The 72,089-nt window shown below is 45.0% G+C and overlaps 2 protein-coding genes and 1 pseudogene across 2 annotated transcripts; 2 read left to right on the forward strand and 1 right to left on the reverse strand.

Annotated features, from left to right (window-relative positions):
• Nucleotides 1-44,561: 44,561 nt before the first annotated feature.
• On the reverse strand, nucleotides 44,562-58,172 carry LOC132522667 (thimet oligopeptidase-like). Its single transcript, XM_060153224.1, is given in 5 exon segments — nucleotides 44,562-44,632; nucleotides 56,021-56,310; nucleotides 57,134-57,890; nucleotides 57,893-57,934; nucleotides 58,136-58,172. Coding segments are annotated over 5 exon segments (1,197 nt in total).
• On the forward strand, nucleotides 57,767-59,951 carry LOC132523811 (uncharacterized). The gene is made up of 2 exons (XM_060155498.1): nucleotides 57,767-58,337; nucleotides 58,463-59,951. Exons 1-2 carry the CDS (start codon nucleotides 58,171-58,173, stop codon nucleotides 58,977-58,979), a joined length of 684 nt encoding a protein of 227 aa, XP_060011481.1. The 5' UTR covers nucleotides 57,767-58,170; the 3' UTR covers nucleotides 58,980-59,951.
• Nucleotides 59,952-62,300: 2,349 nt separating this feature from the next.
• On the forward strand, nucleotides 62,301-63,124 carry LOC132522990 (serine/arginine-rich splicing factor 3-like; annotated as a pseudogene).
• Nucleotides 63,125-72,089: the final 8,965 nt, after the last annotated feature.

The following is a 72,089-nucleotide window of genomic DNA, read 5'->3' on the forward strand; positions in this document are numbered from 1 at the left end:
TCAACTTTGACATGTGAGTCAATGCCTGAAAGTTCACTCACTCAGCGTACATGAAGTTACTTTCTGCCATGTGTCAGAGATGAGGAAGAAAGTTGTGAGCAAGACACACACACTCCCTGTTATCTGAGAGAAATGGGGAGAAATAGGGATATAGAAAGACAAATCTATACAAGTTAAGTGTTACAGCAGGACCTTGGGTACATTTTTAAGCTCTTTGTGCCTGTTCGTAAAGGAGGATGACAAAAGTAGCTAAATCACAAGGTTGTTATGAAGAGTAAAATACCTAGTATCAGGTATTATATACCATAAATGTTAGATAGAGTTAGTTATTAAGTGAATTTAAAATTAATGTAAAGCTAGGTCTTCTCCCTATTCTTTCTGAAGTATATCTTTCTCCTCCAGAGTTTCATTTAATGAACCCAACAAGCCTGTAACATAGATGCTACCCACATTTGGAGAAGTTGAGGCCACAGAGATGAATGGGCTTCTCCAAGTCTTACACCTCACATAAAGTAGTGGTGGAACCCAGATCAACTCATATCAATTCAGCCCCCAAAATTCCTTATGCTTTTAATCCATACTTTATGCTACATTACCTGTGAGAATCAAAACTATGAATAAATACCCAGAAGAGAGAGAGATTAATTCTATCAGGAGGCATCTAGAGAGGCTTCTTGAAGAAAGAAAGTGGAGCATGCACTGCCCTGCTAATCCACCCATGGCTCCTTACTGCTTTACAATAAAGTACAAACCCTTTACCAAAGCCGGAAATCCTCTTTTCCTTTCCTTTTCTTTGAGTCCCCAACAAGTCCTATAAGTTATAGCCACGAATTTTATCCCAATACATCATTTTTATCTATCTGTCTACTGCTACCACCTTAACCCAAAGTACCACCATCTCACATTCAGTTTGGTTTCCCTACTGATCTCCCTGCACCCCTTCCTGCCAACCTAAAATCCATTCTCTGCACAACAGCAAGGGTAAGGTTAAAATGCAAATCCGACTGTGGCACTCCCCCACTTTAAAGTCCTCCAGTAAATATCATTTGTATTTAGAATTAAATCTAAATTCCTTTCCGTGACACTACGTATACATGATCTGGTGTCTGCTTATTTTTCCCACTTCATCTAGTCAATGTCTTCTCTCCACTCATCATCCTGCAGCCATAAATGCCTCCTTTATTTTATCCAACAGAAAACATTTTTGATCTCATCTCATGGCTTTGCACTTGCTGTTTTCTCTGCCCAGGATGCCATGGTCTTTTCTTCCAGACTTGTTCCTCCTTATTGTTCAGATCTCAAATATCACCTCCTTAAAGAGATCTTCCCAAGACACTTCATTTAAAATAGGACCCCATTCCTCCTGCCCCTCCCACCCGCCCCGTTTTTTTCTATTACTACACACAGTTTAATTCCTTTAAGGTGCTAATCACACTGTATAATTTTTAATGACATATTTATTTGTTGACTGGATCCCCATTGAAATGTAAAACTCCAAGAAGATGGGGATTTTGTCTATATTGCTCCATATGATATCCTGGGCTTATAGTAGACATTCACGACATAGTTATTAAAAGGATGCAAGGAAGGGAGGAAAGGAAGTTTCAACAGCATTTTTTCAGAAGCATAAGACTTGAGCAGGTAAATGTATAAGGAAAGTAGGGAGGCAATTCATAGCAGAAGGAACAGCTTGAACACAAATCTTGAGTCAGATGAGTTCAAGATTTGTTTAAAGAAAGACACGTGTAGTAATGTGCCCAGAAAGTAGCTGTATAAGGAAACTAGGATCTTCAATCAGTTTACAAATGCTTGTCAAATGCCTGTGATGTCACAGATACTGTGCTGGATGTTCCCGTTACATACTGCTGCATAGCAGATTATCCTGAAACTTAGTGGCTTAAAACAATCACAATCATTTATCTTCCTCACAAAGCTGCAATTTGAGCAGAGCTCAGCAGGGGCAGCTCATCCCTGATCCACGTGGCATTGGCTTGGTAGATTCAACTAGGGGCTGGAAGATTGACTTCCAGGATGGTTCACTCACATGGCTAGTTAGCACTGGCTGTCGTCTGGGAGCTTGGCTCCAACTGTGAGCTGGGGCCCATGCTTCCTCTCCCTGTGGGCATTTTTACAGATTGTTTGAGTTTCCCCACAGCACAGTGGTTGTATTCCAACAGCAAGGGTCTAAAGGAGAGAAGCAAATGTGCATGGCATTTCTATGACCTACCTTTGGAAATAACATATCACCCTTCAGCTCTACTGTTTGAGACAGTCACAAAGTTCCATCCAGTTTCAAAGGGAGGAGACAGGAAATCCACCTGTGGATGGGGAAGTGACAAGGTTCTAGAAGAATACTTGAAATAGGAGATATTGTTGCAGCCACCTTTGTGAAATAGCAATATAACCTACTACTCAGGGATACAGCAGTGAGCTTGGAATTACAGTACCTGCCCTCAGGAAGCTCAGACTATAATGAGGAAGACAAACCCATATGGTTTTGTAAAGTGTAAGTTCAGTGATGGAGGAAAAATAAAGTGTTAAGCTGAGACCAAATGACCTGTTGCTACGCTCAAAATTTAACAGCTTAAAATAATAATCAGTTGCTTTCTCACAGTTCCAGTGGGTTAGGGATTCAGGAGTGATCTAGGTGGTTCTGGTTCAGAATCTCTCATAAGGCTGCAGTCACCACAGCAGACTGGACTGCAGTCGTTTAAACTCTTTCGCTTCCAAGATAGTTGCTGGCAGGAGGTCTCAGTTTTTTGCTACATGGACCCCTCCACAGGGGGGTCACAATGCTGGAGGCCAGAAGTCCACAACCAGGGGTCATACTCCCTCCAAAGGCTCTAAGGGAGGATCCATTCCATGCCTCTTCCAGCTTCCAGTGATTGCTGGCATTCTTAGCTTGTGACCACATATCACACAAATCTCTTCCTCCACCTTTACATAGACTTCTCATTGTGCCTGCCCTCTGCATATCTCCTATAAGGATACTCGGCATTGGATGTAGGGCCCACCCAGATAATCCAGAATGATCTTCTCATCTCAGTATCTTTTACCTCAATTACATCTACAAAGACCCTTTTGCCAAATAAGGTAACCTGCCCAGGTTCTGGGGATTAAGACATGGATATATCTTTTGGGGGGCCACCATTGAGCACACTATGAGAGGCAAAGGAGAAAGATTATTTATTTATTTATGTGTTGACAGGAGAAGAGTTATTTTCCCGAAGGTCAGAAGGCTTACAAGTGGAGTGAATCAAAGATCTGCTGCACCACCAGTGATGACAAAGCACTCTTTTCCAAAGGTGGCCTTCAACTCATTTACAAATTTTGAAAAGATCTAAGTGGTCCATAACACATTCTCTGAAAAGATGCCTTGCCATCAGCTTTGTCAGCTAACTGTGGGTCATGGGCTAGAGGGTGAAAATGTATCCAACAAGTAGTGACTGGCTTACATGCTTAGGCATGTGCCCTGTTTACACGATACTTTCTGCCAGAGTTAGCTTCATGCCAAGAGGCAAACTTGAAAAGCCACTATTGAAACAAGAGCTCCTGTTTTCGTCTGACCAGAATATCAGATTCTTTGCATCATTCACTCTCTTGGAGAATCAACCACTAGATCATCTGTGCTTCTCCCATTGTCCTTTAAATAAAGATTAATATGTGTTTGTTTCCAACTCCAGAGCTATGTCTGTGATGTGTCATAATCTATAGAACTCACATTTAAGGCACAGTCTTTCAGAGGCTAGTGGCAGCTCTACTGTATGCTTATTCTTCCAAGGGAAAGACACCTTCTTGTTTACAGTCTCCGAAAGAGAAAAAGAAAGGAAATACGCTTACTGAGCATGCTGGGCATGTTCCATTTGCTCCCAGATCCACTCTCCATCTCTCTCTACTCTGCTCCCCAGATCACTTCCTGTGACCTTAATGGACTCTCTTACCAAATGGCTTCAGGTTGGGTTTGGCCACTAGAGAATTCTGAAGGAATTGGAGGGAGAGAAAGCAAGAGGGAGGGAGGGAAGCTACTCTGTTCATTTCCCAGGCCCCCAGTTGTTTCCAAGGCTGGCAATATCTCTCACAGAGGTCTCAGCACCTCTCTGGCAGCTCCCTCGGCACAGCCTTCTCCATCTCCAAGTCCCAGGAAACACTGCTTTTACCCAGACTTTCAGGCCTGGAGCTGGTATCCCTAGAGTATTGCACTATCTTAATTTTTTATTGAAGTATAGTTGATTTATAATGTTGTGTTTGTTTCAGGTGTACAGCAAAGTGATTCAGTTACACATATACATATATATATTCTTTTTCAAATTATTTTCCGTTATAGGTTATTACAAAATATTAAACATAGTTCCCCGTGCTCTACAGTAGGCCCTTGTTGTTTGTCTATTTTATATACAGTAGTGTGTATCTGTTCATCCCAAACTCCTAATTTATCCCGCCCATCCCACCCCATCCCACCTCCTGCTTTTCCCCTTTGGTAACAATAAGTTTGTTTTCTGTCTGTGTGTCTGTTTCGGTTTTGTAAATAAGCTGATTTGTATCATTTTTTAGATTCCACATATAAGTGATATCATATGATATTTGTTTTTCTTAGTATAATAATCTGTAGGTCCATCCATATTGCTGCAAATGGCATTATTACATTCTTTTTAAGGCTGAGTAATAGTCCATTTTGTGTATGTGTGTGTGTGTGTGTGTGTATATATATATATATATACACACACACACACACTACATCTTTACCCATTCATCTGTAGTATATATATATATATATATATATATATATATATATATATATATATATACACATACTACATCTTTATCCATTCATCTGTTGATGGAAACCTGGGTTGCTTCCATGTCTTGGCTATTGTAAATGGAGTATTGCATTATCTTTTGTGGTTTTCCTACACTTTGCATATACATTTTTAAAATAGTCCTGCTACTACACTTTCCTCAAATTTTCCTACTTTGAATGGACCACCTGTTTCCTAAAGGGACTCAGGCTGATGAAGCCCAATCCTTTCAAGGTTTTCTTCTAGATGTCCCTTTATTTCAGTGATTACAACAGTCCTACGGGGTAGGTACTCTTAACCCATGTTACGATGAGGAAATTGAAGCTTACTGAGGTGATATAACTTGTCCTAGGAGACAAGCTAGCAAGTGAGGAGTTAGGATTCAAACCCAGATTTGTCTAACTTCAAAGACCTTGGATTTTTAGCTATTTCTCCTCAACACTGAAGAAATGTCTTTTTTATTATTGAGTTATAATTGACATATGATATTAGTTCCAGGTGTACAACATAGTGATTTCATATTTTTACACATTGCAAAATGATCCCCATGGTAAATCTAGTTACCATCTGTCACCATATAGGGATATTATGATATTATTGAGTATATGCTCTATGCTGTAAAATACATCTCGTTACTTATTTATTTTATAGCTGGAAGAAATGTCTTAAAGGATGCCTGGAGAAACAAAGCATTTTAAGGCACAAAAATGCCAGAATGGCTTAAATGCTTTATCAAAGTTAAACTTTATAAAGCCATTCTGAGGACCCATCTCTCCTTAGTATTGCATAAGGAAAAAAAAAAAAAAGACAACCCTACCCAGCAGCCACAATAATTGGAATGTAATTGACATCTTTACTGTATTCTCCTAAAAAGAGGCCAGGAGTAAATTACATTTTCAGTGCAGAGCCAGACTTCTTAAAAGCCTCTTTCTTTCCTTCATCATTCTTTCTATGTATTCTATATATGGCAGCTACTCACAAAATCTTTTCCAACCCATCCCAAGCTTTCAAGATTTCTCCCGACAGGCTCCCTGTCTCCATCTTTTCTGGATTCCTTTATCCTTTCTGGATATTTTCCCTCCTACCAGTAACTCTGCCTTTCCAATGAAAATCCCTGTTGTCTCTTCCAGGCTTTTCCAGATTTCCCTTTGGCACCATGTCCAATTAACACAGCTAAAGAGATGGATTGATTTATCAATCAGAGCAGCACAAGCATCTTCTGGGGAGAGTGGGAGTTACGTTAAGATTTCAAATAATTTTTTCTCTATATAATATAGATGTACTCAGGTTTCAAGGAGAAAAGATTTTGGTAGCACATATGAAATCTATACTAACGATGAAGGATAAACTATAAGTACTGGAGCATGGGAAGGGCAATGAGAGGGGTAAAGGGAATATTCAGTTCACATCTTATTCATTCCCTCAACTTCCCAGTGGGCTGCCAATGTAGTACAAATATTTGTTTCAGTTCAATTGTGTGAAACGCCAGACATATTTTATTTGAGAAACAGCATTATGGCTACATATTTTATCCATCGTAAATTGTGTTTGCACTTAAAATTATAATTATTAATAATGATATTTATTTCCCTATCAATCGATTTACCATTAGTTCTTCTGTGTCCCAATTTCTAACCAGGTAACTACACAGTCATCCCAGCAATACCCCCAAAGCAACTTCTACCTCCTGGAGAGTGATTATAAAATCCACTACCTTTCACATCTTTCCTTAAACACCTTAACTGATGGAAATTCAGGAAAAGATAGAATGGGTCTACAGTCAAGACAAGCTATTTGCAGTAGGTGCTTTTAAAAAAAGTCATTTATGGGTTGAAAGTAGTTCATCTGGAAGTATTCTCTTTGGCTAGCCCAAAAAAAAAAAGTTGATTAGCTCTGGGACTTAAAAGACAGACAGACCCTCACAGGAACATTAGACAATAACCCAATTCATCCTGAATCCACAGTTCATAAGATGACAAGGATCTTCATTTTTCTGGCCTCAAGAAAGGCATCAACCAAACTGAAAAGGAGACAGTTTGTTCTTTTTCTAGAGCCAAGTAGGGTAGGGAGTAGAGGAGGTGAGAAAGCTATCATTTGCTGAGCCCTGCTGTGTGTGAGACACTATTGCACAAGTTAATAACTTACCCTAGGGCACAAAATAAGGAAAGAAAGCAAATACAGAGGCCAAGAGTTAAGGAGTATTTGTATGTTCATTATCTGGTCTCTCCACCTCCACTGTTCTAGAAGTTGTAACATCTAGGGGAGCAAGCAGCTCTTCAGTCTGTTGCTGAATCCCCAGAACCTCACATAGCACTTGACACATTAAAAGGAGCTCAATGAACATATGCTAAGTAAATGAGAAAATGAATGAGTTCTTTCTTCCTTCATAGACCAGGGTTATCCTACTCCACCTTACTTGTGGCTAGAAAAACAAAACTCAAACAGCACTTGCTCTGAGATTTTAAGATGTCTCCTCTGCGGTGTATTGATATCAGGATAGACTTTCTTCCTTTACAAACCAAACCTCCCCGTCCAGATAAATTATCATGGAAAATGGCACAGTACCATCAAATTGGAAATGAAAACCACAATTCCTGTTTGCAAACAAACACAATACCCTTAATGGTCATGAGAACACCTAACTTCGACTCCCACAGTTAACTTGAGAGCAAATTGGAAAGTTCAGCAGAAAAATTACATTATAATGAAAATTCCCATGAACTAATGTTGCTTTAGGTTTGCTTTGGCTGTATTTGCAGCCAAAACCCAGTCAATCAACCAATTGTTCACCCTACCCTATACCAAAAGAGTGGTTTGTCTGATTTTTTTTTTTTGTCATTGAATTGATGAATTACTTTGGCATCATGTAGCCAGCTTTTATCTTGGCAAATAATAATTTTCTACTGGGAGAGCTATTCAACTGTGTGGTAGTACTTTATCACCAGCTGCGCGTAAGTGGTGCTGTTTGCAATTTGATAAACGTGCACAGAGGCTCAGAGGTCCCCAAACACAAGTCTGATATGTAAACATAATCAAATCGTACTATTAACCAGGGGATCGAGTTGTGATTGTTCATCCTTCTCTGTCTTTTTCAACTTCTTGGTAAAACATCCTCATACCTCATTCTGCACAGGTGAAGGGAGGGATATTTTTCAGTCTTAGATGGCACTAGAATGAGAGTTAAGTATTTTCCACCTGTTCTAAACTGAATTTGTGATTGGAGAAAACCACATCAAAACAATTTCATAAGAAAATGGAGCACTTCCAAAGGCTTTTAAGCTCATTTCAAAATATTGAGCAGTACCTAAGGAATGCAGAATAGCTTATTCTTTCAACTTTTCTCTACAAAGACTTTGGAATCATAGAATTTCAGGTTAAGAGGAACTAGAAATGAAAAACACACACACACAAATAATACACACACACACACACACACACACACACACACACCTCCTTTCTAGACAACTAAGAACGAAAGTTAATTATTTAATTTAAGCCTTGCCAACAATTATGCCTTTTCTTCATTTTAAAGATTATGAAACTGAAGCAGAAAAATGAAGCAACTTACTATGTGTCCTATACGTGGTAAGTGCCAAAACTGGAACTCAATTCCATCCCTAAGTCCCAACTAATACACTGCACCACTTTGTTTCTATGATACTGCTGCCAACCTACGCTTGACTTCCTTTTTTGGCCATGAACTCAGTCTATCCAATCCTCAGACATCTCTGTTTGAGTTGTCTGCTCTGTGTTAAAAGTTACCTTTCTATAACTCCTACCTACTGAACCTAGATGTGGCCTAGGGCCATACTGAATAAGTGTAATCTCTCTTCCAAGTGACAGGGTTTTGAATATTTGAAGCTGACAATCGTGTCACATGGAGTTCTCTTTCTTGTGGGTTAATATTCCCAGATCCTTCAGCCATCCTTCATATAACATGGTTCACTCTCTTAATTGCTTTCTACTTTATACATGTTCCTCTTCAACTGTCATCTGGCCTCACCAAGAAGACCGGAAATCTCACCATCCTCAATCTATTAATGCAGCAAAAATCGAATTAAGATTTCTCCATTCTGCACCAATCCTATGTTTTGAAACCTCCACTTTATGGGCACCCAACCTTGCCTCAGAGTCTCGCAACCCTCACACAGAGTGTGAAATCTCTAACAATGCTCATCTGAAAACACTAAGCAAAACCTCTATGAAATTAATCAGAGATCCCAATGGGACTCTGTATTATGCATCCTAATCCACTTGAATGTCCTGTCTCTCTCCTCAAAGCCACATGGTCCAAAGATACCCTATCTCTAAGGAGTTCATAAATTCTTAAGTGCCTGCCACAAACCCAGTCACTCTTCTAGGAAAGTGGTCCCAGGTGGCCTTCCTTGCCAGAGTTGTCATTAATGTTAATAAGGTATAGTCACCTGTCACCCTTGCCATTGCTGACAAGACTGTCCCAAGGGGCTGTACAAGGTCTGGTTACCTTTGGAGCAACTATCATGAACTACAGGGAAAATGATGAGATTCTTATCAAATGGTGCCAAAAAAACCTCATTATATACTCTCCTTAGAAAATATGTCAGAAAGGTAGTCTCCAAGCTCAAATGTGTGAGAAATATGTTTGTTTTAATTTCTTGACTTTATTTCTATTGCAAGTTCCCAGATTACTAGAGGTTTAATCTTAAGAAATTGAGGAGTCCCTCTCCTTTGAAAGGGGTTACCTCTAATTTGAGGGGATTTTATGGAGTGCTACTGCATCCTGCATGGTTGGGATGAGGGCATGTGATTTGGTTTATTTAACCTCACAGGCATCAACTGAGCTGTCTCCCTTTTTAGGTCCCCTTTCCTTCTTCAATAATTGATTCAATCATGTTTGGAATAGATGGTCTCCATTCTTTATTTTTTAAATTTATTTTGGCTGCGCCGGGTCTTAGTTGCGGCACGTGGGATCTCCATTGTGGCATGCGGGATCTTTTAGTTGCGGATTGTAGACTCTTAGTTGCGGCATGCAGACTTCTTAGTTGCAGCATGCACATGGGATCTAGTTCCCCAGCCAGGGATCGAACCCGGGCCCCCTGCATTGGGAGCACAGAGTCTTACCCACTGGACCAAACAGGGAAGTCCCTATGGTCTCTATTCTTGACTCTAGGCTTTCTCCTGGCTAACTTCCTAAACACTCAGGGTCATTCTTCGTACTTATGCCAGACAGAACTACAGGAAACTCAGTAGGGCTGTTTATGACTCTTTCCTCTTTGCATTTTCCCAAATCTCTGGGATAGTGTGTTCATACGCATCCTTTCAGATCCCCCTGAATGCTTAGACTTTTGAAATACAAATATCAAGGAAGAACACTTTCGCCTTCTGATGTGCCATCATATTCCTGAGACAATGAGCTCAGAACCTCTTTCCTGTTATGTAATAGCAGAACGAAATTCTAGGAATAAACACGTTTAAAATGACATTCCAAAAAGCATTAGTCTTTTGCAAGTAGAAGATGAGGGCACACAAAAAGATGGAAAAATCACTCAAACTCAGCAGCTGCCCCAAATGAGAATACAGGAAGTTTTCTGGTTACCATTACTATCCTTATTTCATAGGTGACCAAACTAAGATTATGAGAGGTTAAGAAACATGTGCACAGTCACCTACCTAGTAAATAGTAGAACCAGGATTTGAGCCCCAAAATCTGACCCCAGAGTAATGCTCTTAACTACTTCTGTGACAAGGAAAAGAGGCAGGAAGGAAAACCATAATGAAGGGCAATAGTGAACTAATGTTATGAAGAAACAGAAAATGTATAGTGCCACAGAAGTGTGTAATGAGGGTCAAAGGAAGAATGGGGGGATCTGATCTAACCTGAAGCTTAAGAATAGATCTCTCTGAAGAAGTGACCTTTGGGCTGAGATCTGAAAGGTTGCCTAGGAGCTAACTGGTCACCAGGAAGAAAGAATAGCACGTGCAAAGGCCCTGAGGCAGGATGACCACAGCTTTGTGTAGACCTGAAAGGAGGCCAGGACGCCTGGAGCAGAGGGAGTGTCAGGGAGACTGGTGAGCGATGAGGTTAGAAAAGGAAACAGAAGTCACTTCTGGCTGGACCTTTTAAACTATGTTAATGAATTTTACTAGAAATGGCCATCCCATCAGAAGAACCTCAAGTCCTGCGTTTATATTATCTCTTCAAGCATTCATCATGAATGAACTAACAAGACTTCGAACTCACAAGGTGTAAAATCTGATTGGTTCAACTTGGCTGACGTAGTCCCCACTTATCCAATCAGCAGGAGGGGCAGGATCACGTGGTCTTCAGAGCCAATCATCATGAGGAAGAGTGGGCGTTCTAATACAAACAAATATATGTATCTGGGCACAAGTTGCTGCATTGACCAGCATCTCTGAAATTACAAGATCCCCAGACATACTCAGGTTTACCCTGGGCAGTGGGTTTTATTGTAAAGATAAAACAGGACATTAAGTAAAACCTGATGTTCATTCAGAAAACATTAGCTCTAGCAATGCACTGCACACAGCAAAAGCACTAGCCATTCCATCATGTGATCAGCCTCTCAGCAGCAGGCCTCCAGTCTGAATGCGCTGCGATTAAGGTTTCTTGGCATTAAGTCTCAGGGTCTGCTTCTTCTCCTCCTGTTATTATGACATAACTCTCTCTATCTTCGGGTCCAGTTCCACAAAAGCGAGGGTCTGACTGAGCCGAGCAGTCACCTTCTAGTATTAGGCTTCCATGTTGAAGAGCATGCTTCCCACGGGTCATTTCTGGGCAAAAGCTAAAGAGACCTGCCATCACCCCAATGACATTTCCTCCCCAGAGAGCAGAAGGCGGCACAGTGGTGCTGTGGGTGGAGCATGAAAGCTTACACAGTGTTGTTTTTAAGTTAATGTGCAACCAACATTTTTAAATAGAAAGCTTTCATGTAAAATTCCAGATTTCCAGCTGCCCTTGAAAACTTGGAATATCAGACAACACTAGCCACAGTCAACAGATACTGCATAGTGAGTGACCCGTGACCCCTTTAGAGGCCCATAAGCTCTCAGTTCAACATAGTCTCCAATATCCCTACCGTCAACCAGCTTCACTGATTTACTTACATGCCTGACCCTTGTAGGCATCTGAGTTGGCAAGCACTAAAGTATGTAATTACATGCACTTTTCTCAAAAGGGAGTTCATGGTGAGGCAGGCACTTAAAGAGTCACTGACTACAGGACTGTCACAATATGAAGTTCAGAAACTCTACCCTAGTATAATTTCACTGCTACTGGCAACCCCTGAAACAATTTTGAGATAGTCTCTGAACACAGTTAACTGGGGTCCCTGCCAACTGTTGCCTATAAGGCAAGTGAACCTTCACTCTACTATGATAGCCTAACCAGACTCGACCTGATGATTTTTTGTTTTTTTTTTTGTTTGTTTTTTGTTTTTTGGCGGTACGCGGGCCTCTCACTGTTGTGGCCTCTCCCGCTGTGGAGCACAGGCTCCGGACGCGCAGGCTCAGCGGCCATGGCTCACGGGCCCAGCCGCTCCGCGGCATGTGGGATCTTCCCGGACCGGGGCACGAACCCGTGTCCCCTGCATCGGCAGGCGGACTCTCAACCACTGAGCCACCAGGGAAGCCCTCGACCTGATGATTTTGAGAAAGGTTAAGGATAGAGGAATGGCTCCTAGACATTGGACCAATTCCATTCCACATCTTAGGTCATCCTGCTCTGCCCTAATAATACCTGTTACAAAACACAGTAATAGGATCTCCTTGACAAGCTATGTGCTCCTCCTGGCTATCAGATGGCCCTGAGGAATGGATATTCATGCTGGTAAAATTGGGCACTTAGCCCCTAAACTAGTACGTTCAGGCTAGCATGTAGCATGTCTCAGTCTTGAGATGCTATGGCTTGTGGTAAAAACACATCTTATGGGCCAAACTGGTGTCCACCTACCGGCCAACCACGTGAACTTGGCCGAGCCCCTTCATCTTTTTCAGCTTCAATTTCTTCATCCACAAAATGTAGATAATAATACAGACCTCAGTGAATATTTTGAGGATTAAAGGCAGTGATGGGTGTCTTCCTTCTTTACCCAGGTAGGGTATAAAATAACTTCAAACCCAGCTATTTGAATTAAATTAAACCTCTCTAACCACCCCCAGCCCCCTCACCTTATCATCTTAAGAAGTTTCTTCTGGCCTTTTTCAGGTTACCACTCCTCCCAGGGCTTTCCCCAGTTCGAATATTTAGCCCTCGTTTTACAGAGAGAAAAGCTGCTCAGTCCCACAGGTGGCTGCATACTTTCAATGAGGCTGCAGCTGCCACTGTTTCAGAGTAAAAGCCGCCTGCCCCTCTTGGCTAATTCACTACCAAAGCATCCCACTGTGCTGCCACATGCCCCTGACCACCAAACCCACAAGGCCAAGATGGGGCCCAGCTCAGTGCAGCTGCTGTGGTCAGCAGGCACGCAGCATGGGTGCAGAAAGAACCTCTGTGGATGATACAGGAGGGACCTGTCTCCCCTGGAGGCATATGTTGCTATGGAAGCTTCATTTGCCTATCCCAACTCTTGGGTCAGTTTTCATATTACTAACGTTTAGGCTACCTGGCTGATGTTTAGGTTATAACTGATGTCTTCTCTCCCCTATCCCTGCCTTAACCAAGAATTGGTTCTGATTCTCCTTTGCTTTACTCTAGCATAGAGACAAGAAAACTAAGTATTCAATTTTCCTAGCTGCAATCTAGCTAGAAGTGGTGATGTGACAGAGTTCTGACCAATGATATGTAAGTTTAGTGACACACACTCTAAGCCACTTTCCCAAAACAGACCTCCCATCCAGCATGGCTGAGTTGGAAAGCATTTCCGACACAGCATCACCCTGTGACAGAACCATTCTTTCTCCCGACTTCCTTAGTCTCCCAGGTCCCTGGAGGTAGAGAAAGACCTTCCATCTCACACTCTCCAGCCCGTCTCCTACAATGGGATGAGTTTGTTTCATCCATGAGAAAACATCACAAACGGATAAAAGTCCTGGTCCAGCAGCAGGCACAGGGTGGATGCTCCTCTTGACCTTTTGATACTATTCGAAAATTCAACTATGTGCGTATACTATTTTCCTGACTAAAAATTTACTATCATTAGTGTATAACTGAGGCTTTTTCATTATGTTATTAGAAAGAAGCAACAGAGCATTTAGAGGGAAATATATAACTGTCCCAAGCATTTTGTGTCTGAAACAAATACTTCAGGATTTGGATAAGTAGGAGGAAATCTAGATTCTATTTCCAATGAACACAATGCTTGACTAAGCCATAGAATCAAGGATGTAAGCTGTCTGGACTTAGACTACTTTACTCCCATTTTGGACACAATGCCCAGTATGTTTTTGGCCTTCAACCTGGGCAAAAGGCAAAGTCTGTGACCCATTTTGAGTCACGACAGCTTATTGGCTCATACCGAACAACATCTCTTCTATTCTTAAAAAGTGGATTAATGTGGAATTTGCTGTCTCTGCTATGATCCCTGAAAAGGGTTACGATTACGGAGACAAGCAAGGCCATCCGAGTTGGAGGCTCATTCTTGCTGTGTGTGCACTTGACAGTTTTCTCTGCGTGGTTCCCCAGTCCCATGCTTCTAAGGCCACAAGTGTGCTATCCTGCGGGGCCCAGCCAAAGAACTCCGGGTCGTGCATTTCATCAGTACATTCAAGGCCAACGTCACGCAAAATTTATTTCAGCTGTCTCCCAGCTCAGTTCTCACTTCTACAGAGAGAAGAATCCACTAATGGAGACCTTTGGTTTCAGTGTCAGTATGAGATTATGCTGAAAGAAGAGACTCTTTAATGTAAAAATAGAGAGAAATTATTTAATTAATCATCAATCAGCAACTTTTCTTTAAGAGTTTGCTGAGTACCCGGAGCGGGGCAACATGTGAGTGCAGTGATAAATAACATGGGCCCCGGAATCAGAAAGACCTGGGTCTGAGTCCTGCTTCTGTCAGATATTTAAGGTTGAGCCACACGATATTTCCAGCATTCAGTCATTCTGAAATGTAATTCTAGGCAATGAGGAGGCACATTCTCTCTTAGCATAGCAAAACCAGATGATTTGTTTATATGAAATGGGTTCTGTGTTATGGTAATAGGAAAAAAACTAATCTCTCATGAAGGATAATAAAAGTTTTTTTCTGAATGAAATTTTCTGCCTGTCCGGTATCATTTAATATCCATTCTATGGTATTGTTGGGGACCAGGCTTTTACTATCCTCTGGTCCCACCATCCTTAGGACATGACTCTCATCCTCATGATGGCAGGAGATGTGTTGCACCTTCAGCCATCATGCCTGCTTCCCAATCAAGAAGAAGATAGGAGGACCACAGGTCTACTACCTAATGGAAGCCCTTCCCATCAGACTAAATTTACATACCATTGGTCAGAACTGTGTCATATCTCCACCGCTAGCTGGATTGCAGCTCAGAAAATTGAATACTTAGCTTTCTTGTCTCTGTGTTAGAGCAAATCAAAGGAGAATCAGTGTTTGAGTGAACCAATTCTTGATTAAAGCAAGGATGGGAGAGAGAAGACATCAGTTATTTAATGAGCTATTCATTTATGTTATGTTTATTTCCACAGTCAGATGAGGGACTAGGGTTCAGGGAAACTGCAACAATTACCCAAAACGTAAAGGTAGGAGTCCCGCCCAAGTCATTCCAACTGCAACATTTTTGCTCTTAAAAAGAACTTTCCTTGCTTTGGACAAGAATGTGGAGTTTCCCTTTAAGCACCTCAAGCCAGAGTAATGGTCTCCCCGGGTCCCCACTTCGGGCCGGTGGGGGTGGCAGGGGGCAGTCGAAGACGGGCGTACGTGCGTGCGTGCGTGCGTGAGAGCGAGCGAGTCCACGGGGCAGGCCGCGCGCGCCGCGAGTGTTTCAGCCCGGCTCCCGGCTCGTTGTGCTCGCCTCACGCCGGCCCGAGTTGGCGGCAGCACTGGAGGCCCCGGGCCTCTGAGCACAAAGAGGGAGCCGGGGGCCGGACGGGAGCGCGGCGGCGGCAGCTGAGGCCCAGGCCAGGCCCCCTCCCCTCAGCCTCCCGCCTGCCCGTCTGCCCCGACCCCGCAGGCGGCGCCGCGCCCCTCCCCCAACCGCCAGACTAGCGCGGTGCGGGGACCGCGCGCGAAGACATGGGGGAGAAGCTGGAGCTGAGGCTGGAGTCGCTCTTGGGGACCGAGCCCGCAGTCTACCCGTGGCCGCTGCCGGTCTACGTAAGTGCCGCCCGTCCCCTCCTCTCGGACCCCCGCCCCTCTTCCCCCACGGCGCGCGCTGAGCCCACCGAGAAACGGAGCGACTCGAGTTGCCAGAGCCTCTTTGGAGCCTCCCTTCTCGTCACGCCGTGGTTCTCCGCGGCAGTTTCCAGCCCCCGCGCGCAGGGTGGGCAGAGGGGAGCCGGCGCCGGCCGGGGGCGCAGACTCGGCCGCGGGAACCCCGCGCTTCTGAGGGGCGCCCGAGCCGGTCTGCGGTTGGCTCTGCAGGGCTGGGGACCCCGGTCCCCCCAGGCCTGGACTGCCGGCGGGCTTGCCCTTATGTACTTTAGGATCTGACATGTAGGGTTTCTTTTCCCTGGTAGTTTATTCTTAGCGCTGTCAACGTGCTCAGTTTTTTTTTTTATTTTTCAGGGCACCCTTTTCTCCCTCACTCCAGTTTTTTTGTGTTTCTGTTTTGTTTTGTTTTAGTTAGGCATTTTGTCCCTCTGATCTTGAGTGGGTGGGCTGGCAGGACACTTGGAGAGGAGGCGTTCTGTCCCCTGATCTTGAGTGGCCTTTGGAAAATGACAGGCCAGACGGAAATGTACACAGGCGTCCGGTGATTCCAGCAATGCAGCGTGTCCGGCTAGGTGGGCGCCCGGCCTCTCGTCCCCCGTGGCGGCGTGGTGCGCGTGTTCCTTGTGTCAGGGTTTACGCTTGGGCCCCGCAGCCCACCTTCCGGAGGGAAAGCGCAGCGGGCGCCTTGGGCCGGCGCCTTTGGGGCACCCTTTCGTGCACTCGGCTTGCGGGGGACCGTCCTCCAGGCGACCCGGCCCTCGCGCGGGCTCCGTGTGTGTCAGTTTGTGGAAAGTGTGTCGCGGCCGGGGTCGGGGTCGGGACGCTGGGACCGCCTGGGAGCCGATGTTGACTCCCGGGCCCCGGTTCTCCGCAGTTATCTGAGGCCCGAGGGTTTCCAGCCCACCACCGCGCACTGGCGCTTTCTATTTTTGCCCTTCCTGTGCCCGGAGGCGCGGCTGAGCCTGGGCTCTGGCTTTTCCGGTTGGGTAACTCCGGGTGGCCCTGGTGGGCGGCTGAGCAGTGGGCAGGGCGGGGAGACATCCCAGGGGAGGGAAACTGAAAGTGGGGAGAACCTTCAGAAGTCCAGCTGATCCACTTGCCTCGCCTTCCCGCCCCTCTTACTGCACTTGTCATGCACGGGTTGGCTGGCCGGCGCATTTTTCAAAATGTAATCATTTGTTTATCCTTAGTAGCCGTGAAGCATAGTTCACTTGTAGTGCACAGTTGTAGGAGTTTTGACAGATGATCGCCGTCAGGCGGCAGAGCAATCCTGTCATGCCATTTGCTGCCCTTTGGCGCCAGCATGCCTCTAGCTTCTTGGCCGCTAATCTCCTGTCTGTCCCTAAGGTTTTGGCTTTTCCAGAAAGCCAGATTAACGGAACAACAGCATGTAGCTTTTTGATTCTGGCTGCTTTGGCTCAGCAAAACCTATGCGAGATTCATCCCGGGTTTGTTTTTTTTTTGTTGTTGTTGTTTTAAACATTGATTTAGTTAGTTATTTACTTGGCTGTGCCGGGTCTTAGTTGCGGCACATGGGATCTTCATTGGCGCATGCAGTATGTTTTCGTTGCAGCGTGCGGGATCTAGTTCCCCGAGCAGGGATGGACCCCGGGCCCCCTGCATTGGGAGCGCGGAGTCTTAGCCACTGGACCACCAGGGAAGTCCGTCATCCCTGTTGTTGCGGATATGAGAAGCCACTCCTTTTTCTGGCTGTGTTGTATTCCATGTTCCGTTTGTCCATTCGCCTGCGGGTGGCAGGACTTGTGGGATGTTTCCAGTTTTGAGGGGATCAGGAATAAAGCTGCTGTAAACATCCCAGGGCAGGTTTCCATGTGAACTCGGGTTTTTACCTCACTTGAGAAAATACTCAGGAGTGGGACTGGGATCTGTGCTAAGTGTATGTTTAACAACCCTTCTGCATCTTAGAAATTGGTATTTTTGAGTATTGGAAGAGTTTAGAAATGCACCGTGACCCAGCACCCAGGCACTTGAAACGAAGTTGAAAGTTCATCTGGAGATGGTCACGTTGTCCCCGTCTCTGTCTTTTATTCGAGGCAGAGCAAGGCCACAGATTTGTAACCCTTGTAAGGAAGGCCTCGTGCGTCCAGGCCCTGGCAGGACCCAGCTTTCTAGTGGTGGGCGGTTCTGAAGTGGAGAGAGCTCTTTCCCTTGCTGGTCAGACCTCGCTTGGCAGGGTGCAGGGTGTGCTGCCTGCCTAGCCGGGCGCTCTTTCTGCCGGTCAGCAGCCGTTCCTGGTGTGTCTGTCCTACTACCAGTCAGGCGGTCAGGGGCCCTAGTGAAGTGCTCAGCGAGCTGCAGCCTTACCAAAGCTTTGCAGGTAATGTCTGCTACCCTCCCATTTCCCTGCTGAGGAATTTTGCTTTCTCATGGGAAGTGAGGGGGCAGTACTTTATAAGAGTTCATATTTTGTGATGACTCGATGCTGACTACGTTAAGAAAATGGGCTCCTTCCAGAAGCTTAACTTCTTAGAAGGTCAGATTACTCATGTGACCGCACGTTTGAAATGAGTGAGCTTGTTTGTTCATTGATTCATTCATTCTGCAAGCACCTCCTGGATATTTAGAGTGAGTGTTCCAGGGGGCACGGAGGACAGTAGTCAGTATTCTTTTTTTTTATTTTTGAATTTAATTTATTTTTTTATACAGCACGTTCTTATTAGTCATCAGTTTTATACACATCAGTGTATACATGTCAATCTGACTCGCCCAGTTGAGCACACCACCATCCCTACCCTCCCCCCGTGGCTTTCCCCCCTTGGTGTCCATACGTTTGTTCTCTACATCTGTGTCTCAACTTCTGCCCTGCAAACCGGTTCATCTGTACCATTTTTCTAAGTTCCACATACATGTGTTAACGTACGATATTTGTTTTTCTCTTTCTGACTTACTTCACTCTGTATGACAGTCTCTAGATCCATCCATGTCTCAACAAATGACTCAACTCCGTTCCTTTTTATGGCTGAGTAATATTCCATTGTGGATATGTACCACCACTTCTTTATCTATTCGTCTGTCGATGGGCATTTAGGTTGCTTCCATGACCTGGCTATTGTAAATAGTGCTGCAGTGAACATTGGGGTGCATGTGTCTTTTTGAATTATGGATTTCTCTGGGTATATGCCCAGTAGTGGGATTGCTGGATCATATGGTAATTCTATTTTTGGTTTTTTAAGAAACCTCCATACTGTTCTCCATAGTGGCTATATCAATTTACATTCCCACCAGCAGTGCAAGAGGGTGCAAGAAGCTAACCTTTTAGCTTCTTTTTGTTCCTTGATTGTAGTTAAGCTTCATCTTGCCTCAGGGCCTTTGTATTTGTTTTTCCCATGTTTTGGAAATAGTATTTCCAGAAAAATTGTCCATAAATGATTCCTTTCTATTCTTTGGCACTCATCTCTTAAAGATATTTTTTCCTTGATTGTTCTACCGGCCTAACTTAGTTCCAATTTATCAGATTACCTTACTTCTTTCACAGAATAATCATAAAAACAAATATTATCTTTGGTGTCTCTTTGTATTTAGATGAACTTCTTCCCAAAGAACTCAAGCCCCACAGTGACAGAGGTTGTTACCTTTCTTATCCCTTATTCTGTGTCTTAGAACTGTGTCTGGCATGTAGTAATCACTCGAGGACTGTTGACTGTGTAAAGAATATGTGAGTAGGGCTTCCCTGGTGGCGCAGTGGTTGAGAGTCCGCCTGCCGATGCAGGGGACACGGGTTTGTGCCCCGGTCCGGGAAGATCCCACATGCCGCGAAGCGGCTGGGCCCGTGAGCCATGGCCGCTGAATCTGCACGTTCGGAGCCTGTGCTCTGCAGCGGGAGAGGCCACAACAGTGAGAGGCCCGCGTACCGCAAAAAAAAAAAAAAAAAAAAAAAAAGAATATGTGAGTAGATGAACAGATTTGGAATTATTTAAGGTCGCTCTTAATGATGACTGGTGTTGGTGATTAAATTAAAATTGTAGGTTTTAGAGTTGGAAGTGATCTTGCTGAGTCTCAGAGCTATGGCAAAACTCTCCCTACTGTAGCATCCCTGACAGATGATCAAGTCTGAGCTTGAATCACTGTATATGAAAGACCCTAACCAGGGCAACCTCGTAGCTTTCTTCAAGCAGATCACAGCCTTCCATGGGAGTTTGCTCCCTATTAGTCAGCTGTAATTAGGAGAAAACAGTTTGATTTACCCAGAATCATCTTCTCTCAGTCTCCTTGTTCTAGTTGCTAGAGAATAGACAGGACAGAGTTTCCTCTAAATTACATCCTTTGGGTTTGCACTCCTGCTTGTAACAAAATAAGCACCATGCTATGGCAAAATTCCCCTTGATTGTCTGCCACTTGTTGCTACATTCCTTGTTAGTGTTTAGAAATAATTTGTCTTAATGTTCCACATTATAATTGATGGAGTACAGAAGTAAAAGAGATCTCGGGGTTATGTCAGAAGCAATCAGACAGATATTTTAACTTACCCTTTTAATGTATTTAATGCTGACACTGTGAGGAATTGAGCAGTATAGTCACTGCGTAATTGCCATTGCTGAAAAAATGTCTTTATGGTGAAATTTATGGTCACTTTGAAAGCATTAGCTGATGGGGGAATTGTCAGCTACATCTTAGAGCGCTGAGCATTTCTCAAAACATTGTGATACGAAACACCCCTGTCTTTTCTTGTATTTCTGTGACATTCACCTACTTCACAAAAAGCATTCGTCATATTCCTGAAATAATGATGGGCTTAGTTGAGATTCTTTTGGGTCCTAAGGGACCAACATATGTGCATAATAGTGTCCAGTTACACAGAGCCTGGATGTTTGGCTCCAGACTGAAAGCCCCATGGAGTCGTTTTTTCACATCTGTTCAGCAATGTGTATGAATGGGAGAAAACCAAAGTTCTGGTTTGTTTGATCAAGGGGAGCCACACTCCTTTTACTTTTGCTGTGACAAACAAGTAAGGAGGTGTAAAATATCTGAAAAGAGCCTCTGAAGGTTTGGTAGAACGCTTAAGTGGGATGTAGAGAATATAAAACAAAAAGAAAAGCGAGTACTGCTGGCAGACTTTTTCAAGGACAGCTAACAAATTAATAATAGTAGTAACAACAATAGTAAGATTGATTTTCAAAGACTTAAGAGTGGCATGGATTCCTAACCACTCTACATGTATTAACTCCACGCCACAGCCCTGTAAAATGGGTGAGGTTATTAAACCCTTGATTTTCAAAGAGGAAGTGGAACACAAAGAAGTACCACTCCTGAACTCCCACCACTAATAAGTGGTGGAGCTGGGGAAAAAAGATCCAGGCAAATTAATTTTAGAGTTAGTGCTCTTCACACGTAGGTTATATCCCACAGGTAATATTTGCACATTTTGAAATCACTTTACAAATACTATTTTTACCCCTAAAGTACACAGGGAATACCCAGGGAAATTGGCATTCTAATTATTTTTATATCTTTGCCAATAATCTGTTAACTAAAATGTTCCCTTTTTTTCTGATACTTTTACAAGTCATTAATTAAATGTTGCTCACTTTTTTTTTATTGTTGTTGCTCACTTTTAAGGCCAATCTGTGAGACATTATTTAACTTGTCTACTCTAAAGTTCCAGCATTAACTCAGGCGGGGCTTCACCAAGTACTGATCATGTGACCTTGGCCTCTCATTGCCTCAGTTTTCTCATTTGTAACATGGGTATAATAATAGTCTTATTTCATACGCCTATGAGCAGGAAAACTATATATATATATGTGTGTGTGTGTGTGTGTGTGTGTCTATATATATGTATTTAAACGTCTTAGAATAGTGTCTGGAACATGATAAGCATTATAGAAGTATTGACTGCTGCTACTAGTACTGTTATTATGAGAACTAACTGTTGAGAATAATCCTTCATATAGTGGTTTATTCCACTGAAGATAAAGGAAACTCATAGAATATTAGAAATCAGATTAAACACAGAAAGCCAGTAAAATATACCAGGACAGAAGATGATGAGAGTATGAAAGCATAGAGAAAAAAATGCTTTTTCTTTTTCTTTTTCTTTTTTAAAGAAGGAAAGAGTCTAGAAATAGGACAAAAACTATTCATTGGCTATACTGACATGGAGACCGCTGGTGACCTTCATAAGTAAAATTTCAGGACAGTGGGCAGAGAGATTATGGTGAGAGAAGTCAGATGGATGTAAATTATACAGTAAATGGGACGTGAGGAAATGGAAACAATATATGATGATAACAATTTTGAAAAGTTCAGACATGAATTGGCTAAAGAAGATATGCAGGGATTAGAGCATGAGGGAGGCTTTCATGTTACACGTATAGATTTTAACATTTTAAGTTGGAGTTAGTAGTCTAGAATGAGGTTGAATTTTGGCAAGAATCATTCATAAGGAGTAGTAGATGGGTTGTAGAAAATGCAGAGCTGTGAAGTACTTGAGAAGATGAGAGAAAATGAAATGCTATCTGTAGTGCACGTGGCCTTTTAACTTGAGCTTCTGTAGTGAAAGGGAATACAAAGATCAATGCAAATGCTAATGAATTAACGGATTTGGCAGTGGACTATTTACTGACTTCTGTGTTCCTAATGAGTTACGAAGCACCTCACCAGCTCAGAGTGAAGGAAGTAGAGAGGATGGAGGAAAATTTGAGGAGGGTAGGGAAAGCTTCTAAGAAAATAGTCCTTAAGGAGAATTAGAAAGAATTTACTGTAAGAGCAATATTTCCAGTCTTGAAAATCTATTTAAAGTTGGTGATTATTAATTTATTGGAATACCAATTTGCCCTGCCACATGATTTTTCTCCAGCTACCTGGATATAAGTTACACAGAGGCAGAAAAGAATGAGAGATAACAATCGAGGGAAAATACAATTAGTATTTTTTTTACCTTTTTCCACTTTCCCGCTCCAACTCTGGGAAGCCTTCATGGACCTGGCTGCCCTCCCAGCCTCCAGCAGCACTCTGTTATCAAAGAATTCAAAGAAATGGAACATAGATTTCCAACTTATTAATTTAGCAAAATCAAAAATTGTATATAATGTTTTCTGTTGCCAAAGATTTTTGCAATATAATTTGGTTCCATCTTTTGACAAGTAATTTGGCAATGTCTAGCAAGATAAAAATGTTAATAGCTTTTTACACGTTAACTCTAATTCTGGAAGCTTATGCCGATAAATAATTTATAATCCAGAAAATTATTATATAAAGATGCTCATTGTCATGCCATTTGTAATAACAAAAAATTGGAAACACCTTTAATTGTTAACAATAGGAAAACAGTTTAGGAAATTATATCCACTTAGTAGAAAATGACACAGTTACTATATTATAATTACACGATGATGGAGCAAAATAAAATAATGCTTAATAAAGAAAGAATGAAGAAAGCTGACCTAAAATTGTGTCTTCCTTGTGACAGTAATTATGTAAACATATCAATATTTATTAAAACTTAAAACCAAAATAAGGATTTAAAAGCTCTGTACCAGTAATGGGGATTTTATGTTTGTTTCAAAATATTTTTTAACATAACTCTTATAATTTTGTTTTGTCTACTCCTTTTCTTAAGAATTTCTGACTCTTATCTCATTTTTCATTTCATAGTTTCAAATAAAGTCAGCAATTTTATTATCAGAGAAGATTAGACTTATTTGACAGTTCATAATTCTAAGTTATTTGGTATAAAAAGACCATATACACTTGTAGGAGCTTTCAAAATAAAATTTCGAGAATTTTTTTTTTTTTTTGCTTAGTCTTTCCTAGTATGGAGATGAAGCAAACTACCTAAAATTGCTAGCCATTCTTCTTTCATTTTTCTCATTTTATTGATTTATCTTGCCCTTCACAGAAATGATAACAAATGAGTCTGCAGTTGCATCTGCCAATTTCTTAAATCCTCTATTATCCACATTATGAAATCATACTAGTATGAATGCTTCCAGTATTTTCAGAGCTCTTTAGTTAGTATACTTTAGCATTCTGTATGAAGTATCTCATGTAAGTGTAAAATTTAGACTCAACTTCTGGAAGCTTTTGATTTCTTAGTTCAAAAGTGAGAGATCCTTAGTTCAGCCGTATGATTAACAATTACTTGTATAGTAAGAAGCTCCTAAATTATTGTTTTATGGATACCTGGCAGTTTTCTTGCCATTTCTCAGAAGTTCTCTATTAAACACATTCTCTCTCTCTATCTCTCTGTCTCTGTCTCTGTCTGTCTCTGTCTCTGTCTCTCTCACACACACACACACACACACACACACACACACACACACACACACACACACACACACACACACACACACACACACACACACACTGTGATTAAAAGCACAGATTTTGGCATTATGAAATCTAAGGTTCAATTTCCAGTTCTGTAGTTTCTGGGCCACTTCACTTTAGGCAAGTAACCTAATGTCTCTGAACCTTGTTGTTTTCATCTGTAAAATAGAAATTACAATTATATCAGACATTCCTCAAAACATTCGTAATGATTTTAGAGTTTCAGAGTCAGGTAAAAGCAGGCACTCAGTAAGTAGCTAGTGCTTTTATTACTTTATTATTATTTAGGTCTTGGTTTTCCTTGAGTGTGTGAGTCCCCATAATGAAATGTAATTTCCAGTAGATTGAGTAACACCTGTTTTCACCAAAAATTTTAACTGAGTTCATTACTTTCTGTGCAACCCAGATTAGTTTTCTGCCTCTTTTTCTGTGCCGTATGTAGGTGTTCAGTAGATTTATTTAATAAATGTATGAATGCGTGAACGCGTAGATGAATTTTTAAATGCTTCTTTTTGAGAAGGTCGAACAAATGTGACACAGTAGAACAGATAAGAAAATAATCCATGGAAAAAATGGCAAAGTCATGTATGTGCCCAGGGCCAGCCTAAGAAGAATTGCTTTTTTTTTTTTTAGGAAAAATGTGTTGAATAGCTTATTTTAATTATTTTTAGAAGTTAAGTACAGGGACTTCCCTGGCGGTCCAGTGGTTAAGACTTCGCGTTCCAATACAGGGGGTGTGGGTTCAATCCCTAGTCGGGGAGCTATGGTCCCACATGCCTCCCAGCCAAAAACCCAGAACATAAAACAGAAGCAGTATTGTAACAAATTCAATAAAGACTTTAAAAAGTGGTCCATATCAAAAAAAAAGTTAAGTACAAAAATTTGCTGATGACTTACATATTTAGGACCAATAAAATAATGTGAGATTAGCTGCACTAAAACAGAATGTTGAGCTACATTCACATTAAGTGACATTATATAGTCTAAATTTATGGAAAACTTCTGAGATGGTGAGTGACCTTTGAGCAGAAAAAGACAGAAGGAGAAATGGCCTTTTCTACATTCTATTGTGCCTCTAAGTAAAATGCTTGGTATTCTAGCTACAAAGCTCTATGTCATTTGGCTTTAGGCACGTACTGTGATTTACCTTGTGAAGATCAGATTTTGCCATGGAGAGGATTTGTAAAAGTATCACACGTTCCAGTACCGTTGGCAACCACAGCTACCAAAAACTCCAATTTAAATTGATGAACCTAATATCAGATGATAGTATCATTTCCTTGTGGGTGTTCTGAGGAGAGGTGGGTAAGAAATGTATACAAGTGAATACTTTATTGACTGAAATAACAATTCATCATTTTGAAAACATAAAATACATTAAAGTTGTTATAGCATCATCCATTAATATTTCACTGTATTTTAGACATGGCCTACAATCAATGTTTTCTGCCCTTTGAAACAGAACCATGCTTGTGGTATGCATTAATCATATAAAAGATGAAACACTGAAAAGAAATTCAGCCTTTAAAGACAATTTGCTTTGATTTATTCAGTGGGTTCTCCTAAAAAGTTAATACCAAGAATTATTGCTTGTTAAATTGGAGTTAGAAATTCTTTCAGAGTTACTTAGTATTTTCTTTAATATCAGTATCAAGGAAGGCAAAGCAAATTTACATATTTATTAGGAAATACAGGCACGTAATCATAAAACAAGAAAACAACGTTTTTATAGACTTTATTTTTTAGAAGTGTTTTAATTTTACAGAAAAATTGAGAAGATAGTATAAAGTGTTTCCATATACACTATACCCATTTCCCTCTATGATGATCAACTTATATTAGTATGTTCCATTGTTACAATCAGTGAACAAATATTGATACATTGTTGTTTACTATAGTCCATACATTAGTCCAGTTCCTTAGTTTTTACCTAATGTCCTTTTTCTATTCCAGGATTTCATCCAAAACATCACATTACATTTAGTTGCCATGTTTCCTTAGGCTCCTCTTGGGTTTGATAGCTTCTCAGATTTTCCTTGCATGACCTTGGCAATTTTGAGTAGTTAGGTTTGCGTAGGATGCCCACTACTAGAATTTGTTCGATGCATTTTTCATGGTAATATTGGGATTATGTGTTTTGGGGAGGAAGACCACAAGAGTAGAAGGGTTATTTTGTCAGATCCCATCAAGTGTACAAAGTATCAATATGCATTATGAATGCTGAGGTCGACCTTGATCACCAGGCTGAGGTAGTGTTTTTCAGGTTTCTCCATTGTAAAATTACTGTTTTCCCTTCTCCATATTGTACTTTTTGGAAGGAAGTCAATATGCCCAGCCCACAACTAAGGAATGGAGAGATATGCTTAAGATGGAGTACTACATAAACTATTTGGAATTCTTTTGCACTGGAGATTTATCTCGTCTCCCGCATTTATTTACATATCCAATCATTTATTTATATCAGAAGAACTCATGGATTTTTATTTTATACTTTGGGTTATAATCTAATTCTACGTTAGTTACTTTGTTCCTCAAATTGCTCTAGTCCTGACCCTTGTGAACTCTTTTCAGTTCAGTGGCTCGTGTGCCACTCTGAGGTATCCCCATCCTATATATTTTTTTGGAACTTCCTTACTTTCTGACACTATAAGATGGTCTTGTATATAAATCTTGTATATTTACTGCCTCGGTCCTAGAATCAGCTACTTCTTCAAGGATAACCAGGTCTTCTTAGTGGAGAACAGTATTAGACAGCAGGATCTGGGTGTGGGGTGTGCTGATTGCTGCCCAGATGTCATTGCTTCTAGATCTTCTCAGCTGACAGAGCAAAGAGATAACATGTGTGTACATTACCCATGTATATGCACATATCTATAAGTATCTCTCTACATAACCATGTGTATTAAGGTAACATGAAGCAATATTAAGCTAAACATGAATGTATATTGATGTTTCCAACTTTAATCTGTTACCACATAGACCATCTTAGCCTCATCTCTTGCTTATCTTTAAATTTCAACTCCAGCAAAACACTTGACTTTTAGAAGTATGGAAATCAAATTGTAGCTACTTTGGGAAGCCACATCATCTAGCAGAATAATTCTGAAAGGGCAAGGTGTATATCATCAAATTTTAATTTACAGTCAGCAGTACTTTGTAACATCCATAGGCCTCCAGACCTCTGCTTCCAAGAAGATGAAGTAGCCCATTTCTCCCAGGTTCTTCCACTTAAAACTAAAACCCTGAACATAACAACAGACAAACATAGGAAGACACTGAAAGGTGGAAATGAGAAGGCAGACTTAGCTAGGGACTTTGGGACTTGAGGAATAACATGGTGATGAGTCCCCTGTGTTTCCTGTTGCTTCCCATACATCCTGGAGAGGGTATTACAGGAACCCCCAATCAATAACCACCAACAGAACAACAGACGAAAAAGCTTCAAAAAAGAAAACACAAAACGCCCGTTCCCCCTAGCCAAGGTGTGAGGAAAGCGGTTGCCAAAGACAAAAAAGCGTTTGGGCAATAATATACACACTACTCGAGCCAAGTGCCAGTGGATATTGCACCCATCCCCTATGTCCTGTGGTTTCAGTTGGGCCAAGCTAGGATTTGATCTTGCACACCACCCCACTCCTGCCCTCCAGAAGAGGCAGCGCTCTGATTCGCCACCAGGGCTGTTTCAGTGTGGTGCAGTGGTGAGCTGAGCCTCCACCCCTTTGCATTAGCAAAGAGACTTTCAAAGGTGGTGCCTGACAGGCTAGTTAACACTGGGCTGCCCTCACACAGTCGTGGGGTCCAATGGTGGGACCTAGCCTCCGTCTCTCCCTGACATCGATAAGAATAGGATGTTACAGGTTGGAGGGAGTAGGCACCCCACTAACCCCCAACACATGGTGTCAGTGAGACCCAATGGGGTGCTGAATCCCTATAACCGTCCTGAGGCAGTAAGACAGAATGAGATGGCACAAGCAGGGCTAGTTGGCAGTTCTCTTCCTCTTACCCTGGTGTCAGTGGGGCCAGCAGGTAGCTGACCCTCTACCCATACCCGGCATCAACAAGAAGGAATGAAGTGGGAGGAAGGACAGCAAACACTTCACTTCTCCCCTCCCCTGGTGTCAAGAAATCTACTGGGGAGATGAACTTCCACTCGTACTAAAAGGCAACACAATGATATTAATGTTCCCACTTTTGGGGGGAAGGTGTCAGAAGGGCCAATAGGATAGCTGAACTTCTACTTGATCTGTCTGCAGTGAGAGAATGTAAGTGCCCACTTTTGCTGGGGTATTGACAATAGGGCCCAATGGAAATCTGTACGTAAGCCCCCAGTCCTCATACTACACCTCCAATAGGATGACTTCCTTCTAAAAAGTAATAATAAAATTAAGTGGGATACAGAGTCATGTAATAACTCACAATGTTTAGAATCCAATTGAAAAATATTCATGGCACCAAGAACCAGGAAATCACAGAATAAATGAGAAAAGACAATAAACCTACACCGGCACTGAGATAAAACATCTGTTGAAATTATCAGACAGGGATTTTAAATAAGCTGTTACATAAATGCTTCAGTTAGCAATTATGTGTTCCTTGACAGAAATGGGAAAAATAGAAAATGTAAACGAAGAACTAGAAGTTATAAGAATAAAAACAAATGAGAACAGTAGAACTGAAAAATACAACAATCAAAAAACTTTGCTCAAGAGTAGACTGGAGATTACAAAGCATAGAATCATGAACTTCGAAGAGATCAATACAGTGTACCAAATGTACAGAGAAAAATAGGCTGAGGGGTAGAGATGGGAGAAAGAACAGGATCTCAAGAACCTATAAACAGTAACAAAAGCACTAACATTCATATCATCAAAGTTCCAGAATGAAAAAAGAGAGCACGTAGGACTGACAAAGTATTCAAAGAAATAATGACTAAAAAGTTCCCAATTTTTTAGAAGACATAAGCACACATTCAAGAATCTGAGCAAATCCAAAGAGGAAAACCACAAAGGTATCCTTGTCAAGACGCGTCGTAATTAAACTTCTGAAAAGTAGAGACAAAAAAAATCTCGAAAGTGGACAGGCAGAAACGATGCATCACTTATTGAGAAACCAGTTCCAATGACAGCATATTTCGTGTCTAAAATTATGGAGTCAGAAGCATTGACATAACATTTTTCAAGTAGTAAAAGAAAAGAACTCTCAGCCACAAATTCACACTTTTTATATCCACTTTCTTGTTTGACTTATATTAATGGACTACTAACTCATCTTTCTATATCCAGGCCTGCCATCACACTTCTCCAAAAATCTAGTCACAGTATTTCCAGAGTGATCTTTCTGAAAAAGAAACAAATTTTTCTTATAAAAATACCTGACTGTGTTATGAAACTTTTCTCTCTTCTAAGTTACCAGGTAAAACCCTTCAACGGATTCCCATCTTTCTTGGAGTAAAAGCTCCCATCCAAACTCTCTTTGTCCTTTTGGGCTGCTGTAAGATTATCCTGCAGCTTGGGTGGCTCCTAAACGACAGGAATTTTTTTTTCTCACGGTTCCGGAGGCTGCAAGTTCAAGAATAGGGTGCCAGTATGGTCAGATGAGGGCCCTCTTCTGAATCACAGACTTCTCATTGTATCCTCACATGGCAGAAGAGCTTAGGGAGCTCTGTGGGGTCTCTTTTATAAGAGCACTAATACCATAATCATTTCCCAAAGGCCCCACCTGCTAATACTATCAGCTACGGAAATTAAGATTTCAACGTATGAATTTGGAGGGGAACACAAAGACTAGACCATAGCACTTACTATCCATACATGGACCATGCATGATCTGGCTTCTACCACACTCTCCATTGTCTTCTTTTCCTACACTCCAGTGAGCATTTCTCTTTTTTTTTTTTTGCGGTACGCGGGCCTCTCACTGTTGTGGCCTCTCCCGTTGCAGAGCACGGGCTCCGGACGCGCAGGCTCAGTGTCCATGGGTCACGGGGCCTAGCCGCTGCGCAGCATGTGGGATCTTCCCGGACCGGGACACGAACCCGTGTCCCCTGCATCGGCAGGCGGACTCTGAACCACTGCGCCACCAGGGAAGCCCCAGTGAGCATTTCTTATACTGATTATGAATGGAACTCCTTTCTGGACTGATCCTTAACCATTCATTTTTCTGGCAACCATGAATTTATCTTCTCTTTTCCTCAAAACTTCACCCTTCCTTCATGTTACATATCCATTTCAATTGCCTTCTACAGGAAGCCCTACTGATATCACCCATATACTACTGTCCACAGCATGGATTAACGTCTTACCGTGTCTTCCTATAGCACTCTGTAATATCTTTTACGGTAACTATGGATTTTCTTATTTGAGTGTCACAGTACATTGAATTCTAGGTGGCACTCTAATGATTTTAGTAGCAGTAACACTACTGCCTAGTTTAACCCGTGACATACTTTAGGTGTTCAATAAATGTTTGTTGAATGAGTGAATGAATGAATGGTCAATTTGAAATCTTAATCATGTTACCTTTCCAAAATCTGTTAAAAGATACCACCGTTTTCCAGAAGATTAGGGATTTAGGACCTTAAACTTGATTTAACAGAGGAAATTTTTACTAATACATCATGCTTAAATACCTCAAAGTAAAACCATAAACCCAGGAATGTAAGGTTATCCATTTGGACTTTCAAGCCAATAATTGATATCTCCTGCCCCGACTGTATTAGATGGTTTCGATGCTCCACTCATATCTCCCCAGCACTCATCCTTCCAGTATATGCTGATAGAATCATGCTGCCACCTGCAATTATCCACCTTAGGGCAGGTCAGAAGTGTACAGGAGTTAATGTATCTGGGTGTAGCTTTCAACCAAGGACAGAGGGGACTGGAAGATTAGTACTTCAAGTTTCTCACCGATTCTTGGGATAACTCTGAGACATGTTCTGTAGAGTTTCACAGAACTCCCCTGAAGTACTGGCAGCAGTTCCCTGCAGGAGTAATTTTTATTCGGTAATGCACCTCTGTTGGCTGCCTTCCATGCCTCCATTCTCAATTCCCACTCCACTTCTGAGTTTTCTGGAAGCACCTCCCAGATGAGCAGTTTTCACTCAAATTATTGCCTCAAGTTCTGCTTCTAGGGGAATTCAATTGATAGCCTCCTAACAACCTAGTGCTCCTTACACAGCCGTCACTGGTACAAGTACCAAGGCACGGCACATTATGTATCACTCCTAAATCCTAATATTTTTAAACAGATAGGAAAGAGCATGACCTTGAAGAGAAAAAGAGTTTATATGAGGACAGCCAATGGATAAAGGGAAGGAGAGACAGTGCCATTTGTTTTCCATTAATGATGGTGTGAAATGTATGGGCAGATGGTCTAACAGGTGTGACTATAATTTGAGGAGCCTGCTCCCTTGGTTACAGAAGACTGCTGTTGTTATTATTATGGAACCACAACCTCATGACTTTATTGTTTCACTTGATGTAACCTTCTCCTTTACCCTTAAATCTTTCTGCATCACTGAATTGCAACCAATAGATTTATTTTCTCCCTATGGCTCCATCACAAAAAAAGACACACATGTGCGCGCGCGCGCGCACACACACACACACACACACACACACAGAGTTTGTGTATGCCAGTGCTAGAAAAGACAAGCTCATGGTGCATGTATGCGATGGATATTGTACATTACATGTCTGTGTGAAATAGTCTTCTGCAGGTTCCTATGTTTATTTTATGAATAATTAACTTTAGTAAAGTTAATTTCCTGAAGATCTTGTTGAAGACTGAAGAAAGGAAGTAAATTGTAAAGAAAAAGACTTTGAAACTTGCCCTTTTTGCCCTCTCTTTGTGTCTTAATGAACAAAGGATAACTGGGCCTTTTTTGAAGCCTTTGCTTGAGTTGAAGACACAAAATGCAACCTGTACTCTTATCATAATATGTTCAGTTCATGAGTACACAAACTTATAAACCGTGAATTTCCCTAAAGTTATTATACCATGTAGAAGATGTTTGCTTGGACGTTTACTTAAAACCAAACAATGAGGTCTATATGTCCAAATAATTTCCTTCTCTCTTGCTGTCTCCATTTCAGTTTCCTGAGTTTCTGGGAAGGCCTGGTTTCCCCAAAGGAACGATTTCTGGTAGAAGTCTGAAGGTCTGACCCAAGAAAAACAAATCCAGTACAGCCAATGAATTGAGGACAAGAAGGTTTCCAATCAGGTAGGAACATTTAATCTCATACATTATGATCACCTTAAGTAAGGTGTGCTGATAGCTGGATATGATTTAACTGCTTGGAAAAAGATGCATATATATTATATAACCTACCCCACAAGGAAGCTGTTCTCAATTCCCTTAGAGGTTGTGGTGCTTATCAGAGAGTGCCTTGGGGGAAAATGAATACAATAACAGTATGATGCTTTTTTTTTTAAATTTTTAGCTCATTGTTGCCAAGTACACTTGGTGATCTTGGTGCCTGTGGTTTAATCCCAGGAGGTTAGACATGTGGAACAGCACATTAACCCACTTTAGTATTTTCTCCCAAGACAAATCATTTTTATAGGTTGTCTCCATGGTCTTCTAGTTGCTTATCAAAATTAAGCATCAAGTCTTCTAAGTGAGCAATAGCCCCAGTCAGTGTGAGGAAATCAGCTTGGTTCTTATTGGGGCACAGCTTCTTGGTCTTGGCACAAAGTGAGTTCACATAGGGAGTTAGAAGGAGGAGAATGGGGCATGCGAAAGGGGAGTTCTGTGTTCTCATTTACCTATGCATGTTGAAACTCCACTAACAGCTTTATTTTCATTAGCAATTTGTGATAAAAACTTAGGGTAAAGGGAATAATGAAGCTGTCCCATTATATGGCAGGACAAAAGATAGTAGTGACATCAAAATCAGGGCCTATCCATCTCGTTTGCAGTTATATACTGAGTGTTTAGCATAGCATTTGACCCCTCATCAGTATTCAATAAGAAGATGCGTGTTGAATGACTTAGGGATGAATTAATGAACGAAAAAATTTAATATGGTAGAAAATGTGTTTTATCCTTGTATTTTCGTGTGTTGACTTCAATGCACAACCTAGAAATTGAGAATTATGTTTTATGTGGAGGACATACTGAGGACTGAAATCAGGAGACAGCCTCTCAGATAGCTGTGAGGGACTGTTCTGAAGAGGTAAGGGAGGGCGCAGGGTATTTAGAGGTTGTTCCAAAAAAATAAACCAGGTAGTTGGAACATCAAAAGATTACTGTTAATTAAAGAAACTAGACATCTTAAGTTAATAAATGTAGCACTTTTCTATATATGGTGAGATGCAAGAATCTGGTCTCCTGGAAATCAGTCCCTTGATGTTCACTTTAATTATCTAGGGCCAGTATCCTGTTTTCTCCATCCTGAATCCCCTCAGGGTGCGGCTTTGGGTGTGGCTTCAGTGGCTGATGGCTTGATGGCTATAACATCCTGTGTTACCGATAAGGCTGGCTACATTCTTTGTCTACGTAAATGACTTGAATATGGATAGCAAATCTGTGGATTTGTGTAATTCTTGGAGCACTTTTATAAGGACAAAGTTAAGGCAATTTCAGAATCACTAGCGGCTAAAATTGCTACTTACACTTTTCCACTGGTAGGTAGTCATCTGCTGTTGCTGTCTTCAGTAATCTGCTGTTGCTGTATTCCCAAGGGATAACAAAAGCCATTTAATTCAAGAAAGAAATGTAAAATTTAGCACAATGCAGCTTCCACAAAACCAAACACACAAACACACACCCAACTCTCGCAGATATGAAGTAGTAATCTAAAATAGAATCCTGGAACTAATTGCAAAACAAGAGCAAATGTACTCATATTGGATCATTTTATTCTTTTATTAATGTTTGATACATATATGTATTTATTATTAAAATTCAAAGTTGCTATATGGGCCGCGCGCGAAGACATGGGGGAGAAGCTGGAGCTGAGGCTGGAGTCGCTCTTGGGGACCGAGCCCGCCGTCTGCCCGTGGCCGCTGCCGGTCTACGTAAGTGCCGCCCGTCCCCTCCTCCCGGAACCCCGCTCCTCTTCCCCAACGGCGCGCGCTGAGCCCACTGAGAAACGGAGCGACTCGAGTCGCCAGACCCTCTTTGGAGCCCCCCTTCCCGCCCCGCCGTGGTTCTCCGCGGCAGTTTCCAGCCCCCGCGCGCAGGGTGGGCAGAGGGGAGCCGGCGCCGGCCGGGGGGCACAGACTCGGCCGCGGGGACCCCGCGCTTCTGCGGGGCGCCCGAGCCGGTCTGCGGTTGGCTCTGCAGGGCTGGGGACCCCGGTCCCCCCGGGCCTGGAATGTCGGCTGGCTTGCCCTTCTGTACTTTAGGATCTGACATGTAGGGTTTCTTTTTCCTGGTAGTTTATTCTTAGCGCTGTCAACGTGCTTAGTTTTTTTTTGTTGTTTTTTTTTTTCAGGTCACCCTTTCCTCCCTCTCTCCAGTTTTATTGTGTTTCTGTTTCGTTTTGTTTTAGTTAGGCATTTTGTCCCTCTGATCTTGAGTGGGTGGGCTGGCAGGACACTTGGAGAGGAGGCGTTCTGTCCCCTGATCTTGAGTGGCCTTTGGAAAATGACAGGCCAGACGGAAATGTACACAGGCGTCCGGTGATTCCAGAAATGCAGCGTGTCCGGCTAGGTGGGCGCCCGGCCTCTCGTCGTCCCCCGTGGCGGTGTGGTGCGCGTGTTCCTTGTGTCAGGGTTTACGCTTGGGCCCCGCAGCCCACCTTCCGGAGGGAAAGCGCAGCGGGCGCCTTGGGCCGGAGCCTTTGGGGCGCCCTTTCGTGCGCTCGGCTTGCGGGGGACCGGCCTCCAGGCGACCCGGCGGGGAGGCCCGCGCGACCCGGCCCTCGCGCGGGCTCCGTGTGTGTCAGTTTGTGGAAAGTGTGTCGCGGCCGGGGTCGGGGTCGGGACGCTGGGACCACCTGGGAGCCGATGTAGAGGGATATGATTTCCATTTTCAAGGCGCATTCATCCTATGCAGGGAGACAGCCTAACATAAAATTTGCCTAACAAAAAATATATTAACAGGTGGAAAGACTATCTCCCAGTTGAACAGCGGATGCCTGGGACTCGTTTCACTGCTTTCAAAGTTCCTTTAAAAAAGGTGAGCAAAAGTTAATACCGTATTCTTCCAGAAATCTGAATTCACCATATAGAGCCCTGGCTCTCAACCCTGTCGTACTCCATTTTCCCTTTTTATAGCAAATACTTTTTAATACCTCTTTTACTATCCAGAAATGGGATTCATAGACAAATACAACCAACTTTTGTACTTAATTAAAAAACAAAAAAAACAATGCAATGCCCTAACTATAAATAAAGAATAAAGTAATTTATAAGAAAGTAATATGTATCTCAGTATGTAAATGTTTGGGGATGACTATACTAGAAATAAAGAAATAGTCAGTTACTTGTACCATGAATGCAATAAACTATGGACTTTGATTGGTAATGATGTGTCAGTGTTGGTTCATGAATTCTAACAAATGAAGCACACTGGTATGGCATGTTGATAATGGGGAAGGCTGTGTGGGGTGAAGGAGAGAGGGTATAAGTGGGAACTGTGTACATTTTGCTCAGTTTTGCTGTGAATCTCAAACTGCTCTAAAACGAGTCTACTAATTTTAAAAAAAGTGTGTGTTGCTGACACTTGAATAACCAAAGAGATCAATGGAACAGGGTACATGTATAAGCCAAATACATGAAAGAATATTTAGCAGTGAAAGCCATCCTTCCTATATGTAGATATTCAAGAAGTATTTATTTCTGTGTCTATTTTCAGGCACTCTGCTTGGAGCTGGCAATACAGTGGTAGGCAAAATGGATGTGGTCCCTGCCTTCTGGGAGTTTTAGAGTCAGGTTAGGAGACCAACATGAAATAAACAAACACAGAAATAACTATATAGAAGTGAGCTTATTTTCTTCCGTCTAATCTCTCTGGAAGAAAGGATTGTAATATCGCTTGTAAACTCCAGAGGAGGAAACTTTACTTTGAATCTCATATGTTAGCATCACAGGATTTGAATAAATGGATAATGTAGTAAAGGATTTTAAACATATGTTCTTCCTTATTTTATTCTTTCTGACAGAGTTTTGAAAAGAATCTTGCTCCAGAAGAACGTTTCTCCCCCTTGGATCTCTTAACAAAATCCAAGGACAGAATGAAGAACTTGGGCTGATTATTGACTTAACAAATACTCGCCGCTATTACAAGCCAGAGGTAAATGGAAGCCGTAATTGAAAATGACCTTCTTTCTGATACTGTAGTAATTCATGGTAGTTCAGTAATTATCATCTTATGCTAAGGTGAATCCTGGCCTTCTCTCGTGGGTTCAAAAAGGGAAGCTAGTGGTTTCCTTAAATACACATTTGTAATTGCTGTTTCAAAATGAGATTAAAGATATGAATTGAACTATAGTATTTGGCAGTAGACTCTAGATATGCTTAAGAAATTCTATAAGCTTCCATGTTCTATATTTTGAAAACGAAGTAAACTTTTAGTAGTTACAGTAGTATCCTAAAAAGAAAGAAAGGTATGTCCATTATGTCTTTGGCACTTATTTTAAGCAGTTGCTTGAGCGTGTTTAAGCATCACTGTAAAAGACAATTCTCTAAGTTTTATGCTTCCTTTTCCTAATGCCTTCTGATATAGTACAGAAACCCATAGATTCTCTTGGCCCACGTAGGACATTCCAGTGCAAAAGAATTATCCTTCTTCTGACCTGTTCCATGGCCTTGGGAGACAGTAACACCTAATGTCTTTTAATATTTGTAGAGCAGTTTGCCATTTAGAAAGTTCTTTCATATCCATTGACTTAGTTAATCTTCACAGCAATCCTTTGCTCTTGAAGTGGAAGTAGTACTGCTATCTCCTACTGAGTGCTTACCCTGCACTAAGCTCAGAGGATAGACAACTACAATTACTAATTTTACAGACGATGAAACTGACTCTCGGAAAAGGAAGAATTGAAATTTCAGCTCTGTTATTCCTTTTTTTTTATTGTGGTAAAATATAGAGAAATCATATTTATTTTAACCATTTATAAATACGCAGTTCAGTGGCATTAAGTACAGTTACAGTGTTGTGTAACCATCACCGCTGTCTATAACCAAAACTTTTTCATCATCCTCGACAAAAACTCTGTAACCATCAAACAGTAACAACCCCATTTTCCCTCCCACCAACCCTTGGTAACCTCTATTCTATTTTCTGTCTCTGTGAATTGGCCTATTCTAGGTACCTCGTGTAAGTGGAATCTGCAGTATTTGTCCTTCTGTATCTGGCTTATTGCACTAAACATCATGTTTTCAAGGTTTATCCATGTTATAGCACGTAATGAAATGCCGTTTCTTTTTTGGCTTAGAAAATCCCATTGTGTGTATATAGACCATAGTTTGTTATTCAGCGGTTGATTGACACTTGGTTGTTTTCCACCTTGTAGGTATTGTGAATCATGCTGCTTTGATCATTGGTGTACAGATATTTGTTCAAATCCCTGCTTTCAGTTCTGTTAGATGTGCAGCGTAGGTAGTAGCAGAGTTGTTGGATCATACGGTAGCTCTACACTTAACCTTTGAGAAAGTGCCAAACTGTTTTCTACAGTGTCGTCTTGTTTTTAAACAATTATCACAAATTTTAAGCATATACAAAAGTATAAAAATACTGTGAGTGTTCCTTGTATACCCATGAACTCATCCAGCTTTCTTATTTAGCAACTGATGGCTGTCATGTTTTATCTGTACCCCCACCTGTTTCACCCCATTCCATATTATCTTGAAGCAGCTCCGAGACAGCATGTGATTACACCTGTACGTTTTTGGTACGTTTATTTAAAATATAGGACTTTCATTCCTTAATATCATTTTTTAATATTAAATACCCAGGGAGTGCTCAAATTTGCAGTTGTCTCCTAAACGTCATAAAAAATTGTTTATAAGAATTTTGAATTAGATCCCAATAAGGTCCACACTTTGCCGTGGATTGTTAGGTCTCTGAAGTCTTGTTTAATCTATAGGTTCTCCCTCCATGTCTCTCTCACTTTTTTTTCCTCCTTGAATTTTGTTTTTAAAGAAACCAGGTAATCTTTCCCATCTAGATGTCGATGATTACATTCCATGTGTTGGTAACATATTCTTCAGTCCTTTTATTTCCTGTAAATTGGTAGTTGATCCGAATGAAGCTTGCATGTTTTGTTTTGGCGAGACAGTTTCATAGGTGATGATGTGTTCTTCCATGGAGACATATATAATTGTGTCTTTCTGTGGTATTAGCAGTCACTGATGATTCATACCTCCATCCATTAATTCAGTTGAGGCTTCAAAGAATGGTGAATTCTGTTGTTCTTCTTTTCACTTATTAGCTGGGTATATTTGTACGAGGAGAAGATTCCCCTCATCAACTGTTTGGTTGCCCAGTTGTAGAGGCGTGATTCTCTTCTTTTATTTAACAGTTTTCAGAATAATGAGTTGATTCACAAATATCCTCCAGTGGTGAGCAGTTTTGTAAAATTTTATTTATTCCTATCACCGTGGACTCCGTTACAGTTATTATTCTAACTGAGGCCCTGTCTTTGGCCAGTTGGAGCTTCTCGGTGACTCCTGAGTCCTTTTGACGTGACATCAGTTGTTTCTAGACTTTTTCAGTGGTCAGAGCTAGGAAATATGTATGTTTGTTTTTAATATTTTTAAAATATGTCATAGGTTCCTGCTGCTACTTTCCATTTAAATTCAGAACTAGAGAATTTTCACTTATCCTTTTCTGTCTTCTATTGATAGTCTACTTTCTCCCACCTCAAGAATACCAGTTCTCAACAATGCCTGAAATTGCCTCTATTTCCTGATTCGAATCCAAGTTCTTCTGACTCTATTCTACTACTCTCCTTAAATCACAGCCGCTTTATGGCCCTTGAAATGTAAGATAGAACATAAGTGTAGGTGAAACTCTTTATATCATTTTGAGTTACATGTGCATTCATTCACATAGATTTGCTTTTCCTTTTTGCATGCCTGGTAACTGTCCGTTCTGCAGTTTTAATGAAAATCAAGTGATAATTACTGGTTAAAGCAGCTTTGGAAAAAATGGCTCTCATCAGAATGACTGACATACAAAGTTTAATGTACTCTCCTGGTTTATAGTCTGCCTTCTCTAATTAATTTTTTATTCTTTCCCTACAAAGGAAATAATACATATTTTCATGGTTTTGCCTTATAGGACTTACCAGAAACTATTCCTTATTTAAAAAGTTGTACAATTGGGCATCAGGTGTCAGATGACGACGCTAGTTTTAAATTCCAGTGTGTTGTTAATGGGTTTCTGAAAGAACATAAAGATAACGGTGAGTTGCTTTTGTTTTTGTTTTTGTTTTTCCTTTACCTGAACTTTGGTATGCATTTTGAGTGGGCTTGGGGGTTTTTAACATTTTTAATAGTTCTGACATTAGTGTCAAGTTGTGTTTGGTAACATTAAGGTGGAAATGTCAGATGGTGCTAATAGAGTACGGTGTTTTTCCTGTTTATGGTCACAAACAATTTAGTTTAGTTTGGAAAGTGATTTTTGTGAGAAATATGAACTGAACTAGCTTACTTATCTCTTTTTTAAAAATTTGAATGGAAAATACATAAAAACATAAAAATGTTCTTGTGTCCTATTTATTGGCTGAGAGGTGGAAGAAAAGGTTAAGACTCTCGGGTTCTTAGCGTACATAAAAGAGAAAACAAAAAGCAAAGGTTCCGAGTGAGACAGATCCCTAGAAGCAAAACAAAACAGAGTGGACCAGAAGAGCGGCTTCCTCATCATATATGTGTTGAAGATATTTTTGCCGCTTTTACACTTCGGTGCAAGTGAGGAAGAACACTACCACCTCTTATTCTTATCTTCAGACAGGAAGAACTTAAAAGGCTGGTGTTTTCTTGTTTCCGCTTTAAGATCTACTCTGTTGATAGTAGGTCTTAATAGCGTGTGAATTTTAAGGATCCACTTGCCTTTTTCTAGCATCTAACTATCAGAAGGAACGTGGTGTTTGCCATGTTTTAAGACGGAGGAATCTTTTGTCTTTGGAACACCACTGACGCCCATGCGAAAGTGTTCATTTTGTCCTCTTTCTAAATTTAGCCTGAGGAGTGTGCACTTTATTAAATAAACGTAACAGACAGTAAATATTCCGTGCATATATAAAATGATGCACGTATATACATAAAACAGGGAGTAGGGGAGAAGGAATAGAGATGGAGGTGGGAAGATAGGGGATAGGAGGCGAGAGAGAGAGGGAGAGACGGGCATTTCAAGATAAATTTTCATTCTATAACCTGGTTGCTTAATGCAGGTACTAGCTCTTAAATATCTTAAGCCCTATTCACAGATCTTCCGTGTACTTTAGCTTTAAAACTTGAGAGGCTTGGCCTGTCCTGTGATAACCAGGGTGTCTAGAAAGGAGGCAAATTATCTGATTTGTTTAAACTGTAGTCACAGAAATGTTCCCTCTTAAGATGTTAGGGCGCAGCTGCCGGCCTACTCACTTCCTCCAGGCTCCTTTGTGTGTGTTCTGTCTGTTGCGCGTGGGCTAGAAGATCCTTACAAGTGCATGAGAACACGTTTGTAAACCTTGATTGTTCACATGTTATACCAAGTGTAGTCCATTGCATATGCTGACTCCTCTGTGGGTCTTCTGCATGCAGTGGGCTAACTTCACCATGCTGTCTGCCATTGCAGTCTCAGGACCTTAGTTATGATCCATTGGTGACTCTCCTCTGCTGTAAGGCCCTCCCACAGGTGCCAGGCTCACTGATAATGAGGAGGAGACTATACTATGCACTCCCTAGGATTGGTAGAGACTCAGAAAATAAATTGTTTCAGTAAACACCGAGAGCCTTATAGGTTTGTTGTTAGGGCACGGGGATACAGAGGTGAGTAGAAGTCTTTGTTCAGTAGCAACTTACAGTTATCTAGGAAGAGAAACATGTAGTGAGTATAAGTGGGTTAATTATGATAAAAGAATCAAGTGCAGCAGGAATATAGAGGAGAAATTGAGGAAGGCCTGACTGAGGAGACAGCGTTTGAGCTGGGCTTGGGGGAAGAGGATTTTGCCGGAATGAGGAAAGGACAGCCCAGGTATTGGGGACAGGTACAGAAGGCACAGGGCTTGAACTTGTGCTCTGGAGGGGCAGCCTCTGGTGTGACTAGAGGGTAGTGTGAAAGGGCAAAGAAGTCATACGTTGATTTTCAGCAAATATTTGTATAACACCTTCTAAATTGAAGGCACTGTTCTAGGAAGTAGGAAGAGAACAAAGTTCTTGCCCTTACGTACTTTCCATTGTAGTGGGGGAGAGAGATGAATAAATAAGTCAATATATGGAGTGTCAAGCGGTGGTAAGTGCTTTGGAGAATAACAAAAGAAGATGAAGAGGTGAGGGAATGTGGTAGGTGATCAGGGAAGTCCCCTCTATTAAGATGTCGATTGAGCAGAGCCTTGAAGTGAGAAACAAGCCATTGGCTATCTGGGAGAGTGGAGATGGGGTGGGAGGGTGTGTTCTGGGAGAGTGGAGATGGGGTGGGAGGGTGTGTTCTGGGAGAGTGGAGATGGGGTGGGAGGGTGTGTTCTGAAGCAGAAGGAATAGTAGGTGCAAAGTCCCTGAGGCCCGACTGTGCTTGGCATGTTTGAGGAATAGTAAGGAAGCCAGTGTGGCTGGACAGGGGAAAGTGAGTGAGGGCAGGGCAGTAGAGAATGAGATCAGGGGAGGCTGGCAGGGCAAAGGAGGGAGGTGGATGATGTAGGTCCTTGGAAGTCATAGTTTGAACTTCTAATTCAGTTGGAGAGACAGACTGATACTTGTTTATAAAGAGTTCTCAATGCTATGCTAACAACCTGGGCTGTATTCTGTGCTAAGTGAAGATGTTCAAGCAACAGAGCAATCCAGCCAAGTTTATATTTTAGAAAGATAACAGCGTCACTATCCAAGACACGTTGTAGACTATGCATATAGTATGTGTATAGTGTGCTGCTCTTCTATAAACTACAGGATACCTGTTACGTACAAATACTTACATACAAGATACAAGTGTGAATGTAAGCACTTGGGAAATATCTGGACGAACCACACAAGGAACTGGGAGAGTCGGACAACTTTCCATGTCCCGTATGATTGGAATTCGTACACACACGAACTAATGGACGTGTGCTCCCAGCCTCCGGCTAAGGAGGGAGATTGCAGGCATCAGAATCCTCTTTACCAATCAAGCGCGTTAATCCGCCTGCGTGCTGAGAGTCATCTCGAGACGCCCCGCGGTGGCGCATGCGCGGTAGAAGGAGGTCCGCGAGCTGCGTGGGCTTGTGCCTAGGCGCCTGTGGTTCGTGGCCTTGTGCTGGCACCGGGGACGCCGGGTTGGCGACTTTGGCAGTCCTGGCGTTGGGTGGGCGGTATCTTGGGGGTGACATGAGCCAGTTCGTCGGCCACGAGGAAGGGCGGAAAGCACATCCCGGAAAGGTAATACGCCTTGGCCCCTGGGCGTTGCCGGTGGAGCTCAGAGCCCCTGGGCCTGGGCTTCGTCTCTTGTGCTGTCGCCTGTCACAGTGGCCCCCGCGCGCTGGCCCGTCCGCGCTGTGCTAGGGGGTACTGGTCGTCTCGCGGCTCAGTTCACAGTAGCTGAAAGGGACAGTGTGTGATGTTCTGGTTTCTCCCCATCGTTTTAAAAGGGAGGCTCTGGCCATTGCTCCTCGGGTAAAATGCAGGGGGACTGCTTTTTAAGATGGGACTGTCAGTGTTGGGGACCCTCCTAATTACCAGGATGGAATCCCCTTCAGTTCCTCAAGCTGTGTTGTTTAGGCACAGAAAATGTGAGTAATAGTCACTGGAACTAAGTTTGAGTGAAAAAACGCACCGGTACCGCCGAATTTTCCATCGCAACAGTTGATCTGTGTTGTCTCTTGGAATTATAAAGGGCGTACAGTTGCTTCCTAACCGGTGTCCTTTGAGAGCTCTACCTCTGTACGTTCAAAGGATTAATTTTGAGGCTTTGCTCATACGTGTAGTAAACCCTTTAATTCCCTAAGACCTTCCTTTCCTCCATCTCATACCCCATTAAGCCCGCTTCAGTTTATCTCCTGAATTTCTTCTGAATCTGTCAACTCTTCCTCAACATCCTAATACTGAACTTGCCTGTCTGTTGCAATGAGGTCCTAACCAGTGTCCATATATCTTGTTTCCTTCCAATCCATTCTTCACACAAGAAACCTTAAAAGCAAGTTGGGACATTGCTCATAAACATGGCTCAAAAACATTGTTTTGAGAATAGAAAACAAACTGTTGGCCTTTAACACTCTGCGTGGTCTAGAATCCTGTCTGCTTCTCTGCTACGTGGACTCCAGCTTGGTGCCTCTCCAACTTTACTATGGCTATGCCTCTCTTGTGGATCTTGTTAAATGCAGGCTGTAATTCAGTAGTTCTGGGTGGGGCCTGGATTCTGTGCTTCTAACGAGCTCCTAGGTGATGGTGACCCTGAGAGCAAGGGTCCAGCTCCTGCCTTTCTCCCTTCTTTCTGGAAGAGCAGGACGTCTGCCCCCCCACCCCGGGAGGAGAAAACATCCGCAACGTGACTGCTAGTAACCAGCTTCCCTCACAGGCAAGGGATCTTTACCACAGCTCCCTACCATTTTGTCTGAGGCGCAGCAAGCCAAAACACTGACACGCTGAGGTTTGCAGCAAAGAGGAGGTTTATTCACAAGGCAGCCAAGCGAGGAAGTGACGTGACAATAGGTCTCAAATCCGCCTCCCCAAAGGCAAGGGGCTTGGGGTATCTATGGGATAAAGAATAAAGAAGCAGGGCAGTATGAGGCATAGGGAGCATGAGGAAAGGTGATTGGAAAAAGGTGTGCTCGTCATTGTTCTGAGCTGGCCTAACTAGGCTACGGGGCTCAGCACATTCTCAGGCTGTAGTTTTCGGCCCTCTGATGGCAGGAGGTCAAAAGGCACTGGCCCAGGTGGAAGATCGGTGGTCCTCTCCAGTCTTAACCAGCTCAGCCTAACTAGACACAGCTGATTCCAAGTTCCTGGACAATACCCGGGGCAAACATCTTATTGCTTATGCTACATGCTATTTGGAGGACGTGCAAGTGTTCAAGCTACCTTGAGGAGTGAAGACAGGATTTGACTAATCCTTACACGTGGTTTCGCCTCCAGATGAGCGGAAGAGGCCTGTAGGCTGAATCTGGCTCCTGGCACCTGGAATTGGAGGCAGATGGTTCAAAAACAGGCTCTCCCACCCTCTGTGTTATCTTAGGTAGATAGACTATTGAACCTTCCTGTGCCTGTTTCTCCACCAGCAGCATGGGGACACTCAGAGTCCCTCTCTTGGGGGCTGTTATGGGGGTTCAGTGAGATATAGATGCATGCACAGGCACACGGGAGACACCCAGTGTGTGTTAGCTTCCTGCTTACTTTTATTAGGAGACCAGTATTGTTAGAAGATTTCTGGTTTGGACAACAAATTAGATAGGTGGTCATTACTATAGTTTATGCGACAGCAATTCACATTACCATTTGCAAAAAAGCAGTTGGTTGTCCAGTGGGGATTATAAACATCCATTTACCATGAGCTACTGAACAGATACTTTACACAGTAACTACTTCAAGTACTATTTAAGATCAATTCTCTATGTTGTCTTAAGCAGTTGTTAACCCCCAATTTCGTGAATAGTACCAAGTAAGTCACTTGAACATCAGCTAGAGCAATCTATTTCACTTAGCAAGCCTAAAGCTATAGTTCAACAATTTTATTTACTGTTCTATGACAAAAATTACTCTCAACAGCTATGCCCTGGATAAGTAATCAGCTAAAGCTAGTTTGACTGACCAAATCTGATTTACTGAGTTAATAAGCCAGTTGATTTAGAAAGGTCTAACGTATATTTCTCATCCATTCAGCATTAAACTGTTTCCCATGCCTAAAATGTCTTTTTTCCCATTCGTACCTATCCAAATTCCTACTTCTGTGCTGTAGGGCTTGGCTGAACTACAACTGCCTTTAGTGACACTTTTCTCACCTGCACAATTGGAGATAATTTTAGTCTCCTCAGGGGTTACCTCTGTTGTGACACTTGACGATTTGGTGGCATATTTTATTTTATTTTATTTTATTTTATTTTATTTTGTTTTATTTTATTTTAAATAGCCTTCCATTACTCCGTGCACATCAAACAGTAAATGCTTTCTCCTAGTAAAGGTGCATAACAATTTTCTGAACTCTTCTGCTCTGGGCAAGATTCATAAATACACCAGGCAAACATAGTGAAAGAGGAGACCGTACTTGTGTTATTATCAGTTGGATCTTGATACCTTAGTGTGACTCTTAACCAAGGATTATGCAGTAATTAAGGACACAGGTTAAAGTTGTTTAGAGTGTGTCCTAAAGTCTCACTGGCAGAATTTAAACCTCTACTCTGGAAATTGTAGACCTGAGACAAATTACTTTCCTAAACTTCATTTCCTACATCTGAGGAAGATAATAGTATCTACCTTGCAGTAGACTGAATAGTAGTACCATTGCCCCCAAATGTCCACCTTCTAATCCCCAGAACCTGTGAATGTCACCTTAAATGGCAGAAGGGACTTTGCCAATGGGATGAAAGTAAGGGTTTTGAGATGGGGAGATTCTTCTGGCCTACCTGGATGGACCCAGATGTAACCACTGGTGTTCTCGTAAGAGAGAGGCAGAGGGAGTTTTTACTCCAAAGAGAATGTGATGATGAAGTTGGGGTTGGATTGATGTGGCCAGAAGTCAAGGAATGCTGTCAAGGAAACAGATTCTCCCTTAGAGCCTCTAGAAGGTGGATGGACGGCCTTGTCAACTCCTGGTTCCAGCCCAGGGAAACTGGTTTTGGACCTCTGTCTTCCAGAACCATAAGAGAATGAGTGTGTTTTGTTTTACGCAAGCTCATTGGTAGTAATTTGTTACAGCAGCCATAGGGAACTAATGCGTACCTCATAGGAACTATTTCTCCAATGAAAATGTGTGACTGGAAACACACTTGGTGGCATGTCTGACACACGGTAGGTATGCTACTGTGGGTAGTTCTTGGAAACTAAAGCCTTGGTTTTTGAGGAATCATCAAAACCAGTACAATGGTTGCCATGTTCCTCCTTGTTCATCCTGGTGACAAACCTGTAGAGAGAGCTCCATCCTTTCCCACAGAATACCCACCCCTAGTACTTATAGGGAAGAGGTTATGTCTCACTTCAGGCACCTTCCTCTTTTCCTTTCTACTTTTTTTTTTCATTAATCTTCATCCAACTGGCCTTTCTAAGTTAAAAAAAAAAAACAAGACAAAACCATTTCTCAATGGATTCAGATACTACCCCAAGTTAATAATCCAACCATGTTCTTGTTCTTCCGGGTCTCATCACCAGAAATTTCTGAGCTGAAATCCTCTCTAGTTTCTAGGATCAGTCACTTTCTAATTTCTCCCTTCTCAAGTTCAGAGTCTTGCCAGTTTAGTCCCTTCCCTAACCACAACATCTAATAAGGTGACACAGCAAAGTGATGAAAGTCTCGACGGTCTGGTTTTCATCCTGGGTTTCTGCCCGCTACTTACTGTGTGGCATTAGACAAGCTATTCAACCCCTCTGGGCCTCAGTTTCCCCCAAAACAGGTGAATATTATGAACATTACCTACCTATAGGGTTGCCATTATGAGGATTAAGTGAGTTAATATTTGCTAAGCACTTAGAAGATTACTTGTTATAGTCTAAGCACTACAGTTGTGCTTGTTAATAATAATAAATGCAATTCCAAGCGTATAACTTACTCAACTTTCTGTCATAACTTTGAAGTGTTGGTCTATCTGTTGGCCAGCGTTGCAGGTAAATGAGTCGAGGCATGGGCTGAGGCATTGCTACCAGTGAGTGGTGTGTTCCCAGAACTAGGAACAGCCGTGTGAAATAGGTAGCGGTTCTACATGGAGACAGGGCAGACTGGAAAATGACAGCGCTGGGAAGGAGGTGTGGTGTCCATAGGTTTGGTGTCAGAGCTGCTGCCTGCTGAAGCACCGATGCCGGCCTAAGCCGTAAATGGGGTGGGGTGCTGGGGAAAACAGGGGCAGAATAGAAAGGGAAAACAGGGGAAGAAGGGAGAAAGATAGCCTAGGGAGGAGGTGTGGTGTCATTAGCTTCGGGGTCAGAAGTGCTGCCTGCTGCAGCACCGATGATACCCGAAGCCGTAAATGGGGTGCTGGGGAAAAGGGGGGCAGAATGGAAAGGGACAACAGGGGCAGAACGGAAAACGATAGCCTGGGAAGGAGGTGTGGTGTCCATAGCTTCGGGGTCAGAGGTGCTGCCTGCTGCAGCACCGATGACACCCGAAGCCGTAAATGGGGTGCTGGGGAAAAGGGGGGCAGAATGGAAAGGGACAACAGGGGCAGAACGGAAAACGATAGCCTGGGAAGGAGGTGTGGTGTCCATAGCTTCGGGGTCAGAGGTGCTGCCTGCTGCAGCACCGATGACACCCGAAGCCGTAAATGGGGTGCTGGGGAAAAGGGGGGCAGAATGGAAAGGGACAACAGGGGCAGAACGGAAAACGATAGCCTGGGAAGGAGGTGTGGTGTCCATAGCTTCGGGGTCAGAGGTGCTGCCTGCTGCAGCACCGATGACACCCGAAGCCGTAAATGGGGTGCTGGGGAAATGGGGGGCAGAATGGAAAGGGACAACAGGGGCAGAACGGAAAACGATAGCCTGGGAAGGAGGTGTGGTGTCCATAGCTTCGGGGTCAGAGGTGCTGCCTGCTGCAGCACCGATGACACCCGAAGCCGTAAATGGGGTGCTGGGGAAAAGGGGGGCAGAATGGAAAGGGACAACAGGGGCAGAACGGAAAACGATAGCCTGGGAAGGAGGTGTGGTGTCCATAGCTTCGGGATCAGAGGTGCTGCCTGCTGCAGCACCGATGACACCCGAAGCCGTAAATGGGGTGCTGGGGAAAAGGGGGGCAGAATGGAAAGGGACAACAGGGGCAGAACGGAAAACGATAGCCTGGGAAGGAAGTGTGGTGTCCATAGCTTTGGGGTGAGATGGGCTGCCTGCCTGATCTGAGAAAAGCGAGTGAAAGTGGGAGAGCTTCTCTCTAGCTGCTAAGTCTTCTCAAGGTCTAGCACGCACTGAACACTGGCCGGCTCAGCCTGGGTGTTGACATTGCATTGTACGTGTCACAGAGCAAGGGCGGGTCAGGGGGTGGTATGGGGGCCCCACACAAGCCCAGCCCCTGGAGAAACCCGGCCCGAGGGCAAAGAGCCCGAGCCCTTCTGGGCTTTCTAGCGGCTGGGACTTGTCGCTGTGGGTGGCAGGTGTTTGGCACCGGATGGGCCACCATGCTGTTGTGGGACTGTGGAAGTCTTCTCCTCCAGAGCTCACCCTGCCTGGGCACCGGCTCTGCAGACCCCTCAGCCCTGGCTATGTATCGGCCAGCCCTTCCCCGCAACGGGGCCCAGAGGCCAGAGCCTGCCCAGAGCTGAGTGGAGGAGGCACCCAGAGTTTGCCAGGCTGTGGCCCGCCGCCTACGTGGACCTCCCCAGCTTGTCCACGAGCCCTGGAGACAGGAGCGCCTTCTCCAGGGCTGCTGAGCTGCCAGCATCACCATGAGCCAGGCGGTGCAGGTTTCTGAGCAGGGGATGCAGAGCCCTGACGCGACTGGATGCTGCACCCCACGATGTCCCTTCCTGGCAGGTAGGTTCTTTCTTCACTTGTTTTTCGAAATTTGGTAAAAGAACATTTAAACCTTCGACTGTTCTTCAGGGTATACAGATGGTAGTGGCTTAGCCGGGATTCGAAGCAAGCCTGTGTGATTCCAGAGCTCGTGCTCTGGACTCTGGTGCCTCCTTATCATATATGCTTCATGTGTTACTTTTAGCCCTAAGTGCCATACCTGTAATGAACACATACACTGCCCTGTAGGAGGTGTTCTTTTGTTCAACGCGTGAATTGGTCATCCACCACACTGGCTTCTAATCTCAGAAGATAGGTCAGGGACCACCAGTTGTCAGCATAGCACCATCCCACATTTCTAATTGAGGCTTGCAGCCTAGATTTGTCCCTTTGGTCTAGTTTGAAGGATCCAGGTATGTAAAGCTTATATTCTAGATAAATCAGGGGCTCTCCTGAAAGGAATTCATCAATGAATTATTCTGTATGGATTAGAAGCCAGTTTCTCTGGCCTTCCTGGAGTATATCCAGTAAGGCTTCTCATTCATGTCTAGAAAGCAAATATATCATTTATTGCAACTTCAGCATGGAGCGATGTATTGGTTTAAAATAAAGTACGATCAACACAATTTGGTCATTGTGAGTATGCCGGCTGGGTCCACTCTTTACTACACATATGTAACTCTAGAGCTTCTTACGCCCCATAGAGGAGACATACTCTTGTGTGTCTAGGACAAGGGAAACACGTGTTGTTATTCAGGAGCTGGAAGCTACAGCATGACAGGAAAGAACTGAAAAATCCTGGTCTTGGTCTACACATCACTTTACCTTGTTCGAATCTTGTTTCTTTGGCTTGCTTCATTGGAGTGTTTTCTCTCTCCTGGGACTGACATTGTGTGTTATATATCAGGCATGTAACATGTAGAAGTTTCAGAACCATATAGATCAGTGAAAATTTATATATTTTTGTTTAAAATCTATTTAAAATCACACTGGGCATAATTCATATATTCCAAAAGTAGTTTGACCCTCTGCTCATGAGATTCTTTTTATGGTATGTCAAAGCAAATTTGGACTTCCATCCCCAATAAACTTTGAGGTTGGAGGACACAAAAGCTTTTGCTCAGACCTAAATTCTGTCTGAAGAAAAAGGGTAACTATTATAAGCCCTTTCTAACCTCTCCAGGAGCAGAAATGATTTACAGCTATGGCATTGAACCATAATTTCTTGATCTCATTTGAGAAGAGCTCAGTAAGAAACCGTGTCTTGATTTTTGTTTGTTGGTTCCCTGTTTTCTCGTCTTGCTTACCAACAATCCACTGTAATCCATGAGTGAGTATGGCAGCAGGCTGAGTGTTCCCTGGAGCTCATTAAGTGAACGTTTTTTCCTAAAATGACTTTTGTCTCCTTGTTTTCAGCCCCTCTTCTTTCCTCTGTCCTTTACTATAACCAGGGCTCAGCAAAAGCTGCCTGGCTTTGTGCAGACCCTACTTAGGGTAGTCTTTTCTTCATTATTTTATTCATGGCCCCTCCATTTCATTGTTTGCCTTCTCGAAATGTGTTGAAATCTTTCTGTGGTTGATGACTTCCACAATGTCTTGGCTTTTATTGGTTGATTAATTTTGGTATTTCTGCAGTTTTATTTAAACATGGTTTCAGGAGGACCAGAAAGTAAATATATTTCCTAGTCTGCCATCTTGAGCTGAAAATCCCCGTGGATTTTAGCATCCAATGTTCCCATGGGTAAAAAACCCAACCTTGGCATTAATAGATGTACACTCAAGATTTCAGCTTTTCTTGAGCAATCACTAAGGATTTAATATGCGGTCACTTCTAATGGGAAAATAATAACTATCTCATGGCGTTGATTTGAGGATTAACTTAGATAATGGACAAGAAAATGCTTTGTAAGGTTTTAAAATCTATAAAAAATGTTTTTGTTATTATTTGATTGGTTGCTATTTCACCTTTAGCTGACAGTTGTTTGTGACCTTGCTTATGTGAGAAAATGCCTTCTGGTTTATTGTTTTGAAAGCCAGATGATATTTTTCAATAGCTCAGTGGAAATGGCATCATTTGTGAAGTTGAAGGGTGAAGGCATAAATGTTTCTTGACATTTGAATCAACTATTGGTCTTCTGGGGCTTGTCCTTATTCTCCTGCAGTCTCTAATCAACATGGCATCCAGAGAGATCCTGTTAAAACATAAGTCAGATCATGTCACTCAAGTCTCTTCAATGGCTTCTTCACAGGAAAAGCAAAGTCCTCAAAGTGCCTCCACAGCCCTAGAAGTCTGGGCCTCTGTTTCCTCTCTGACGGTTTCCTTCTCCTCTCCACTTTGCTCCCTCTGTTTTCCACACACTGACATCCTTTCTGCTCCTTGGATACTCCAAGCCCACTCTTGCCTCATTGCCTTTCCATCTGACTGTTCCCTCTGCTTGTACTATTCACTTCCCAGATATGCACCTTGCTCCCTCTCACAACCTTAGGTTCCCTCGTAAATTTTATCTTCCCCAGAAAGCCCTCAGTGATCACTTAGTTTCCGATCGCAGCCTCCTCCTACCAGCTAACAATCTCCATCCGCCTTCCCTGCTTGCTGTTTTTCTCCAGCACTTACCTGATATACTAGTTATTCTACCCATTTATTCAATTTTTATGTACGTATTTACACTTATGATTTTATATTTGCTTCTTTACTTTTGTCTCTCCCCTCAGCTCGAGAGAGGCTATATTCATCTGTGTTAATCACTGCTGTGTTTCCTGAACATGCCTAGAAAACATCCTGAAGAAGGGTGCCTGAAATTTGGTAAGGGATCCATCAATTTTCTCGGCTGAATGAAGAAATATGTTCATAAATTAATGAACAAATCTCTGGGGTTTCTGAATTAAGGACTAATGGGAAGAGGAAGGCAAATGGTTGGGACAGGGTACTGCAAGAAGTAGTATTTGGAGTACTCTGATAGCTATCCTAATAGATAACATTTTGTTCATTTAAATAGTTTGAACGAGAGAGCTGGGAACTAGGGACACACAGCATCGAGGTTTTATAATGCATTCCGTAGAGTTCTTTTCAAGTGTGTTCAAATATCATTGAAAATATATGCATGCATATAAACCTCTGTTACTTGATTTAGTGCTTTACAAGAGCCCCTCAAGGAAGGGGTAGTAGCAACTCTCAGTATCCTTCCTTTATGATGAGCTTACTTTATTCAAAATTACATCATAATTTATTACATCATAACTATTATTCAAAATTACATCATAATTTATTTGTAACTGTGAAACTAGACTTAGTTATTTAGTAGACCCCCCCTAGAAACCTATGACGTTAATAAAACCAACAAAAGTGTGTTCAGTTTCCAGTGATACACACACTACAGACTCAATTATGTGTCATCCATTTGAATGAAGGGAAGAAGTGATTTAACAAACACAGAGCAAACAGAATATGAAGTTTTGTCCTCCATTAATATTAGTAATGGATAAAGTGGGCTCCAACGCCTTCAAGGTAGCTTGAGACCCATCATCTGTGTGTCATGGGCAGGGGGATGCTCGGCCAGGATGTCTTTCTCTGTCACTGAGAAAAATTTCCATAATATATAATGATACTTACTGAAACAGATATGGGGCATTTGGGTAATTAGGAATCCGTTAGCATATTTTTCCGGAAGCCTTGACTACAAAACGAAGATAGTAGATTTGGACACTTCCAGCTATGCAGAAGTTGTTTGGGTATTCATCTTTATGCCGAATGCAGTAAGCTTATTTCATCTCTGCAGCTTCCCATATACCATTTTCCCACCTCTGTTTTGTGTTTGGAAAGACTTTTAGAAATTGAAACTCAAGTTAAAAAGTGAGTGACGGGCTTCCCTGGTGGCTCAGTGGTTGAGAGTCCACCTGCCGATGCAGGGGATACGGGTTCGTGCCCCGGTCCGGGAAGATCCCACATGCCGCGGAGCGGCTAGGCCCGTGAGCCATGGCCGCTGAGCCTGCGCGTCCGGAGCCTGTGCTCCGCAACGGGAGAGGCCACAGCAGTGAGAGGCCCGTGTACCGCAAAAAAAAGAAAAGAAAAGAAAAGAAAGTGAGTGACAACTTAAATGATATATGGACTATTTTGCTGACTTACAAGAGCATGCAGAATTAAATATGACCCAGTTGAAATGTTAATTTTATTTTAATGTGTATATTGGGGTGGAGTCTTAAAGGTGCCAGAAAACAAGCATTCACCCGTCCTGTTTGGAACTGCAGCACACAGGCACCTTCAGTTACCAGTTCTGTTCATTCCACAGAATCGTCTTGGGAAAACATAACTGTTTTTTATGTACCTGGTATATATCTTAATTAGTTTGAAGAATTTCCCAAATACCTGTTAATATGTAGTTCTCCAATTCCAATCTTGCCACGTCCTGTACCAGTGACACAGCACATAGGAGTTTTATTTCTCTTTCTTTCTCTGGGTTGCTGAGAACCCAACGAAAGAACAATGGAATGGCATCAAAGAGATCAGGGTTCTTGACTCAGATTTGCCATAAAATAATAGTGTCCTCTTGGGAAAATTACAGTTATTCTAGGCCCCTTTCCTTTTCTTTACTTTGACAGAGCTGCACTAGATGACCCCAAGTAACACTGCACTCTTTGCAGTAGTAGCTTAGACGTTATTGGTTTTCTGAAACAAATGAAGACAGTGACACAGGAAACTGTGCAACATCTCTGTGACTATGTTTTCTTAGAGTTGCCTCCATTTTACAGATGATAAGATGGCTGAGCACAGAAGTAGGTGTTTTGACCAGAGGTTCCAGAGTAGATGGAACTGAACCACAAGTTTCCTTCATTCCTGAAGCTCACTTAGCCAAAACATAGGCTTCTGAATATTAAGCTGTAAAGCATATTATCAGTATGCTTTAAAAGAAGCGGTTCTTCTAGGATTTCTAATTACTAGCAGGCGGTTTTGAAATTCTTAGAAGATCATCTAATTTTGTGAGATTTACAGCTCTATTTTCCTGTCAAGCAAGTTGTATTAGTGCCAGACAGTCATCTGAGCTTCTGGATGCTTCTCTGAACCTCTTGAAGTTTTCTTCTTGCTATCTGAAATTCATGCCAGATAAGCCTTTTTCTAGAGCGTATGTACAGACTTGTGTATTTTTATATAGGAAAGCGATGCAGTGAGTCAAGTCGGGGGTTAAGCCCTCATTCTCAGAGTGGTATTGAGCTCCTGGTGAAATATAATCATCATTTCCTCAGAATCGAAAAGCATTTATCTCAGGTGTATAATCCCATTAACTATTTATACATTTACGTATGATACATGTATTTATTGTACCTACGAGGTGTGTTCTCTTTGGGAAGTACAAAGCTCTTAGAGACATAGGTTGTTCAGTTTTTTGTTTTCCCACAAATACTGTGACCCTTTGAGCAGGAAGGTCTATGTTTTACTAACATCTAGAGCAAGCAGCTAACACGGTGTCTAAGATGTAGTCAATAAATATGAAATAGGTAAATGAACACATTTCTAAGGAAGGGCCAGGACATGAACAAATAGAAAATTTTCGTTTTCAGTCACAAAGCCACAACAGACATAAAAATGATACAGACAACAAGTGCTACGGTCATTCAAAGAAGGCATAGAGTTGATACAACAAGGATCTCCTCTATGGCACAGGGAACTGTACTCAATATTTTGTAATAACTTATAAGGGAAAAGAATCTGAAAACGGAATCACTGTGCTGTACACCTGAAACGGACACGACATCGAAAATCAACTATATTTCAATTAAAAACCAAACAAACAGACAACAGCAACAACAAAAAACCAGAGAGGTCATAGAAGTTCTTATGAGATTCCAGAAGAGAAGAGAAGCCAGATGAGGACGGGAGAGGAGGCTTTTGAATCAGTTCAGAGGAGAAGTCACAGAGGAACTAGTCTTTGATCTGAACTTGAGATTAAGATTAAGATGAATTAATCTGAATTAATTAAGACTGCAACACAGGGATATTACAGATGAAGGTAATCACATAAACTTACTCTACTGAAACTTGCAGAGGTTATGAGTGTTGTTGAAGATCCCAAAGCAAGTGCACTGTGGAATCAGAATTTTAAGTGAGGCCTAATGAACTAAAAACAAAGAAACACAGAAACAAGCCCTTCCTGTGACACCACGTTGCCTTTGAAGTCGTTTTTTTTTGGCGGGTTGGCAGAAACTGGTTCCAGTGTTTCTTGCAGGAATGACTGGCCAGAGGACTGGGCGTCGTAGCTTCCTGCCAGGCGGCCGAAGGTCGCAGGCAGGTGGGTCACTGGGACACACGCGGAGGGGCTCCTGCCCGGCTCCCTGGCCGCTCAGTGCCCCTGCCCCAGAGCGGGGGTGGGGGCCCCAAAGCAGCCTTGTCTGAGTCCCCTGCCACTAGAGAGAGTATTGGCCCAACACTTGTAGAAAACGGGGACCTTGCTGGCAGTTCAGTGGAGGGACACAAATAAATCTTTGCCGACTTTCTGCTGAAGCTCACGAGGGTTCACTCCTAAGCCTCTTACAAGGTCAGCTGCCGAGGCTGCGAGAGATGAGTCGGGGCTCGCCCTCCACCACGGGGAGATCGCTGGTTAAAGCGCTCACGAGGGAGTGAACCGCGTGTCCGCACCGACATGCTCGGGCAGACCTCGTCGATGCCTTCTGTTCGGGGTATGAAGCCCTCTCCTGCCTCTTCCAGGCTCTCTAGAAAGCATGTGCAGAGCCTCCCACCCCACCCTCGGACTCCGCGGGCCACAGCTGGAGGGACCAGCCAAGAACCGTGGCAGGAAGAGGCCAGAGGTCAGCGGGCCTCGGCCGGAGCCCGTCAGTCGGTCCCCATTCACACACCACCAGATGATCCTCTTGACCTGGGCAGTAGCCGCCAACCGACCGCTGAGGTGAGCCCGGTGCGCGCTTGGCTACCTGGCATGGCTGGGAACCCCGGGATCTCCTGGCAGAGGCGGGCATTCTCCTGGGCCGGGTCCGCGGGAGTCTGCGTGTGCAGGGCCTGAACCACCTTGGCCAGGACGATCTGGCACAGGTTGAAGAGGCCTGGGGGGCGGGAGGAAGGAGACGGGGGGCTGGCACCGTGTCCAGGCCGCGCTTTCCAGCCGGGCAGACCGGAAGCCCCCTTCCCTTCCCTCGGTCCGGCCGCATCTGGGTTGGCCTCCCGGGACTTGATGAGCTTGTCCAGCAGCTCCTGAGGGACGGTGCTGCCCGTGCCCCACCAAGACTGGCAGCAGCGCCAGGGCCTCCCAGGGCACGGCGCCCCCGGCCCCAGAGCCTTCCCTCTGGTTCTCTTCACCGGCTGTCACCAGACTTGCATGCAACGTTCTTTTCTTTTCTCTTGTCGTCTTTACGTCCCTCAGCCACGCAATGCGGTGAAGCCCTGACGCTCGCTGCCGCGTCGATACACCCTGAGAACACGATGCTCAGCGAGAGAAGTCATACACAGAAGGACACACAGGGCGTGACCCCACTGAGGAGAAACGTCCAGAGCAGGTAGATCCACAGAGTCAGCGAGTGGGTTCCAGGTTGTCAGGGGCTGGCGGGGGGACGGAGTGATAGCTAAGGGCGTGAGGGACATTTTCGGGGTGACGGAAATGGTCCAAAGCAGTAGTGACGTCTGTACAGCTCAGTAAACTGTCCCCACACGCCCCGGTGCAGCGTGTGAGAGCATCGCGCTCAGGATGAAGGGCTGACCACAGGAAGACTGAACGAGCAGTGGGTCCTGGGCCCAGACGCTCAGCTGGCGCCCCCCACGTGGGGAAGTCACGGGGACTTGCTGAGCCTGCACGGAGACTGGCAGCAGCCCCCGAGCTCACAGGGCACTGCGCCCCCGGCCCCAGAGCCTTCCCTCTGGTTCTCATCACCGGCTGTCAGCAGACTTGCAGGCAACGTTCCTTTCTTTTCTTTTGTCTTTTTTCAAGGCAACTCTTGAGTGCATGTATTTAACATGCAGGGAACCAGCCCTGACTCCTTGATCTGGGTCTTCCAGCCTCTAGAGCCTCGAGGACATCCATTTCCGTTATTTACGCGCCCAGTGCCTGGGGTCTGATGATGGAAGCTGACACCGAGGGCGTCACCACGTGCGGGGTGATGTCAGTGGAAGAATCCCATGGCGAGGGCCTGCCTGAGGACCACGCACGCCCGGGCCCTCCCCGCCCCCTGCCTGCAGCCCTGCGCCTGGGAGCGGAGCTGGTGCATCGCGTGCCCGACGTCGTGGAAGTTGGTCTCCCGCTCATCATGCTGCAAGCAGGGAGGGCAGGTTGGGCGTAGGCTTGGTGAAGTTGGCCACCATGGCCGCGATGGCAATCTGGCAGCTCCCATCGTGCTGTAGGCAGCCCGGCTGCAGGCCGAAGCAGGCCGCGTGCCCGGACTTCCCCACCCTGCGGAGGGACGTGGATGGGGCCCCGCTTCCACAGAGGAGCCCCGGCCCACGGCCGACAGGTTCCCCCACGCACGCACCGAGGATAGAGATCAGGTAGAACTTGCCGATGGATGACCTTGCCCGAGGCCGCGTCCCAGACCGTTTAGAGCCTCACGTCTTCGTGACACATGCTGGTGCCCTCCTCCAGGTCGAAGGTCAGCCCCAGCAGCTCCTGGGAGATGGCCAGCAGCCCGCGTGTGAGCGCCTGCATGGGGAAAGCCTCATTGAGCAGGTACAGGTTCACGTGGTAGCGCGTCTCCTCTCCCTGGTTCATGTAGTAGCGCAGGTCCCAGGCGTTGATGGGGCCGTCCAAGTGCAGGCCCCGCCTCTGGCACTCGGCCTTCTTTAGCTCCAGGATCACGGCCGCTCCTGCTCCCCGAGGGGCTTCAGCTTCTGGGCCAGCTCACCTGCGGGCGGAGGGGAGAGGCTCGGCTACGTCCCTGGGGCGGCCCCCCAGCCACCCCCGACCCCGCGCCCCTCGAGGCAGAATGAAGGGTCTGGGAAGGTGACCCCCAAGGGCTGACACAGTGGGGTCTCAGGCAGCACCACGTCCGGTCAAGGTCCGCCTGACCCCGTCCCCACTGGGACTCAGGGGGAGGCGGTGTTACCTAGGACAGTGGCCACCACCTGGCTGGTCTTGTCCATGTTCATCTCCAGCACGGAGTCGGCATGCGTGCGGAACCCCAGCAGGCGGGACTTCAGGGCCTGCAGCCTCACCAGCTCCCTGAGGATCACGCAGTTCTCCTGGAACCCAGAGATGGAAGGCGCTGGGGACCGAGGGCCACGGCCTCCCCGCGGGCCCCGGGCCAGGTCTCTGCAGGCGGGCAGGGCTCCCAGGCCACTGGCGGGCACAGCCAATCCCCCTCCCTCCTCCTCCTGGCCCGGATTTCTAGACACTTTGGTGCTGTCCTAACACGTGGTCTTTATTAACACAGGTCCTTTTGGAACCAGAAACGGCATGAACGTGATGGCTCTAAGGCCAAGGGCAGGAAGAAATGCGGCCAGTCTTTCCAGGAGCCACCAAGGGGCCTCCCCGGGCTCAACAAGACAAACACGGCTGCCGTGCAGACAGTGGCTCAACCCCACGGCGCCCGAACACCCAGCCCCTGGACGGTGAGACAGCTGTTGCTGCAGGTGGCCCGTGGCTCACTGATGAGGCCCGGCCCCAGGCGTACGCCACCTTCTCTGGGGCCACCTCTCCGGTCTGCAGTGGGGTTCTCCTGGGAGCCCCCAGTCACCACAGGACCAGCGTGGCCTGTCTGTAGCCCAAGAAGGTGGGGACACAAGACTGTCCCCCGTGCCCCCCGCATCACCCACGAGGCCGAGCGAGCACCAGTGGTGTCTGCGGGTAAGATGAAGGGCTCACGCACAGCCCCCATCTACAGAAGCACAGACTGCAGCCACCTGCGCTATGGAACAAACACAAGTGTCCGTGCAGGACCCGATGTCTGACTGTCAAGGCCATGCCCGGGCCACAGTGAGAAGGTGCATCCCCCATGCAAGCCACAGAGAGGGGATGGGGGGGCCATCTGCGATTCTGAGCTCATCGGGCATCACCCCAGAGGGAGAGGGAGAGGGAGAGAGGTAGACAGAAGTACAGAGGGAGAGAAAGAGAGAGGGAGGGAGAGACGTCTCTCCCTTCCCTGGGGGTTCTCTAGTGCAGCCAAGGCTGAAAACTACTGCATTTTGGGAGATGGGTCCTCGTGGAAGAGTTAAATAGTAGCTCATGGCATTATCCACACATACTAAAAAGGCCCCAAATCTTGGGGAGTCAGGGAGGGGAGTGTCGGCTGCGTCGTAAACGAGGAGAGATTGGGCATCAGGGGAGGTGCCTGTGCAGCCTGCGCCCAGGGCCCCGCAGACTTCATCTCCCAGCGGTGGTCCTGGGCTGGAAGTCAGCGGGGAGGTCAGGCTGTCCAAGCATCAACGTTGACTTCAGGGCTGATCTAAAAGGCGCCTGGTGTTTGTTGAAGCAGAGAAAAGAGAAAGCAGTAGGGAGAGGATGGGAGGGGGAGGGGGAGGGAGCCCCCCTCCTCAGCACTTCTACCGCTCTCCCTCTCTCTCTCCCTTTCTCCCTCTCTCCCTCTACCTCGCTGCCTCTCCCTCTCCCTCCAGCTCTCCCCCTGCCTCTCTCCCTCCCTCTCTCCCTGTCCCTCTTTCCCTGTCCCTCTCTCTCTCTCCCTCTTTCCCTCCCCCTCTCCCTCTCCCCCTTTCCCTCTCCCTCTCCCCTTCTCCCTCTCTCCCTTCCTCTCTTCCTGTCCCTGCTTCCCTGTTCCGCACGCTCTGGCTCTACCTCTTTCCCTCTCCCTCTCCCTCCACCTCCTTCCCTCTCTGGAGAGGGAAGGAGGTGGAGGGAGAGGGAGAGAGAGATGGAGAGGGAGGGGGGAGAGGGAGAGAGAGATGGAGAGGGAGGGGGGAGAGGGAGAGAGAGATGGAGAGGGAGGGGGAGAGGGAGGGGGGAGGGGGAGAGAGAGATGGAGAGGGAGGGGAGAGAGATGGAGAGGGAGGGGGGAGAGGGAGAGAAAGGGGGGAGAGGGAGAGGGGGGAGAGGGAGAGAGTGATGGAGGGAGCGAAAGATGTCTCTCCCTCCCTCCCTCCCTCCCTCTCTCCCTCCCTCTCTCCCTCTCCCTCCCTCCTTCTCCTCCCTCTCCCTCTCGCTCCAACTCTCCTTCTCCCTCCGTCTCTCCATCTCCCTCACTCCCTCCCAGAGAGGCAGAGATAAGGCAGAGGGAGAGAGGGAGAGGGAGAGAGGGAGGGAGGGAGAGAGGGAGGGAGAGGGAGGGAGAAAGAGGTCTCTTCCTCCCTCCCTCTCCCTCTCTCCTCCTTCTCTCCCTCTCTCCCTCTCCCTCTCTCTCTCCCTGTCCCTGTTTCCCTGTTCTGGTCTCCCTCTCCCTCTCTCCCTCTCCCTTGTCTCTGCCTCTCCCTCCATCTCTCCCTCTCTGAGAGGGAGTGAGGGCGAGGGAGAGATGGAGGGAGAGGGAGTGACAGAGGGAGGAAGAGGGAGAGAGGAAGGGAAAGGGCGAGGGAAGGAGAGGGGGAGACGGAGGGAGGGTGAGAGAGGGAGAGTCGGAGGAGAGAGGGAGAGGGAGGGAAGAAGAGACCATTTTCCCTCTCCCGCTCTCCCTCTCTCTCTCTCTCCCCCCCCCTCTCTCCCTCTGTCCCTCTCTCTTTTCCTCTCTCCCTCTCCCTCCATCTCTCCCTCTCCCTCTCTCCCTCTCCCTTATCTCTGCCTCTCCCTCCATCTCTCCCTATGTGGGAAGGAGTGAGGGAGATGGAGACATGGAGGGAGAGGGAGAGTTGGTGGAAGAGGGAGAGGGAGGAGAAGGAGAGAGGGAGGGAGAGAGGGAGAGACGTCTTCGCTCCCTCTCTCTATCCCTCTCTCCCTTTCCCCCCTCTCCCTCCCTCTCCCCCTCCCTCTCCTGCTCTCCCTGTCCCTCTTTCCCTGTCCCTCTCCCTCCACCTCCTTCCATCTCTGGAGAGGGAAGGAGGTGGAGGGAGAGGGAGAGGGAAAGAGGGAGAGGGAGAGCTGAACAGGGAAACAGGGACAGGGAGAGAGGGAGGGAGAGGGAGAGAAGGAGGACAGAGGGAGAGGGAGGGAGGAAGAGACCTCTTTCCCTCTCCCTCTCCCCCCTCTCTCTCGCTCTCCTCTCCATATCTCTCTCCCTCTCTTCCTCTCCCTCCCTCTCCCTCCATCTCTCCCTCTCTGTCTCTCCCTCTCCCTTGTCTCTGCCTCTCCATCTCTCCCTCTCTGGGAGGGAGTGAGGGAGATGGAGAGATGGAGGGAGCGGGAGAGTTGGAGGGAGAGGGAGAGGGAGAGGGAGGAGAAGGAGGGAGGGAGAGGGAGGGAGAGAGGGATAGAGGGAGGGAGGGAGAGAGGGATAGAGGGAGGGAGGGATAGAGGGAGGGAGGGAGAGACGTCTTTCGCTCCCTCCCTCTATCCCTCTCTCCCTCTCCCCCCTCTCTCTCCCTCTGCCCCCATCCTGCTCTCTCTCCCTGTCCCTCCACCTCCTTCCCTCTCCAGAGAGGGAAGGAAGTGGAGGGACAGGGAGAGGGAAAGAGGTAGAGGGAGGGCGTGCGGAACAGGGAAACAGGGACAGGGAGAGAGGAAGGGAGAGAGGGACAGGGAAGAGGGACGGGGGAGGCGGGAAGACGGAGGGGGGAGGCGGGAGAGAGATGGGGGAGAGGGAGGAGGTAGAGGGAGGGGGAGGGGAGAGGGAGAGGGATGTGGGAGAGCGAGGGGGAGACGGAGGTGGAGAGGGAGTTGGGAGAGGGACGGGGAGAGGGACGGGGAGGGGGGATGGGGGGAGGGAGAGAGGGAAAGAGAGACGCAGAGGAAAGAGGGAGAGGGAAGGGGGGGGACAGAGGGAGAGGGAGAGAGGGAGGGGGAGAGGGACGAGAGGAAGCAGGGAGAAAAGAGAGAAAGAACACACCATGTACATTTCTGTCAAATGACACCGGGGATCCTTACACAACCAGGAGAAAATAACACAGCGAGGCTCTTTCTCAGCTGGAACTGGAACTGCAGATGGGGCCAAACACCACCAGGGTGGCCACACATGTCCAGCTGCCGCCCCAGCCCCCTGAGTCTGGTCACCAGGGCTCTGAGTGTTTGCTCCAGGGACCTGGGGTTCACCCTGTCACCCTGGAGGTCGGGCCTAGACAGCAGGGCCCCGGGCTGGACACATGGGGGGAAAAGCATCCCCACAGGACAGCTTGTGCGAGCCGATTCAGCTGCGAGATTCTAGAGGCCCGGGATCACCCTGTGGCCCATGAAACCCAGGAGCCAGGAGGGTCTTGCATCGGGATTCCTGTCCGTTGGACTGTAACGTTTGTGTAAGGAATCTTGGAAACAGTGGTAACAAGAGTGAATTCGAGCGAGCTTTAGGATATTATGGACCACTCCGAAGTGTGTGGGTTGCTAAAAACCCTCCCAGCTTTGCTCTTGTTGAAAATGAAGATCCCCGAGATGCAGCGGATGCTGTCTGAGAACTAGACGGGAGAACACTCTGTGGCTGCCGAGTAAGAGTGGACCTGTCCAATGGGGAAAGGAGAAGTCGAAATCGTGGCCGCCTCCTTCTTGGGGTCGTCGCCCTCGAGATGATTATCGGAGGAGGAGGCCTCCCCCTCACCACAGATGTCCAAGACGGAGAAGCTTCTCCCGCAGCCGGAGCAGGTCCCTTTAGTAGATATAGGAGAAGAGAGAGATCACTGTCCCAGGAGAGAAATCGCAAGCCGTCCCGATCTTTCTCTAGGTCTCCTAGCCGATCCAGGTCAAATGAAAGGAAATAGCAGACCACTTTGCAAGAGGAGTGGTGCACAGGAAATAACTTCATTTGACAGGAGTATGTACAGAAAATTCAAGTTTCGTTTGAGACTTCCGAAGCTTGATGCACTTTTTAAATGTTTTAGCTGTTCACATTTGTTTGTCTCTTGGGACAGTGACACATAAAGGTGTCATTCTCTATGGTTTGAAATGGGTCATATGAGGCATGTAATATGAAGAATTGTTTCTTTACAATGTTCTCTTAAGCAAAATTGAATTTGCTTTGAATTTTTGGTCTTGCCTAGACTGAGAATAAAACTCTAACTCCTGCCCACCTAAAGTGTGATGTTTATTATTATGGAAACAACACTGGCAAACATTGAAGAGACTTTCTGTAGCTGGGATATGGTATGCAGCTGTAGTTAAGCAAGCAGTCTTTAAAAGGTGCTGTGAACACAAGCCAGCAGGTAGAAGTGAAAGCCGCACCCTTACCCTAGATTAGAGGTTTAAGAATTCCACTAGTCTTCACACTGGACAAGAGGTTGTCCAGTGAGTTTAGAATCTAAGAAGTTTCAAGGAAGTTAGTTTCCCTTTGAGTTAGGTCATAAGTCCCCTCTGTGATTGCCGTACATGAATACATAGCTCTTTGTAATGTTTTTTGGAAGTTGAGATGATCAAGATACCAATGTCTTGCCAGATGAAGAGTATATTGTAGAGCTGAACTTTGAGTTACTGTGCAGAGTGCTTTTTTTTTCATGCTGTCATTTGTAATATGTTTTGTGAGACTCCTTGGGATTAAAGTTTTGGTTCCAAAAGGAACAAAGAAAACAAAAAAAGGATCCACCTGCCAATGCAGGGGACACGGGTCCGAGCCCTGGTCCAGGAAGATCCCCTGTACCGCAGATCAACTAAGCCCGTGGGCCACAACTATTGAGCCTGCGCTCTAGATCCTGGGAGCCACAACTACTGAGCCCCCATGCCACAACTACAGAAGCCCGCACAGCTAGAGCCCGTGCTCCGAAACAAAAGAAGCCACTGTAATGAGAAGCACGTGCCCGCAACAAAGAGGAGCCCCTGCTCGCCGCAACTAGAGAAAGCCCGTGTGCAGCAATGAAGACCCAACGCAGCAAAAAAAAAAAAAAAGACGATACTGGCCAGGTGATCAAGGGTAAAATGGTTTGTCACAAGTCCCGTTGATGGGGTGTATCCTTGATGTGTGTATCCTTGATGGTGTGTATCCTTGATGATGTGACCTGAGGAGAATGACATTTTTATCTCTGTCTGGATCTTCAGCCCCAAACCCCGTAACTCCAGCCCAACCATAAGAAAAACATCAGAAAACCAACAGACAAACAAATTGAGGGACAAAATACCTGACCAGTCCTCCTCAAAACTTTCAAGGTATCAAAACCCAGGGACGTCTGAGAAATGTCACAGCCCAGAGGAGACTGGGACAGAAAAAGGATGTTAGGGGAAAGCTAGGGAAATTCTAGTAAAGTGTGGACTTTAGTTAATAATAACGTATCCATCTCGGTTCCTTAGTTGGATAAGCATGTCGTACTAACGTACTAAAGTACTAACGTGTTGGAAATAGGGGTACTGGGTCGGGGGTCCACAGCACTCTGCACACTCTGTACAGATCTTTGCAACTTTTTTTGTAACTCTAAGCTATTCTAAAATTAAGCGACTACTAAACAGAGATAAGAATGTTATTTCCCTGATTTGAACATGCCTGAGTTTGTTTTCATGGTCACATTTGTGCTATCTGGATGTGTCTTGGAATCAGTAGCAAAGGAGAGTTGCCAGCCCCTGGGAAGATGCGGCTGGTTTGCAGGTGGCTTGCTCTGGAGCTGAAGACCACGGTGGGAAGTCTGCAGCCTCGGGCTGCACTTAGAACCATGGGAGGGGATGGGCCAGCTCAGTTAGGGATGGAACCTATAAATAAAACTCTCTTTCTTTTCCATTATGGCTTATCACAGGATATTGAATATAGTTCCCTGTGCTAGACAGTAGGACCTTGTAGCTTATCCATCCTATATTTAATAGTTTGCGTCTGCTAACCCCAAACTCCCAATCCAACCCTCCCTCCCTCTTTCTCCCCCTTGGCAACCACAAGTCTGTTCTCTATGTCTGTGAGTCTGTTTTTGTTTCGTAGACAAGTTCATTTGTGTCGTATTTTGGATTTCACATATAAGAGAGATCATATATGTGTCTTTCTCTTCTGACTTACTTCACTTAGTATGATAATCTCTAGGTCCATCCACGACGTTGCTGCAAATAGCATTATTTCATTCTTTTTATGGCTGAATATATTCCATTGTATATATGTACCACATCTTCTTTATCCATTCATCCATCAGTGGACATTTAGGTAGCTTCCACATCTTGCCTATTATAAATAGTGATGCAATGAACATTGGGGTGCATGTATCTTTTCTTTCTTTCTTTCTTTCTTTCTTTCTTTCTTTCTTTCTTTCTTTCTTTCTTTCTTTCTTTACTTTTCTTTTCTTTTTCTTTCTTTCTGTCTTTCTTTATTTTTTTGTCACACAGTATGTGGGATCTTAGTTCCCTGGCCAGAGATGGAACCCATGCTCCCTGCACCGGAAGCACAGAGTCTTAACCACTAGACCACCAGGGAAATCCCAGGGGTGTATGTATATTTTTGAATTAGAGTTTTCTCCAGATCTATGCCCAGGAGTGGAATTGCGGGACCCTATGGCAGCTGTATCTGTTCTCTGCACGTCTCACATCAACCACCTGCACTCCGCTGCTTGCTCTCAACGTCATCTTCGGGGAACACAACCTGCGACAGGGACCTTGACAAGAAGAAATGGCTCAGGGAAAAGCTACCTGCACAGGGAGGAGATAGAGGCCATCGACCCTGGGGTGCGGCGGGGAGAGTGGGCACGGAGATTTGTCATTTCATCCCTGATACTCAGCCCTCCTGGCTGCCCCACTCTAGGTCACCTCGGGATACAGAGGTGACCCGGTTAGAGTCCCAGCCTGTGCAGGAATCTAGGGGCACCAGCGGGTCTGAATAATATTAGTGCAGGGTCTCCCCCATGGCACTGGGGTTATTTGGGGGCGGGTCATTCTCTGCTGGGGGCCCCTCCTGGGCACTGTGTGGGGTTCAGCAGCATCCCTGTCCCCACCCATTTGATTCCGGGGCCCCTTCCCCCCCAGTTGTGACAACCACAGATTTTCCCCAGACATCACCGAAGAACTGGGTGAGGCAGAAGCAGGATGGCCCTGGGTGAGGAGCTGTGTTGAAGCAGCTGTGTTGAAGCAACCAGCCTGGCTTAGGGCAAGGTCTGCCCCAGTCCCGTCTGAGCCTGCATTTAGAACTGCCCCTTCCCTCTCCCACCTCCCATGCCCTGCAGTGGTCTCCGAGACATCATCCCCGTGTAACAAATCACACCTTCTCAGTTTACTGTCCCCAGCACCTAGAAGAGTGTCTGCTATGTAGTAGATGCTTCCTAAATACTTGCTGAATAAAGGAGTTGAATAAAGGGCTGAGTGGATGAATGAATGAAGGTTACCATGGAAGGAGGGGGGAGATTCCCTTTCTGGCTCTCGGGGGTTGGGATATCAAGTGAAAGATCCATCCTAAATAGGCTGACCAGCCTTCTGGGGTTCCCCGGAAATGAGGGTTTCCCCACAGTTCCAGCGCTCAAACCTGAGCGGTCCTGGGCAAACTGGGGGCGGGTGTTGGTCACCCTGTGTAAACACAGTAACAATTCCAACTGCAATAGCAATGGCCAAGGACCTCTACGGTCTTATTGACCAGGCCCACTTCTTTACCTGGCGGGGAAGGGTGGGCCGGGATTGGAATTCCAGTGATCCAGGGTGGGCGGGTGAGGGCACACCCCGGGCTTGTGTAGGGGAGTCCAGGAAGGTTCTGGAGGAAGTGACAGTGACACAGGAGGGAGGGAGGAGTCTAAGGAAGAACATCCCACACGACAACGTGTGCCAATGGCCCTGGGCCCGAGGTCACACCTGACCAGGGCTTGCTTTTTTCCTTTTTTTCTAATTTACTTTTTCCCACATGGATATGCAATTGTCCTAATGCCATTTATTGAAAACTCCTTAATTTCCCCACTTTCTGTCATATCAAGTTCTCATCTATCTGTTTCTGGACCTTTATTCTCTACCATAGAGCTATACGTCCCATCCTTGCACCACTAGGGCTGTTTCATCACTATAACTTTATTTTTTATTCATTTATTTCTTTGGCCGTGCCGGGCGGCATGTGGGATCTTATTTCCCTGACCAGGGATCGAACCCGCACCCCTTGCAGTGGAAGCTCAGAGTCTTAATCGCTGGACCTCCAGAGAAGTCCCCAGGGCTTGCTTTGACATCCATCGAATGGTGGCGGGTGGGCACGGGGAGCAGCTGTCTGTGAGCCATCCTGTGTAGAAATGCAGGGTGGAGGGCAGGACAGCTGGAGCGGGAGGGGAAGAGGCGGAGGAGGGAGGGAGGGATGGCGGGCGGGCGAGAGACAGAGAGTTTCCGGAGACACTAGCTCTGGCCGTGTCCTAGGGCATGAAAGCTGAAAATAGCTCCTAGTGCCGGGAGCCTTGGAGCCAGAGCCTGGGAGCCAGGGTGACTGGCTCTCCTCCCTGGTGTGTGTGGGGGGGGGAGGGGGTGGGCTCCGGACTTCTCAGGCTGGGAATGGGGTGCACGGAGCAGGGACGGAGCAGGGACCCTTCTCACTGGGACCTCGCGGGCCATCCTTAGCTCACAAAGCTGAGCCACTCCTGGCCCTACGAGTGGGGGGCTTATCCTCCCTGTCCCCTGGATCACACCCCCTCACACACAACTTCCCCTTGTGTGCTCCCAGCAACCAAGATAATCTGTTTTTAAAAGATTTGGGGGAGGGGGGTAAACATACAAACAAGAGCAGAATGGATACTTTTTCAGAATGGGAATGGCTCTGTGTAACCCCATCCCCAAGGTAACCAGAGTCCTGACCTCTAACACCCTTGACGAGTCAGCCTTGGTCTGGGCTTGCAGACCCACGGAAACTTCCTCATCCCCTCCTTCAGACCCCGTCTCTCCCTCGGCGTCTTTGTGAGAGGCACCCGGGGAAGTGGGACTGCTAGGCTGTACTGCTGCTAGAACTCCACCTGGGCTCCACCAGGCTCCAGCCCCCCGCCCTGTGCACCTCTCTGACCCTGAGGCACCTCAACTGGTAGGAGCGGCATCACCTTCCCTCCCGGGACTTGTGACACTTAAGGGAGACACAGAAAGGACAAGCGTTTGGCTCCCTGGCTGGCAAAGAGCAGGTGCTCAATTGTCATAAGTGTCCGTATCAGTGAGGGTTCTCCAGACAAACAGAATCCATAGCCTCTGTGTGTATATACACACACACGTACACATGTACACGCATACAAAAATATACAGCTGTGTATATATGCAGTACGCATACAGACATATACACATATAGTATATGCAATACGCAAATACATATATACACACATATATATAATGCATAGTTTGTATATATACAGTATGTCTACACACATATACACATAATATATACAATAGACACATACATATACACTACACATACACACATATGAAATGCATAGTTTGTATATATATATACAGTATGTACACATTCGTATAAGATATGCAATATACACACCTAGGTTCGTCTATATCCTACATATATACACACATACAAAGATATTTAGGTGTGTATATATACAGTACACATACATACACATATAATATATGCAATACATACACGTACATACATATAGACACACATATACACCTACATATAAAAGCATGTAGAATAAAAATATATATGTACTGCATCTATAAATTCGTCGTATATATACACACACATATCATATATAGGATACATACACATACATATATACAATGTATACACACACACCTATATGTAAATATGTGCATGTACATACACATATAAGTACACACGCAAGTGTGTATAGAGAGAGAGTACATACATATATACATATAATACCTATACACATACAGGTATACAACATATATACACACCTATATATCAATATACACTGTATACATACATACATACAGTGTACATATACTGTACATATACACACCCATATATCAATCCATGGGTGTGTGTATATATACAGCATGTTCACCTTCATAATATGTATACTGTATATATACACATACATACATGTATACAATATATACACACAAATATATAGGCTTGTATGTATACTGTATATAGTACTTACACATAGACTACAAACGCATGCACATATAAACATATGTGTATACATATATATATAATACCTATACACACATATACAAATTAATAGGCTTGTATATATTCAATATTTTTACATACATAGTTTCGTTTTAAGGAGTTGACTCTTGTGACCGTGAGGCAGGCAAGTCAGGGCAGGACTCTGGGCTGGAGACACAGGGAAGAGCTGATGTGCCAAGTCCATTGGAGGAACACTTCCCTCTTTCTAGGGCACCTCATTTTTCTCTCCAGTCCTTCAACTGATGGACGAGGCCCACCCACGCCGCGGCATTGCCAATCTCCTTTACGCAAAGTGGACCAATTTCAGTGTTCATCTGTTCTGAAGAATACCTTCCTGGCCACATCTGGAATAACGTTTGTGGTTGCCGGGGCCCCACGCAGTGCGCACATGAGATTAACCATCCCCGTGGCGATGATGACGCTTTATTTTCTCCCTTGACCATTGTCACTACTATTCCAATTAAAATGGCAGTGCTATGAGGGCAGGGCATTTCCTTTTTTGCCAGTACTGAGCGTCCGCGGTCTGGTGCCTAGCATAGGCTAAATACACGGCATTTTTGTGAACAGTAGCCGGGATTCCAGCTGTCATATTTAATAGGAATAGTCGTGTGTGTGTGTGTGTGTGTGTGTGTGTGTGTGTGTGTGTGTGTGTGTGTGTGTGTGTGTGTGTGTGTGTGTGTGTGTGTGTGTGTGTGTGTGTGTGTGTGTGTGTGTGTGTGTGTGTGACGGTATGTCGAGGTCAGGAGTCGAACCCGCCACCACTGGCCCTGAGAGGTTTGGCCGGGTCCCCACTTCGGGCCGGTGGGTGTGGCCAGGGGCAGCCGATGATGTGCTTACGTGCGTGCGTGCGTGGGAGCGAGCGAGTCCAGGAGGCGGGCCGCGCGCGCCGGGAGTGTTTCAGTACGGCGCCAGGCTCTGTGTGCTCGCCTCACGCAGGCCCGAGTTCGCAGCAGCGCTGGGGGCCCCGGGCCTGTGACCACAAAGAGGGAGCCGGGGCCCGGACGGGAGCGCGGCGGCGGCAGCTGAGGCCCAGGCCAGGCCCCCTCCCTTCAGCCGCCCTTCTGCCCCGGCCCCGCCGGCGGCGCCGTGCCCCTCCCCCAAGCGCCAGACTAGCGCGGTGCGGGGACCGCGCGCGAAGACATGGGGGAGAAGCTGGAGCTGAGGCTGGAGTCGCTCTTGGGGACCGAGCCCGCCGTCTACCCGTGGCCGCTGCCGGTCTACGTAAGTACCGCCCGTCCCCTCCTCCCGGACCCCCGCCCCTCCTCCCCCACGGCGCGCGCTGAGCCTACGAGAAACGGAGCGACTCGAGTCGCCAGACCCTCTTTGGAGCCCCCCTTCCCGCCCCGCCGTGGTTCTCCGCGGCAGTTTCCAGCCCCCGCGCGCCGGGTGGGCAGAGGGGAGCCGGCGCCGTCCGGGGGCGTCGACTCGCCCGCGGGGACCCCGCGCTTCCGAGGGGCGCCTGAGCCGGTCTGCGGTTGGCTCTGCAGGGCTGGGGACCCCGGTCCCCCCGGGCCTGGACTGCCGGCGGGCTTGCCCTTCTGTACTTTAGGATCTGACGTGTAGGGTTTCTTTTTCCTGGTAGTTTATTCTTAGCGCTGTCAACGTGCTTAGTTTTTTTTTTTTTTTTTTTCAGGGCACCCTTTCCTCCCTCTCCCCAGTTTTTTTGTGTTTCTGTTTCGTTTTGTTTTAGTTAGGCATTTTGTCCCTCTGATCTTGAGTGGGTGGGCTGGCAGGACACTTGGAGAGGAGGCGTTCTGTCCCCTGACCTTGAGTGGCCTTTGGAAAATGACAGGCCAGACGGAAATTTAACTTAATTGATATATAATATTGTATCTGTCCAAGGTGTACAATGTGATGATTGATATATAGTGTGTGAAATGATTACCACAATAAGTTTAGTTAACCTTAATTCACATAATTACAAATGTTATCTTTGTGATGAGAACTTTCAAGATGTACTCTCTTAGCAACTTTCAAACATAAAATACGGTATTGTTAACTGTAGTGACCGAGCTGTACATTACATCACCATTACTCCCTTGTCTTATAACTGGAAGTTTTTACCTTTTGATCGTCTTCCCTCATTTTCCTCACCTCCAACCCCCAGCTCTGGCAACCGTCATTCCATTCTTTCTATCATGAGTTCAGTATTTTAGATTTCACATATGAGATCATAAAGTATTTATCTTTCTCTGTCTGACATTTCATTTAGCATAATGCCCCCCAAATCCACCCATGTGGTCACAAATAGGCAGATTTCCTTCTTTATCACGGCTGAATAATAGTAGGTTGTATGCATCCCATTTTCTTCATCCATTCATCCACAAAAAAACACTGAGGTTGTTTCCATGTCTTGGCTCCTGTATTGGGTTGGCCAGAAAGTTCATACAGTTAATGAATCCACTGTTCAATAAAACTTGGTGAAAATGAGTCTTTCATTTTTACTTAAAATAAATCTTTGACAAAGCCAGCTAGGCATCCCTTTGCGTAATGACTTATATCACATTGAAATATTTTAAACATATGAACAGTAATAGCTGAAATGACAAATGTTACTAATATTGACACAATTTATCGAGGAGAATATGTTAGAATATGTTAAAATGCAGATGGACAGTGAAAGAACAAATATAACTTTTAACTAAATATTGTCTTGATATTTAGACCATTGGTTAAAATCATGATAACAGGTTTCATCCATTTCAAGGAAGCAGAATATTTGCAGATCACTTAACATTTACTAGGTATGTTCTCAGTCTGGAAGGATATATTTCACTGACATGTGTCATTTAATTTAACCACATCCCTTTGTAATAGATAGTGTTATCCCTATTTGCAGATAGGAAACAGGCTCAGAAAGATTAAGAATGTTACCTAATTCTAGTAAGCAGCCAAACCTAAACTGATCTAATTCCAGGGCAAAGCTCTTTCTGACACATCAGTGTGGGTCTTTATCTCTTTGAGAATTGTTGAACATTAAAAGCCTTCTTCCAGTTAAATGCATAAAGAAACAACGTGAGCAATGACA

The sequence above is a fragment of the Lagenorhynchus albirostris genome, chromosome 7, assembly GCF_949774975.1.
Source record: "Lagenorhynchus albirostris chromosome 7, mLagAlb1.1, whole genome shotgun sequence".
Taxonomy (NCBI): domain Eukaryota; kingdom Metazoa; phylum Chordata; class Mammalia; order Artiodactyla; family Delphinidae; genus Lagenorhynchus; species Lagenorhynchus albirostris.

What these genes read in the sequence shown, in the direction of transcription:
- LOC132523811 (XM_060155498.1), top strand. Translation starts at nt 58,171, where the DNA reads ATGTTCATCTCCAGCACGGAGTCGGCATGCGTGCGGAACCCCAGCAGG. An exon ending in CCCCGCGGGCCCCGGGCCAG is followed by an intron (nt 58,338 to 58,462) that starts GTCTCTGCAGGC and finishes TTATTAACACAG; the next exon opens with GTCCTTTTGGAACCAGAAAC.